The sequence below is a fragment of the Procambarus clarkii genome, chromosome 41, assembly GCF_040958095.1.
Source record: "Procambarus clarkii isolate CNS0578487 chromosome 41, FALCON_Pclarkii_2.0, whole genome shotgun sequence".
NCBI classification, from domain to species: domain Eukaryota; kingdom Metazoa; phylum Arthropoda; class Malacostraca; order Decapoda; family Cambaridae; genus Procambarus; species Procambarus clarkii.
Window position 1 is genome coordinate 14,622,250 of NC_091190.1, and position 57,587 is coordinate 14,679,836.

Consider the following 57,587-nt stretch of genomic DNA (forward strand, 5'->3'; position numbering starts at 1 on the left):
AATATATGTAAAACCTCAATGGACATTCTTGACCTATAATTTTTTTACAAGAAATGTTAAGTGAATCTAAAAAAATTGCACAAGGCTGTTTTACCTAATGCAATAGCAAAGCTTTTAATCTCATTATCTTCCACTTTTATGTTATTCATGTTATAAAAGCTTTAAATAAGGTATACACTATTATCAATATAATATCTAATAATGGGGAAGAACTGTATTCTTTTTTGTTTTTACTTCAGGTGAGTACAGGAGTAAATGACTTCTGACTTAAGTCAAGCATTACCCTACTAACTTTTCCTGGAACACGACCCGCCAATTGATTTACAACCAAGTTTCCAATTACTGGTTGGTGAACAGCCAATGATTGGCACCCACTCAACCCTCCCTGGCTGGGCCTTGACCCCAGACACAACTACTGTATAATATTAAAAGAAGAATATATATCAGGTTGTTCACAAGTTCCTTCAAAACCTGCTGACTTTCCTTACATTTTAAGACCAAAATTTAATATAAAATCTTTTTTTTTACAGGAAATAAAATATATTTGACAATATAGTTTATTTTATTTAACAAATGAGCATGTTTAACACACATTATCCAAAATAGTGTTTAGCAGTTATCGTTTTGAATTATATTGCACAATTATTATTCAACCATCCTAGGACATGCAAATACTGTACTGTAGTGACAAATTATGATTGATCCCATTTCTTTACCAGAAACAAAGGGATTATTTCTTCTTATAATCATTCATTACCTACATCTTAAGAATCTAAATGTGGCTCTACACGTTCACCTCAAAAACTGTAAAATACATGAAAAAAATTGATAAAAAGATTATCATTAATAATAATAAGGTTAATCCAAAGTTGGCTATTTTATTTCCTAAAGAATTATTTTTAGTTAAATATGGGGATACAATACTGATTGGTATCCCCCCTCCCACCTTATCTACATATTTTAATACAGTACTGTACCTATATTTATAACATACTAAATGGGATATCCCAAGGTGCCCAGTATGTATGTGTGTATACCAGTATATATATCTCTGTGATTGTGTATCAGTTTCTATACTAACCATTCAACCCTTCAAGAAGCAAGGTCGTCATTCTATACCGACTGGTAACATTGCAAGAAGCAAGGTTGTCCATTAAAACATTTACTAAATTGGTCTTTATTCCAGTCACCAAAACCCGTTTACAAACTCCTTCCCTTTCTCACCTCCCCCCAACCCCTTCTCTCCTTTCTCCACTCTTCCCCTATCCTCTCCACTTCTCTCTCACCCAACATCTACCCCTCTACTCCTCCTATCTCAACTTCCAACCTCTCCTTTCTATACCCTTCTTTTCTTCTTTCCCTCCCAACATACCACCACTCTCTCTCTCTCTCTATAGAGCGACAAGATTTTAAGGCCTGCTATAGATGACGAGACTTCTTAAAATGTGGTATTGGGGCTGACCCCGAGTGGCCTATGACACTCCTATATCCTTGTGTCATGCTGTAAGCTAGGCGAGGCTAGTCCTAAGCGCCTGACCTCCAACCTCGGACAGGCGAACAATTTTGACAACTGCTCATTATGGATAAAGATAGAATTTTCTGGGATTAATTTTTTTGTATTATGAAAAAAGATAGCATTACTACAGCATTGTCATGCTGTAGTAATAATGATCCTCACTGACTTATCAAATATTAAACATCTAACAGCAAAAAAGTAACACGATGAAATTAATTTGCCTATCAGGTGACCTGCAGCACAGTTGGCTCAACAGATTTCATAGCAAGCCGAGACATTTGGGCACGTTTCCTTACACTTAATGCCTCTGTTCACCTAGTAGTAAATAGGTACAGGTACTTGAAAGTTAAGTGACTGTTGGGAGTTGAATCCTGGAAAAGGTCACTTGTTGGCTTAGGGGGACCTCAATAACCCTACAGGCTTCCTGTCCTCGTGAATGAGAAAATGTATTCAAACACATACAGCTTTTGCAATCTTAAAATAAATGACAATATTTTCACTTATGTATAGCTAAGCCAACTTGCATATATAATCTTTAAATCTTAAGCTGAACTCAACCAAGTGAAAACAATGAAGTGGTTTTGGTTATACAGTACATATTGTATGAAAAATCTTAAACCTTATTTAACATGTAAAGGCAGGATCAAGATGTGACAGAGGTTGAGTACATTTAAAGTGAAAAAATATCTGTCTTCATAAAATTATTTAGATACTATTCTGTACAATACCTCTGTAGATAAAATTAATGCTAATCAACTTCTAAGTAGAACTTGCATGCTCTGCTGGGTAAATTTATCAAGTATCATAGCAGTTTTCAGACACCAAAATTTACGGTTTTACAATACAGAAACCTTATTAAATGTGAACGTCTAAAGTACCGCATATTCAGAATCAAGAGAGACTATTGTAAACTTTAATTTTGTAGTGTCCTGCACACAATTTCAAATTTTATACACTGTATTTTCAGAACCAATGTAAGTTAATTTCACTGCATACATTTTTACCAAAGCACAATCTAAGAATCATTTATCTTCCTTTCACAATATTAAACACAAACTGTAACTTTCATCACAAAGCAGGAAAATTTTCCTATATACTAGAGAGCTATACATATTTAGAAAGTTTATACATTACTGTATTTGAATGTTTCCATTACAGTACAAGAGAACATATACTATTTCTCATATTGTAATTAACAATATTTTTGTATTTAACACAAGCTTGAATGTACACTTGAATGCATGCATACATACACTTACATATGCAAGAATAATCACAAAAAACATGTGATTCGGTTATGTATAAATATCCACATAGGAAAAATTAAGCAAAAATTTTGAACGTTTTCGTATCCTACGTGGACCCTTATGCACACATATGTGTGCATGCAGATATGTATACACAACGCATGTATATATTTTTGGTTCTGTTAAACACTTGCATTACTGTATTTTTAAGGTTTTTTTGACATACAAACTTAGTGAATCAACATAATTTTCTTAATAAACAATTGATATTCTAACAAGATGTAAGGCATCGCTGATATTCTATGAAATAAATTTACATCAAGTAAGGCAGCTATTGCTCATAAAAAGTGATCCAAGATTATATAAGCTTAGAGATTAAAGTTTCTTAGAATAATTAAATTCCTCTTCAGGCTATTAATAAGGTTTCCAAAAGGAACTAGTTCCCTGCGAGGTCACTCTAATTTCATTTAAAATCAAACCTATCATACCATGTGAAAACTTATGAATGTGAAAAGAACAGATTTGGGAAAAATCGTAAACCTTCATTTGACTCATCTCTCACAGCTTTAGCACATTGTTCAGCTTGTAAAAGTCTTTCCCGAGCCAAGAGAAGGGGCATACCACAATCCCTTGCCAAGTCTCCAGCTGATACTCCATCAACCTCATGGCAATTTAAAACCTCAACAGTTGCTTCTATGACCTTTTCTTGATCAAGTCCGGTAATTTGAACTACTTGAACCCCAGACTCAAATGTATGAAGATTAAGCGAGAGGCCCAATTTGTTCATGACATGACATGCTTGCATAACATCATCTGGAGATAACAACTCGAGTCCTCTAGCACGATTAATACGACAATAAACTTCTGACAGAAGCATTACACCACCTGCTTCTTTCACTGGGTTTTCCAAAGCTTGGGCAATTTCCTTGGCAAGATGGTGGTGATACCGTGTTGCTGACCCAAAAGCTTCACGTGTAACTGGGTCATCAATACCAAGACTTAGAAGATAAGATCTAAATTGAGTGGTATCGTCTGCTGATACTTCCCCAGATCGCTCTTTAATTCTATTTGAGATGCTCCTTGAAAGAGACACCATGTCCTTGGCAAGTCCCATTAAATTCTTCAGATCTTCAAAGGCACGACTTATGTTCTGGTTTGTTTCATCTTGTTTTGCTTGGATAGCACGTTCAATACCCAGAATGCCCCTATGGATTGTTTTTCCTACAGGCTGTTTTCCATGGTTAGGTGGAAGAGAAGATGTTTTTTCCCATTCACGATCACCTATATTTTTTTGAAGTGCCTGATGAAAACTGCTACACCCACCTTGTTTAAATGATAATTTTATACAAGAATTTGAACTAGCAGCTACAGGACCTGCTGGTTGAGTATGTGGTGGCTGAGCTAGATGAAGCAGCAACTTTGGACTCGATGTGAAACCACCTGCCTCTTCCTCAACTAATACAACTAGGCTAAGGTTTAGCCCTAAAGAAGAAGATTGATTTTCATGCCGCCAAAGTAACCGGTGATTTGTTAAAGTCAGGCGCCCATCATCATAGCCAGTTTTCTTGTCACCATCGTACAGTCTAATTCCATTTGCTGTTGTGCTAACAACTTCACCTGATGTTAGACTCGAGTTGCACCAATACCATCGATCCATTGTTAAGTCCTACCAAGTTCCCTTCTGCATGTGCTTTAATATCAAATATCACTAATCCCTAATTGTCTTTACCAAAATAATCCAGAAATGACAACCCTTCTGACATATGGTTCTCCTGCCACCTCCTGAAAAAAAGGAAAAAATAAAACAAATCAGAAATTACTACTTATGATTAAAAAATGGGTTCCAGCTTCAGTTGAAGTGGCAGGGAACCAACAGTCCTCCTTGTGAATTGACGAAATTAAACATCCCAAAATAATTATCTGTACACACCAAGTTTCGGAAGCATTCTTTTACACTCATGTAAATTATATACTCTATATGCAATCGATATTATTTATTCAAAGGTACCTCTGTTACTAACCATCAAGAATCCTGAGATCCATTGCTGGGCAGGGCATAAATTTTATTTTACCTGATGCTACTGTTCACCTAGCAGTAAACAGGTACCCAGGAGTTAGGAAACTATTGTGGGTTGAATTGAAGAGAAGGTAAGTAGTTGACCTTGGGAGGACCTTGATACTGTATTTTTAAGTAGAGATTTCCTGGGCCCGACAACAAACTTATTATTAAATTGCTTGTACCATCATTTTTGTACATACTGTACAATGTAAATAATGCAAACACCAAAGCTAAGCATAGGTAGTAACAACAGGAGTTATTGCATTTGAACAATTTAATAATTGAATTTTGGTAAAATTTTGAGACCAAATTCTCAATACACTATAAAACATTTTGGAGTGAAACTGTATATCTATTTTCAAAGTACAGTATGCCAACTATCTCTATATAAAACCCATTTTTATTACATAAATTGACCTTCCACTGTATAGTGAATATTTTCAATGCAAGTCTGTACACTTAAGAGCAGTAATGTAACACAAGCTTTAACTAGAGTGCATAAGTTTTGTTTCCACTGCATAAGTCCTATCTATACTGCACAGGTCATCAGCAATTACAATTTGAATAGAAGAAAAGGAATTATCAAAATATAATTGATTACAAAACCAATTTAAAATGAGAAACATGACAGTCCTTACAACTATAACTAAATGGAGGGATCATCCTAAACCAGTTCCAAGGAGACATCATCCTGAAACAGTTACAAGGAGACATCATCCTTGAACAATTACAAGGAGACATCATCCTCGAACAATTACAAGGAGACATCATCCTCGAACAATTACATGGAGACATCATATTAGTTCTTACCCATATTAGTTCTATACACTAGGTTTATAACACTTTCCAACATGACCACCCTTACGACCACATATCCATGCACATATAATGAATAACGAAGGTGACATTACACAATTCTGATGTACACCTACACATCTGAAACTTTTCACCACACTTAACAGAAGTCAACCAAGTTCATGTGTACTCAACTCTTCAAAATTCTTCTATTAACCTTGTTATATACTGTATCTTTATTACATGTCTTCTCTACAAGCCGTTTTAATACAAAAAAATTAATCCATACATCATCTTCCACGGTGGATCCCAACTTGTTTATCGCATATCAGTTTCTCACTAATTTCCTGTATTCCACTATACATGTATTTAGAAAACTAAGGCCTCTATAATTTTTACTCTCACTATGTTCTCCTATATTATTTTTTGTTTAAAGTGGTACAATTATGAAAGCACTGTCTAATCCATTAGTACTACTCCATACCTTCTGGCAAATTGTCCACACCCACTCCATTCCTTTTCTCCACATTTGATAATTTCTGCATATACTTCCTGAACACCTGCAACTTTCCAAAATTTAAGTTTTTTACCGATGCACTTACCTACTCCACAGACATCCGCCGACATGCAATTTTGCACTCTACTCAGACCATTCAATCTAATTATGTTCACACTAGCAATTCTTTCAATACATCCACCTATTGGATTTATTTAGTTATGGTTGGCATTGTCAAACCTAAATCTATAATGTACAGTGGAACCTGGAGATACAAACGTCCCTCTTTACAAATTTTTCGGGTTACAAATGCAATTTAGATGGAAAATTGGAATTGGGTTACGACCTTTGCCTCGCCTTGTGAATTTGCTGATATACGTGTGGGTCGACCAATCTCATGGTTCCTGATGGCTCGGGCGATGCGCGCCTCAGTTTACCAGTATCTAACTGCAAAGTTTTATGAAAAAACTCGCCCAGATAAAGCTGTAGTAGGCCATTGCATTGACCTTCTTAGGACAAAGTGATGTCTCACTAAAGACATGTGTTACAATGTAGGGAAAAACAAGTGTCATTAGACAGATTCTTAGTAAGACAAGCAAGCAGTGAGCCACAACCAGGTCCTAGTGGTATGCCTGCAAAACGTAGGACCGAGTACCACAGAGAAGTCATCACTGCCTGATGTTATAATGGAAGGGGACTCCCCTTCCAAACACTAACACCTCCTCTTCTCCCCCCCCCCCAAAAAAACCTCCTCACCATCTTCCATACACCAACAAGTCCTCAATAAAGGTAAGATATACATACTGTATTGCAGTACAAAATGAGTGGTATTTGGAATAAAATGTATTTTTAAGCTAATATTTTTTGGCATGTAGAATGGATTAATTCAATTTACAATATTTCTTATGGTAAAATTAAATTTGGTTAAAGATTTTTTGGTGTACGACGCATCTATGGGAACGGATTAGAATTGTAAATGAAGGTACTGTACACTAATTACAATATTTACTACATATTAACTATTATATTAATTCTACCAAGAAACAAATTTGCACATGAGAAACTAATTTCCTCTACACATCAGTTTTATATAAAATTATGGTATTTATATGGCAAAAGAGAAAAAATGAACACAGTATGTAAAGTACAAGATTTACATATACCATTTCCTGTACACCTCAATTCAACGAACTGTATGGGACCAAACCTAATTCATTGCAGCGAGGGATTCGTTGCAACCGGAGATGCCTCCAGAATGTACTGTATTTTCAATGCCCTATGGGCTAATTCCACTTATCATTATAGGTTGAAATGAAAATTTTGCTAACTACCCAAATTAACATGTCTAAAATTATTTAACATCTAGTTCATTTCTCACATTCCCAGCCTCAAAACGCATTTTCAAAGGGTAGCAGGGCCATAACCGAGTGAATGAAAACCTTACCAACTTTAAATGAAAAACCATAAAATTTGATTTTAAATTTTCTCAATAGCTTTCTGAAGGCTTCAATTGTTTCTCATAATGTTGAGTCCATCTACAAATCATCAAAAATGTGTTTGGAGCCATATAAAGAGTTACTATTGTACAAAGAAATCACATTAACATGATTTACCAATGAGAAAATCAGTAGGAGCCATGAGGTAGATTTGAACTTGTGCTCTGGGTACTCCCAAGCAAACAACTTAGACCACTACACCATGACATGGTAAAAGCAATGGCTTCTACTGATTTTTTTCATTGATACATAATGTTAATTTGATTTCTTTGTGGATTTGAAGAGAAGCATTGGAGGTAGAACTCCTAGACTACAACCAGAGTGCATGGGGGCACTGTGTGAAGCCCTGGTTAGGCTTCAGTTGGAAGCCTCAGGACCCTCTAGAGGATTCAGTTGAATCCCAGTTTACTTTGCTTCTATTATGTCATGGTATAGTGGTCTAAGGCATTTGCTTTGGAGTACCCAGAGCATAGGTTCGAATTCTCCTAATGGCTACTACTGATTTTCTCAGTTACCATTCATACCCTGACATTTCCTATGCTCTATAGGCATCCCTGGAGCATATCTAGAGAGAGTTTCAGAAGTTCTTCTACTTCCCGAGCCCGGCCCGAGACTGGGCTGATTTCATTGTGCAAAATTTTAATTCCAACCTGTCATATGAAGGGCAACAACCAAGAGAACCTGTTTATATAGTGATGTAACCACATCTAGCTAATTTTTCACAGCCGAGCCTCGAAAATCTCATTTTCAAAGGAAAAGGAGCTCATTTTTACTGAACAAAAACCCTCTACAACTGGAAATAAGAAAAAAGTCAGAAAAATTCGGTTTTAAATATACTTAGTGACTTTCCCAAGGCCCCAACTATTACTTGTTATGTTTCACCCATCTCTGAACTCTGTCCCAAAATCCTAAACAAATCCACACATCCCCTGCTTCAGCGAAATCTTGTTTGTCAAATCAGGTGAGTAAATCCGGCAAGGAAAGTGTGCTCTCCAACTGGAGATTCACTGAATCGAGGTGGGTTGAATCAAGGAAGTTTCATGGGTATATACCAATCCCGAGTCAAAATACACCTCATTACTATACAATGTACTTTGCCTAAATCAGAGCCATACCTATCTAAATACAGTACAGTACAGTATAGTGCATTGCTGTAGATTAATTATTCTTACCTTAAAATAACAGGTAAAGTCCTTAAATTTTCCGATGAAAAGAACGTTTCAGATCTCTGGATATGGTGAAAGTGTCACACCTAAACCTGAAGAGCAAACAATATGTTTTAGAATAAATATGTCATCACATTTTACATTCAAAACAAATAAAAAATATTGAGAATCAGTTACTGGTTGAAGAGCATAAAGTGCTAATAATATAAACACAAAAGATGAGAGCAGATTTTTATTTTTTTCATAAACAATAGTCATGGGAACAGCATTTATTTGATTTGATAAACCCCTTTAAGGCAAAATAACCGAGTCTAATCACAAAATGGTGTTTATCTACATACAGATCAATTATCAATATTTATTTCTTTATCTAAATATTATTAGTTCTCAATTAGCATTGTTACTGCAATATTAACTATGACAATATGCTCAGCTATATAAATAATTTATTTACAACACTAAATTAGACATTACAACTAGGCTTACTATACCACCACCTGATGGCAGTAGCAGCCAATGCTGAAACCAACAACAAATTCTTTGTTTTTCAGTTTTGTATTCAGTTCAACTGCACAATGTATTGGGTTGGGATAGGCTAAAAATTTTGGGGGTTAAGATAAGAGTTTTAAGTTTGGTTGATAAGGTTAGGCAGTCCTATTCCCACTTATATAAAGAACCATTTATTAATTTATTGATAACAATACTAAAATTATTATTATTATTATTATTTAATACTCAATACAGTACTATTAATAATACTCAAATTATATTACAATGTACCTGTTGATAAACCTCAAATTTTATCAGCTATGAATTCCGGGTGGAACAGAAATGGTTGTGCATATTTCCTTTCACCTAATATATCTCAGTTCATCTAGTAGTAAACATGTACCCAAGAGTTAGACAACTTTGTGTAGGGGTTCAGTCCCTGAGCCCATTATGTGCCACTGTAACCCTTTCCACTACCGCCCACAAGATGGGTATGGGGTGCATAATAAATGAACTAAACTAACTTCATCCTGGGGATGCCAGTAGTTTGACCTTGGCGGATCTCGATGCTAGCTTGAAGTATTTATTTATTTATATACAAGGAGGAACTTTGGGTTTATTAGAGTACAGAGAATTGAAATTTTACATATACAGTACAGTATACTATACATGTGCTATACACAAGCTGCCTTCCACTGACAAAAGAAATTATTACTATTATTATTATGGTAGGCTGGATTAGGTTAGGTGAGGGTACTCCGAGTTAGGTTGGTTTAAAGTTGTTGGGAATAGTTTTAGATACAAAGTGACCTGTATCCTACCAGCAAACTTTGATCAAAGTCAGTGTATATGTAATTTATAAGTAATTTTTTCTAACAGCTCTAAAGCATAGCCAAGGATTCTAGGGAAATACTCTACTATATTCCACAAAGCTGGTGGGACACAAGTACCAAGTTGTACACGTTAATTCATGAAAATCAGTACTGTATAAATGTATAACTGCACTTGCAAGACATTGTTCAATCCAGAAGCGAGCCCACTCCTAACACTTACACCCAAATGCAAATGTTTATTCAGGTAAAGTACATACATACAAGGGGGTGACACAAATATTGATGAATTTATAGATAAGAGCTAGCACACACATTACCTAAAGCCACTATTACGCAAAGCATTTCGGGCAGGAAACCATGACACTGCGACACCTAGCACTAACCCTAACTCATTACCACTTGCTACGGCCGTGGGAACACCACAATAATCCTGTAACACTGTACAAGGCTGGTATTGACGTACTCTGTGGGAGGACGTGTGAGGGACCGAGGCCGTCTCATGTGGGAGCAAACATTCCCTGGCCACAGAAAACGGTCGCCAGCTCCTCCAACCAGAGTTGCCAGGTCCAAATTGCTGAAAGTAGCGAGCTGACGGTCTAAAAGTAGCGAATTTATAATAGGAGTAGCCCAATTTTTTGTTTAGTGACTGATATGGGTTTCAAAGTAATATATTTTGATATATAGAGTACACTCCACGATGTTAATTGTTTTATTAATATTATTTCTGCACACACACACACACACATATACAATATATTTACACAGATATATATATATATATATATATATATATATATATATATATATATATATATATATATATAAATAAATAAATATATACATATACATTATATATATATATATATATATATATATATATATATATATATATATATATATATATATATATATATATATATATTTAACCTAAAAGGGGTACCATCTCTGGTGAAAGTGAAGGGACTAATAGCCTCGGAGAAGAAAATAAAGAGTACCCAGGGAAGACCTTGTGGCTCCTCACTGAACACTGATATTTTTTTCTACCACCCCTATTCTTTTAGTATGTGTGTATATATTTTGTAACCGGAGCCCAACTAGTTGTGTAACCGAAGCTCGACCAGTTGTGTAACCAGACCCTGACCAGTTGTGCAACCGTAAGCCTAGCAAGTATACATCTCATCCAACCCCCACCAAGCTAAACAGTCCCAAAGCACAACAAAACAAAAATCAACTTAGCCTACCTAAAACCCTCCACAAGACACCAATTCTTGAGCCATAGCAAACAATTGAACTATATACAAAAAAAGAAACTCAGATTTCTAGCAAACATATAAACATAGATCGAGCCTTAGCAAACAAACCTGGAGCACAAGTACACAAACAACCGCTGAAGCACAACCATGTACGGACCGAAGCCTGACCATGCACAACCCACAGCCCAAGTGACACCCCCGGAGCCCGACCAGTTATTTAACCGGAGCCCGACCAGTTATTTAACCGGAGCCCGACCAGTTATTTAACCGGAGCCCGACCAGTTGTGTAACCGAAGCCTGACCAGTTGTGTAACCAGACCCTGACCAGTTGTGCAACTGTAAGCCTAGCAAGTATACATATCATCCAACCCCCAGCAAGCTAAACAGTCCCAAAGCACAACCAAACTCCATTCCTAGGTCGACCAAACAAAAATTTTCTTAGTGCTACCTAAAACCCTCCACTTGCCCTAGAAACCAACTATGGAGTCATATCAAACAATTGAACTATATAAAAAAAACTAATTTCTAGCAAACATATAAGCAGAGCCCTTGCAAACAAACCTCGAGTACTAGTAAACAAACAACCACTGGAGCACAACCATATACGAACCGGAGCACAACCATGTACGAACCGGAGCACAACCATGCACAACCCAAAGCCCAACAAGTCACACCCCTGGTGTTGTGTAATCGGAACCCGACAAGTTGTGAAATCGAAGCCCAACCAGTTTTCTAACTGCAAGCCTAGCAAGAACGAACCAAACAAACAACCTCTGGATCACAACCTTGCACGAACGGAAGCCCGACCATGCACAACCCATAGCCGAAGTGACACCCCCGGAGCCCGACCAGTTGTGTAACCGGAGCCCGACCAGTTATTTAACCGGAGCCCGACCAGTTATGTAACCGGAGCCCGACCAGTTGTGTAACCGAAGCTCGACCAGTTGTGTAACCGGACCCCGTCCAGTTGTGTAACCGTAAGCCTAGCAAGTATACATCTCATCCAACCCCCACAAAGCTAAACAGTCCCAGAGCACAACCAAACACCATTAGTAGCTCGACCAAACAAAAATCAACTTAGCCTACCTAAAACCCTCAACAAGACACCAACTCTTGAGCCATAGCAAACAATTGAACTATATACAAAAAAAGAAACTCAGATTTCTAGCAAACATATAAACATAGATCGAGCCTTAGCAAACAAACCTGGAGCACTAGTACACAAACAACCGCTGAAGCACAACCATGTACGGACCGAAGCCTGACCATGCACAACCCACAGCCCAAGTGACACCCCCGGAGCCCGACCAGTTATTTAACCGGAGCCCGACCAGTTATTTAATTAACCGGAGCCCGACCAGTTATTTAACCGGAGCCCGACCAGTTATTTAACCGGAGCCCGACCAGTTATTTAACCGGAGCCCGACCAGTTGTGTAACCGAAGCCTGACCAGTTGTGTAACCAGACCCCGACCAGTTGTGCAACTGTAAGACTAGCAAGTATACATCTCATCCAACCCCCACCAAGCTAAACAGTCCCAAAACACAACCAAACTCCATTCCTAGGTCGACCAAACAAAAATTTCTTAGTGCTACCTAAAACCCTCCACTTGCCCTAGAAACCAACTATGGAGCCATATCAAACAATCGAACTATACACACAAAAAAGAAACCTGAATTTCTAGCAAACATATAAATATAGAGCCTTAGCAAACAAACCTGGTGCACTATAGTACACAAACAACCGCTGAAGCACAACCATGCACGAACCGAAGCCTGACCATGCAGAACCCAAAGCCCAATTAAGTGACACCCCCGGAGCCCGACCAGTTATTTAACCGGAGCCCGACCAGTTGTGTAACCAGAGCCCCACCAGTTATGTAACCGGACTCCGACCAGTTGTGTAACCGCACGCCTAGGTCTTCTTAGACTGTAGCTGGTGCGCCCCCACATGAATTATTGCATCCAGGCATGGAGACCTTATCTTCAGAAAGACATAGCTACTCTGGAGCCATGTCTTACCAGAGCTATGGAGCTATGTCTTACGACAAAAATCATACCAGAGCTAAGTCATCTGTTGTATCAGGAACGGATGAGGGCCACAGGGCTAACACCACAAACCAGGCATGACAGGGCGGACTTCATAGAAACCTTTAAAATACTAAACAATTTGGAGAAAGTTGATCAGGACAATGTCTTCAAAAGGTCAGATGTTACACGAACAAAGAGCAACGGGTTCACACTCATCAAGCCAGAATGCTTTTTCACCCGCAGGGTTGAAAAAGTTCCACTGGCGGTTCCACCAGTGGAACCGCCTACCCGCCGAAGCAGTAAACGCCAAACCTCTGCTGGGCTTTAAAATACAGCTGGAAAAGATCAGGACAAATAGGGGGACCTTTGACAAGCCGCCGGCTTACTGCCCTCATCGAGGCCACTAGTGTGAACTGTATCAAGATTGTAACTTGCTTAGCTAAATGAGATCGTATTCCAGGGACCTGCCCGAAACGCTACGCGGACTAGTGGCTGTACAAGAATGTAACAACTCTTGTATATATCCCCCCCCCAAAAAAAAAAGAAAAAAAATTGTGGGGCTCAGTCAATGAGCCCATTATGTGCCTCTGTAACCCTTTCCACTACCACCCACAAGAAGGGTATGGGGTGCATAATAAATGAACTAAACTAAACTATTGCAGTATTTGTATATTGGACTGTCGCTTGTCACTAAACTTAGTTGTTAACTATTAACTTGATGAAATAATATTACCTTATACGCGATAATAATTCTGAATACACAGCGATAAAGTTAAGGAATGCTGCTGTGGGTCGGGCGGCGGCGTAGGCGAGCCTGGCCTGAGGACAGGGAACTGTAAATGCTTCACACTCCACATACAAGTGAAAATAATTGCCAACAGAACCTAAATACCGAACCTACTATACGCCTACTTAATTATAGAATATAAAATTAATTTATATTAATTTATACATCAGTACATGAAAGTCGATAATAAATGCGTCATGGGATGTGGGGGAGACGACCGCCGCGTTAACGAGCCTATAGCCTGACGACGGGGTAGTTTAACAATGGGGAAGTGTATTCTACATAATATATCCTACCCATATAATGTTGGCAAATCATGATCCTCAAAATCTTCCACAATATTCGAGAGAGGACAGACTATTTAGCATTAGTGGATTACAAACATTTGAATACTACAGAACCCGGATGAAAACAAAATACGGAAACAATGTTTCTTGTGTGTGTGCCTTGTTCCTTTGGTTACACGGCGTCTTGGCTATTGTTTAATATAAATAAAAATATAATTAAGTGGCTGATGTACCTGATGTCAATAAGGTGTACCAATATATATTGTAAACAATATATATTATATGTAAACATTGCCAGACTATGTATTGCTTTCAGTTGCCAAAGTAATTAAAATATTGTATTTTATTTAGTTAAAGGTGTAAATGCATTGCAAAATGAAATGAAACAACATATATATTTTTTAAATTACGAAAGCAACTGTTAACAGTTCGTTTGACTTGAGAGGGCAGCGGCAGTGCTGCCAGATTGGCCTACAAATAGCGAATTGGGCTACTTTTGAGAGCCTCGCGCTCCCAATTTTTTTTATTTCGCTAACACTCGTAGGCTACTTTTTGGGCTAATTTAAAAGCAAGACGAGCTAATTTGGGCTATTAATGTTAAGAATGTACGATTGCGAGCTACATGAACGTAACTAAGCTATAAATAATTGTAATTAATAATAATTGTAAATATTAATTAATACTAAATAATATTATTTAATAAATTAGTCCCAATTCAATGCAGAGTTTTCTTCCAAGCACAGAAACTTGTAAATATAAATACAAGATAATAGATAGATCGATAAATAAATAGACAACTTTCAAATATTGCACCAATTAATGGCGAGAGGAAAAAAACTAGACAGTATACATTACATTTATTTATTTATTTTTTTTTTTGAGATATATACAAGAGTTGTTACATTCTTGTACAGCCACTAGTACGCGTAGCGTTTCGGGCAAGTCCTTAATCCTATGGTCCCTGGAATACGATCCCCTGCCGCGAAGAATCGTTTTTTCATCCAAGTACACATTTTACTGTTGCGTTAAACAGAGGCTACAGTTAAGGAATTGCGCCCAGTAAATCCTCCCCGGCCAGGATACGAACCCATGACATAGCGCTCGCGGAACGCCAGGCGAGTGTCTTACCACTACACCACGGAGACTGCATAATTTAAAATTAATAATGGATGAATGGTAATAAATTGGTGTATGTTTGTATGTATACCAGACAAAGTCCATTTAATGGCAGAATTTAGTCATTTTGTGTAAAAACTTTTATATCTCAATATTATTAATTATAACAGTAATCGAAAAAAGTTAGTTTGTATATACAAGAGATGAAACAGAGAGCCATGAGCTAGAGCGATGTGCTGAGTCCATAAGGAGGCCGAGCTTCCAGAAATACCTTCCTGTGATTGGCTGTTGCGGGGAATACCAACACCCTTTTATGAATAACATTTTAACTAAGAAATAGGTCCTTGTGCACAACAACAAGGTTATTGTGAAAAAGAACAACAATTTCTGTTTTGCACCTGACAGAAATCTCCATCTAACTGAATAATTTACTCGAATAAGAGGGCAGAGCCGTGTATCATTATTTGTGTCAAGGCAACCCCCAATAATAACGTCCCAAGTTAGGTAGCCAGCCCATGTTTCTGTAACACCCGTTACATCCTGTAGTATTTAATTATCACTATATTAATATTTTTGAATACTTAACATTTCACTTTTTAGGTAGATTAAAGTTGAAGCAGAATGTCTTAAGCAAGGATGGTGTGCTGAATAAATATGATTTATTAAGTGGATGGAGCCTTTAGCTGATCCCTTCCTGTAATTGGCTGTTGCTGGGAATGCCAACACTCTTTCTATAAATTAAATGCAAACTAAGAAATACGTCTTTTTGCACAATAATATCTTTATTTCAAACACAACCTCTTCGTTTTGTACCTGGTAGAAATTTCCATCTAACTGAATAATCGAGTCCAATAAGATAACGGAGCATTGTATCATCGATATTATTTGCGTGAGGCAACTCCCACTGATGACGTCACAAGTTAGGTAGCCAGCCCATGTTTCTGTAACACTCGTTACGTATTACAGTATTTAATTATCACTTTATTAATGCTTTTAAATACTTAACCCTTCACTTTTTAGGCAGATTAAAGTTGAAGCAGAATGTCATAAGCAAGGATGGTGTGCTGAATAAAGATGATTTATTAAGTGGATGTAGCCTTTAGCTGATCCCTTCCTGTGATTGGCTGTTGTGTGAATGTCAACAAAGAATGTCTACCAATGAAATGCCATATATTATGCACCCCCATACCACTTGTGGGCGGAGCTTGGAACCTCCTACCCGAGCACAACAACCTGCCTTATGGGTTGCTGTTTGGCTATTTATAGTGCGTTGGAAAAAAAAGAGATGGCGCTAGTTGTATTTTGTGGGGTAATTTGTTATAAGTGTAATTTGATGTCAACAGATGGCGTAAGCTGTATCTTATGGCCACTATTGACCAGCCAGTTGATAGTGTTCTCTTGTGCCGACAGATGGCATCAGCTGTATCATTATTACTTCCGAATTCCCTTTAAACACTGATCTACAAATCCCTTGGCTTATGATAAGGTTTTATACTATTTATGATAAGTAGTAGATAACTGGAGTTCTGCAATTACTTTTATTTATCAACTGTTCAGGATATCATCATATAACGTCTGGTTAGGACGTACTGCTCTCGATTGATGATGATTAAGCCACCCAAGAGGTGGCACGGGCATGAATAGGCTGTAAATACTGCTCTCGTATTATTATTCAGGGGGGTGGGGGAACTATCAAGTGAAAGCGCCAAGTCATTACGACTATATAGCACTCGGAAGGGGTCAGGATACGGATTTGGGATGGGACGGGGGAAACGAATGATGCCCAACCTCTTGGGCGGTCGAGGATTGAACGCGGACCTGTAGGAAACGAGACCGTTGCTCTACCGTCCAGCCCAAGTGGTTAAGCGTAATATTATTAAAACAACAACTTATGCATATAATAACAGCATTTCACACTAAAAATACTTGGATATATTGAAATTTGGTAGTGAATTCCAATCTAGGAATCTCCTATTACTAAACTGTACTTTTTAATCATTTTTATGTATTTACTACTTATTATTAAATTATTAAGTACTTACTATAATAATTAAATGAATTATTTTATTTAATATTTAAATTAAATGATAAAATAATAGGTAATAATAAATCATTGTGTAGGGGGACAGGCAGCCAGTGTATATATACATGTTAGGCTTTTAGCGAGTAGATTATCCCAATAATATACTCGCTCCAAATATAGTGTTAATATTCCTGTCAACCTTTGGAGATGAATGAGGTGAGGCGTTGCCCGGGCAGCACGGTGAGGTGTTGCCCGAGCAATATAAGCAGCGGTGTAGCGAACATTGGCTAGTCTACTTTCAAGTGTGGTCTAGAGCAGACACCTGCGAGATACTGTACCGACGCTCAGTGCGCTCAACTCACACCAAAGTATCACCGGTGTACTTCTGTATATTCGACCAAATATATATATAGTATCTTATATATATATATATATATATATATATATATATATATATATATATATATATATATATATATATATATATATATATATATATATAGTATCTTATATTACTCTGCCGACTCAAGCACTTTGCGCAGTACAGGACTTACAGCTTGCGTTTCCGACTCTTCGTCGCCTCCAGGACAATTCAGCTCTAGCAGTGATTACCTCGTTGTCCTAACTACGTGCCTACATTACCTCCTAATGTCCTGGTGCCCGAGCCCATCCGCCCCGGATCTAAATGCTCCACCAGCGACCCAAGGACACAACAATTATGCACATTCTTCTCTCCTGCTACACCGAGCTTGTCCACACACTGCCTACATCTTTTGGTACCAGACTACAATTTCCACAGTAAACAATGTAGTACTCGGCGTGTACAGTCCTAATCAACCCAAAACGTTACAGCTTCGACACAGAGCAGACAGCAGACTACGACCGCATCGAGCCGCCACGCTCTCGCTCCCCGAGTTTAGACACTCACAAATCTCAATCGAGCCGCCACGCTCTCCCACATAGAGCTCCACGACTCCGGCCTCACTCAGCTCTCTGCTCTGCTCCAGGCTTCGTCTCAACGTCTGCGACACTGCTAAATCCAGAGACACATCCGCCGACTACGCAGTTCACTTTTCGACCCCAGTTACCAGCCGCACCACAACCTGATCCTACGACGACGGACGATCCTGTGCGACCTCCCACCCTACGACCCCAGTTAGATGACATCAGCGAAGAGGAGGAAGTTAACTTTGATGGTTATGTAACGCGAGCAGGGCGTACAATTCACCGACCAGCTAAGTTCCTTGATCAAGTATTTTTCCTTTCATCCCCTGGGAGGGGGAGTTCTGTAGCGAGTAGATTATCCCAATAATATACTCGCTCCAAATATAGTGTTAATATTCCTGTCAACCTTTGGAGATGAATGAGGTGAGGCGTTGCCCGGGCAGCACGGTGAGGTGTTGCCCGAGCAATATAAGCAGCGGTGTAGCGAACATTGGCTAGTCTACTTTCAAGTGTGGTCTAGAGCAGACACTTGCGAGATACTGTACCGACGCTCAGTGCGCTCAACTCACACCAAAGTATCACCGGTGTACTTCTGTATATTCGACCAAATATATATATAGTATCTTATGCGAACAAGCCTGAATGGTCCCCAGGACAATATGCAACTGAAAACTCACACCCCAGAAGTGACTCGAACCCATACTCCCAGGAGCCACGCAACTGGTATGTACAAGACGCCTTAATCCACTTGACCATCACGACCGGACATAATGAGGTGATAGCCGAGGCTATTTGAACCACCCCACCGCCGGCACTCGGATAGTAATCTTGGGCATAGCATTTTACCAAATCACCTCATTCTTTGGGGCACACGTGAGGAACACAAATGCGAACAAGCCTGAATGGTCCCCAGGACAATATGCAACTGAAAACTCACACCCCAGAAGTGACTCGAACCCATACTCCCAGGAGCCACGCAACTGGTATGTACAAGACGCCTTAATCCACTTGACCATCACGACCGGACATAATGAGGTGATAGCCGAGGCTATTTGAACCACCCCACCGCCGGCACTCGGATAGTAATCTTGGGCATTATGTAGAATCTTATGTAGAAATAGTTATATAGTATCTTAGTGTCTGTGTCATTATGTAGAATCTTATGTAGAAATAGTTATATAGTATCTTAGTGTCTGTGTTTATTTGTCACCATACTTTACGTAACAATAGAACCATTACAGGCTTATACCAAGGTGCCACAAAGGTGCCAAATTAAAGACTGGGAGCTGCCGGGGCGGGCCCAAGGGCTGCTGGCGGCCCTGGCCAGGCTGAACTTCCGCGCCCTTATAATCACAATTGTTTAATAATCTTCACAGGGAGAAACAACTGTAAATAAAGGAATAGTTTATTACAACATACACGGTAAAGAAAACAGCTCGGAAACTAAGGAAATAAAGCTGCCGAAAAAACATTAAAGTCCACTTCAAGTTCAAGTATGTTTATTGAAACAATAAAAAAATACATCTCAAAGGGATAGAATAGCTTAGGCTATTTCTACCCCCCCCCCTCTACTTCAGGTCCCTCAAGGGGCGCACAAATTCAGTGAGTACAAATACACAAATCACAGCACAAGAATCCCATTTAACATAGCAGGTTAAAATAGGAAGCACAGCATATAAGTGTTACAAGTGAGTTACAAGTTACAAGGGAACACGTGAGAAGGCGGTGGAGGCCAAAACCGGAATTGCACACTGATTTTAATGCAGATATGTCGTGATTATCATAATATAAAGATGTTAAGGCACGAAGACCTTTTTATTCGTTAAATTTTATAAGGCAATTAAAAGATCCTAACTCACAGCCCCTCTGTTCAAGTCCCAAATTTTCAAAATTTGAAATTTTTCAGATTTTTCAAGTTCAATTTAAAAAAAAAAAAATTGGGCTACTCTTATTACAAATTCGCTAGTTTTAGACCGTCAGCTCGCTACCTTCAGCAATTTAGCTCTGGCATCCCTGGGCAGCGGTGCGCGGGCCCAGAGCTTCAGGCAGCTGCACCACCACGTTGTCTCCGCAGAAATTTCCATGATTTGTGATTTCTATCGGTACGTTCCATGCTTTATTTAAATGTATTTGGTGTGTATATTGCCTCATTAACACAGAGTAGTAGAATTCATGTATAGGCACGTATACTACGGAGTAAATGGACACTTGAAGAAGTAATTGTCAAAAAGAAGGCACCGAAAAATGGACACTTGAATGTATTGGCTTTAAAAAGGCTTAGTAATATATCTTGTAATCATTAATTGTTTCAGTTGCCTTTGCAGTATTCGTTTTACATATATTTTACGGCTTATCGATTATGTGCAGTTAATTGGAAAGTTTAGCAGTTCCCGTGGCGTAAGTGGTAAGACACCTTTACCCGTGTTACAGCCTGGCGCTTTGGCCTGGGTTCGTATCCTGGGCGCCAATCTTTAACTGTAGCCTCTGTTCACCCAGCAGTTTATGGGAACCTGCTTGTTAAGCGATTTGGCGGGTCGTATTCCGGGAAAAATTAGGATTAAGGACCTGCCCGAAACGCTATACTGTACAACAACGTAAGAACGCTTGTATATATAAATAAATCAAATACAAATCTCGTGCTAGGCTCAGTTAATGGAACATTCCTAAGAATTCAATGTAAACAAGCCTGTCAACATTGAAATTTGGTTTATTAGAACGTTTTTGCAATGAACTTGTTAATACAGGGAAGTTGGGGAATATTATGAATATGAATACTGTAGTGTTTATTGCATTGTGAGGACAGTTCAGTCTCGGGTGCCAACCTGGCTGGCTCTAACTCTGTTTGGGCACTAGGTCAAAACAGCTAATTATGCCATTCAAAGCGTGAGCTAAATGTGGCCATTTAAAGTCTAAACACACATGTAGACAACTGTGGGCCCCCCTGGTGCTGGTGGACCCTAGGTAATAGCCTATTCGGCCTACTGGGTAAGACTTTCTTGGTGCCAACGAATTGTTTATGTAGGATAAATGTACTGAAATGCGATATTTTTAGCTTTGCTGGAATAGTAGTGAATGCCTTTTGTTATGCATATAGTTTATCATTTCTTTAAGTGGTTTCCTTTATCTACTGGAAGAAAAAATGTGAATACTGTATATGTAATGTAATAATTGTATGTAGTTTTTAGGTTACAAGTTAACTTGCGCAATTTCATTCAACATACAGGCTTAGCGAGTTCTCATAATAAGTTGCGCCATTTCATATAAAGTTAGTTAAGATCTATTTCTAAATAGATAAATTTTCACCTGCTTTTAATCTAGTTCCCCATACGGTAAAAGCTGAACTGCCAGAAATACTTAAAGCCTAGTATTTTTTTCAGCTTTGACACAACCTACCCGTCCTGTGGACGGTAGTGAAAGGTTACAGAGACATAATAGGGCTCAGGAACTGAAAATTTACTAGTCAACTGGTTTTGTTACTTGCTGCATACATACATCTTATTCAAACTGACACATGAAACATTGTACTAATCTTGTTGCTTGCCCGATAAATGTGTTTCATTTGACACATTTCATTTTGATAGACAATGGATAAACAATATACATGTAATTCATGTTTGAACTCCGACCTACTCTGTTTAAATTCATCTGAGTTTTCTTTCGATGACACATTTTAGGTTTTGGTTTGATAGTCCAATATTTTATTCTACATTTTTATTTACTGCAAGCCTGGCAAAAAATATTACCTTTTATCATGGTCCTGAAGGCCTCCTGAAGGTCACCTGATACCTATGTTTCTTTAGCAGTTAATAGGCCCCAAGGCGTTAGGCTACTGTTGAGTGTTTCATCCTGGGGTAGGTTATCAATAGTGCCTAGGAGGACCTAGGCAACTGCTGTCGGGTTGTATCCCGGGGAGAGCCAATAGGTCAACTATATATATATCCTAGTGTAGTTATATGTAATGTTAACATGATGATGGATTGTGATCTCTTATTAAATCACTGCCATATTTTTCCACAGCGACAATGGAGAACAGAAACTGCGGAGAACACGACTCGAGCAATAATCCTCCCGTCGTTATGGATAAGAATGCCCAGGGTTGCGGAGATAGGAACTTACAGAGCGGAGACATAGATAATACATATGTAATACTCTCTTCCTCTGAAATGACGGAGAAAGAATTAAGAGAGGATTCTAAAGAACAGGGCGTGCAGAGTGAAGCCACCGGCGTGTTGGAGGAAGAATTAAGAGAGGATTTCAGGGAACAGAAGGGTGAAGCCACCCAAGTTCTAGATAAAGAATTAACAGAGGTTTCCAGGGAACAGAACGTGGATAGTGAAACCATTCATGCACTAGATGAAAAAATAAAAAATGATTGCCAGGTTCAAAACTTAACATGTAAACTCGACCATATGATGAATAAGGGAGATATGGAGTGCAGCAAGCAAAGTGGAAGTAGAATAACTAAAATGTTGGGTGAGAGACAACAGGAGCTCGGTGAACAGAGTGAAATTACCATGTTGGATAAAAGACAAAAAGAGTGCGGGAAGGAAATTGGATTTGGTCATCTATTGAATTATAAACATGAGTCTAGCGATCAGAGTGGAATGATTCAAATGTTAGATATGAAACAACAGGAGGGCAGCAATGAAATTGGATTTTCCCCTGTGTTAACTGAAAGACAACAAGAGAACAACGATCAAAGCTTCCACAGTAGACTTACTCAGATGTTGGATGATATAAATCAGGAATATAGTGAGTTAAACTTTCAGAGTAGAATTACTCGGCTAGTGAACGAAGGAAAACAGGAGTATAACGAACAGAACTTGCAGAGTAAACTGAATCAAATGTTACAAGATAAAAGACAGGAATGTAATGAACAGAAGTGGCAGAGTGGTTTGCACTATGAGAGACAGGAGTATAAGGAAGAGAACTGGCACAGTAGACTCAATCAGACATTGCGAGATAAAAGAGAGGAGTGTAGTGAACAGAACTGGCAGGGTAAAGTTAATCAGATGTTGTATGATATTAGACAGGAATGTAACGAACAGACATCGCAGAGTAATCTTACTCAGACGTACGTTAATAAACAGGAGAGAAGCATGCAGAGTGGATTTACTCGCTTGTTCGATAAAATAAACATTGAGAGCAGTAAGCAGAATGACAATACAAGAGATGGGAGCAACGCGCAGAACTTGCTGGGTGGATTTACTGATATGTTGAATGAGCTCAGACAGGAGTTTTGCTATAAGAACCGGCAAAATATACCCACTCGTGTGATGAATGAGAAAAGGCAAAGTGGCAGAGAGCAGAACTGGCAGAAAGGGCTCGACACTCCTAATGAGCGACTCGGTTGTCTGTTAATGTCTTCACGACATAGTGATCTCAAACTTAACTTCCGAGACAAAAATGCTTTCTTCAAGGTAAGATTAATTCTTACATTTGCTGACGTAAGTCTCCTATTATACCTTAAGTTTTTTAAACCATTAAGGCTCTGATAATTCTAAAAAAATATAAAAAAAACACGGAGAAAAGCATATTTTACGTATGCAGATTAGGTTGTTCTAGTACAGAAAAATGCAGTCTCTTTAATCAGTATAATTTCTTAATTGCAGATGTTCATGGTAGCCTTTACTTGTGTCGGGTTGCTAAGATGTAGTTTGCGAGCAATTATGAACGGGAGAATTCATGAAGTGTATTTCGTTTTTATTAATGTTTGTATGGATTTTTTATAGTCGTTTAAGTATGACATTTGTATGATTGGAAATGTGTGTCAGGATTTGGATATTTTATAATTTGTTTTTAGTGTTTAGTTGTCTCATGTATATTGTGAGAAAACGTTTGCGTTTGAGGTAGACTACTACGTGAATTTTTTTTTTGTATTTTGCGATATCTTGCATGGGTGTATTACCCATGCATATTTATAAGCATTGAAAATTGAACTTGAGTGATGTAGATAATACTTTGTATGAAATTCACGTATATGATATTACCTGAATTCGAATCCTGGCAGAGTGTAATGAGACCTATAAAATATTTAAAATGATTTTTCTCTGACCGCACAGTTTAGACTGTATACAAGTACAGTATAGGTCTAGACTGTATGGTTTTCTATTTGTGAATAGATTATATTTCTTATCTTTTATGATTTTCACCAGGTTCATAAATTAGTTTTGGCCATGACGTCACCGGTGTTTGAGGCCAAACTCTTCTCATCTGATGTGATCATTCAAGAGCTTACTCTTACGGATAACCCGGATGACAGCTTCCGCTGGTTATTACAGTACATGTACACTGGCTGCACCAAGTTGCCCTCTGCAAACATTTGTCTCCAGGTCACCCATCTGGCTGTCAAATACCAAATAGATGCCCTCTTCACTGTTTGTGCCCGTGTAAGTATACTATGCATGTACAGAAAAATATTAGTTCGTCTGCTGTTGGATATAGAGCTTTTAAATAGTGTTTCCCCAGCGTTACGTTGAACATTTCCGTTACATTCGGTATCCGAAAATTTATTTCATCTATTGATCTGGTAGTTCTTCCCTATTTAAAGAGGTAATTTATGTGACACCCCCACATCCATTGCAAGGGACGCATAAAAACTGTTATAAATGCCTAAAATGGAGGCAAGAATCCCCGAGCCTTCCTGTGGCGTTATATAGTGTCATACACAGGTGGAAAATGTTACATGAGGGGTCACTAGCATGGTTATATTTTACAGGTATGGGTAATGCCTGAAGAACTTTGTGGTTGTAAAGTGATGAGTGACATAGATAATTTTCAGTAACATAGAAAATTATTATACATTGTTACAACGTTATCTGTTTAAGGCTACATGGATAGGATAAGTTATATTCACAGCCTCTTTATTAGTTGCGTGTTTGAGTAGTTTGCCTACAGTGTAACAGTTTAATGTCTATGGTTAGGTGTGATTTACCATTCTTGGGTAAAGGAAACTTGCTACATTTATCGAGGTCCCGCTACGCCAACAACTGACCTTCCCAAGAATGCAACCCACAATAGTTCTCTAGCTCCAAGGGCTCCTGTGTACTGATAGGTGAACAGAAGCATCAGGTGTAAGGAACCGTGCCAAACGACCCAGTCCTTCCGCGGGGTCGAATTCAGGACCGTTCGGTTGTGAACTGACTTCGCTGATCAGCTGACCCCATCAGCACCCCGATGGCTTGATAATTAACATGCACCAACTCAGTCCAGAGCCTTTGGGGTCTATCACTATATATTTTGCTGATCTTCCACATACAAGAAGCTAACTTTTGTGGCCCCCCTCTTCTCCGCTCAGTGGCAAGATTTCTCTCTCTTCGGATCTACTCCAAGGTTCTCCTTCTTTTGACTCAAATCTAAAAATGTAAACTTCTTTTGACTCAAATCTAAAAATGTAAACAACTGCTTCCACCAGACCGCCTATGACATCAACTATAACTTGGGGGTACTGCTCTCGCATTTTGACTGGATTTTGGCCACACTTCGCCCCTAAATCACATCGACGATAGCAGCAGCTATTTTACAGATATAGATATATATACAAGTATACACTATTTTTTGTATATATTTACGAGGCATTACTAGTACTGTATACCAAAGTGAAAATAACGTCGTTTCCCTTCCCTGGCAGTACCTGGACAAGGTCCTGTGCAAGGATAACCTACTGGATATCTACAACGCCGCCGTCGCCATAGACAACAAACGCCTTCTTCATGCGTGCAGGATGGTAACTATCTCTTCATGTTATAAATTATAAATAAATGTTCATTCAGGTAAAGTACATACATACAAGAGGTTTTACAAAAATTGATAGATTTATAGATAGAGCTAGTACATACAAAGCCTAAAGCCACTATTACGCAAAGCGTTTCGGGCAGAGAAATGCTAGCATGCTAGTCTCCGTAACCAGCACCTCGGTTGGTTTACTCAGAGTTTGCTCGTCTTGAATGTTATAGCATCGTATGGTGTCATTTGTAAACTACATTTTGAAAGTTATCAAATAACCTCTGGGATGAGTTCAAATGTGTTTACATATATGTAAGACTTTAAGTATAACATGAATAGTTATTAGATAAAAAAATCTAGTTTCAACAAATGAGAAATAATATACACATTGCTTTTGTTGATGATTACAAGTTAGAACACACACACACACACACACATATATATATATATATATATATATATATATATATATATATATATATATATATATATGCGAACAAGCCTGAATGGTCCCCAGGACTATATGCGAATGAAAACTCACATGGTCAAGCGGATTAAGGCGCCCTGTAGTTACCAGTTGCGTTGCTTCTGGGAGTATGGGTTCGAGTCACTTCTGGGGTGTGAGTTTTCATTCATATATATATATATATATATATATATATATATATATATATATATATATATATATATATATATATATATATATATATATATATACTGGTTTGTTATTGATGTTTTTTGAGTGATAAGTCGAGGTTACAGAGATTGGTGACGTATAGCAGGGAGGTGTTGTCGTCCCAGAAGCTTGGTGACCTTAGTCGTGACGCACTCAAACATATGTTGAAGGAAGGAATTATTTCATCCGGCACTGCCATCTTTAGAATTATCCTAAGCTGGTAAGCTACACCCTACTCCTTATGTACTATACAATTGGTGTCAATATATATTTGCTTACTTATTAATATATAGAAACCTTTGCTTTTATTGGATAATGTTCAGTTAGTCTGCTAGGCTGCTATCCACTTTTTTTTTATTTTTCCCATTGTGCACCCCATACCCTTGCATGTAGGCAGTAGTGGAAAAGGTTACAGACGCACATATTGGGCTCAAGAACAACTACAAAATTAATTTATCTTAACAAGTAATTGTCTTGATAAGCTAGATACACAGTTTAATGTACCGTATTTATTATTATATTAACAATAGGCTAGCGAACGACCACAAGTACAATCTCTAAGATAAGCAATTTACATTGGCGATGAGCTAGTTTCAGAATTTGATTTGCTTATCATGAGTGGTAGGTTATTGTGAACCCCATACATACCACGTCCGTGGTAGTTTGTTGTGCATCCCATAGTTATCATATACGCCAATCAAATTAATCTAAGAATTAGCAATACCCAAATTAGGGACAGAGTAGATGGGAAATTCCTTGGTATATACACTGATAACAAGCTGAATTTCCATTGCCATATACTAAATATAAAAAAAATTCTAAAACAGTAGGCATTCTCTCTAGTCAGCTATTATGTACCTCGGCTTGCCTTGGTAACACTATTATTCCAGCCCATCCTCCTGTTATAGTAGTACTTATAGTACAATGAGGACCATAGTATATATATATATATATATATATATATATATATATATATATATATATATATATATATATATATATATATATATATATATTACAACGAAATTAGGAAGTAGAAATCTGAACTATTTAGTTGGACAAACTGGAAAACTATTTTTTACTTGTTTCTTTGACAAACTAAACTAACCTAACTTCCCTAGGCCTAATACACGATATCTGAGGCCTAATATAGTACATATGTGTGATATACTGGGCCTAGGAATATATTTAAGTTTGTGTTTCAGCTCCATTTATTTTAAAAGAATTCCTTACTAGTCAGTAAGGAATTTCTAACAGCTAAGTACGTATCAATTCCTGACTATTGACGATCGTCACAATAGGTACTATCTAAACAGGAGGAAGGGATGAGTAACTCATTATCTATATCTAACCTACGGTATTGCCTGGGGACTTTAAACCCCAAAATTACCTTCGACCCCAAATTACTCAATATAAATCAGCAATTTGAACAATAACAAACTTCAGTCCCAGACAGCACTCTGCTCCCTTACTGAAATCTTTGAATATAATTCAATAATAATAATAATTAAAAAAGTTAAATATATTAAGACACTGCACATCCTCTTAAGTGTACTCTGAACTGCAGTGTTAATCCTGACCTAAAGCACTTCCTAGAGGGCTGTAATAGAACCCACGAGCACAATGCCGAAAACAAATATATTTTGTTATATTCCAAGAGTGCGACATGATCAGAGATTAAAGACTGTATTCCTCCAACTAGTTCAGGTCGTGCTAAACAGGAATGAATCTGACTGGAGAAATGTGGTGAGAGGGGTAACACAAGGGTCCATTTTTGGGGCCAATACTTTTTGTAATATTCATTAATGACATAGATGAGAATATTACAAATTACATCATCAAATTCGCAGATAACACCAAGATTTGTGGTAATGTGGGAAGTGAAAATGATATTGTGACCTTACAGAGATCTACATGAACTCCAGAAATGGTCAGAAGAACGGCAAATGCTTTTTAATGTCGAAAAATGCAAGACCTTGCTTGTGGGGCATAACAACCCACAACACAATTTCCAAATTAACAACATTACCTTGCACCAAATTGATGAAGAAAATGATCTTAGAATCAAAAACCATAATTCAGTGAAAGATGCACAAATGGAACCTACAGTAAATAATGCTAATCAAACCCTAGGAATAATCAAACATACCTTTGACTTTAATGAAAAGAAGGTAGTTATTTAGTTATCATCTGTATAACTCTGGTGCACCTCCCACTTGTAATATTGTATCCAAGCATGGAGACATCATCTTCAAAAATATATAGCTGCATTGGAGAACGTTCAACACCTAGCAACAAAAATAATTCTAGAACTAAGTCAACTCTCATACTAGGAACAGTTGAGGGCCACAGGGCTAGCAACACTGCAAACCAGACATGAAAGGGCGGATATCATCGAAACTTTAAAATACAGTAATGAACAATTTGGAGGATGTTGATCCAGACCACTTCTTCAAAAGGTAAGAGGTAACGTAAACAAAGAGCAACAGTTCCAAGCTCAACAAGTTACAATGCAGGACGGAAAACAGGAGATGTTTTTTTCACCCACAGGGTTATAATCCTTTGGAACCGCTTACCAGCATAAGCCATAAATGTCAAAACTGTTGAATTTTGAAATCCAGCAAGAAAATATCATCAGGACAAATGGGAGGACCTTTGACAAGCCGCCGGCTTCTTGTCCTCGCCGAGGCCACTAGATTGTTAGTGGCCCTTGGGTAAAAGAGAAACTACGAACTACTTAATTAACTCTGTAACCAACTATTTTCGCCTCTGTTCATCCTACATGTTCAACATGTGTTTGCTGTTATTGTGAACATTAATTAGTAAATTTGCACTGTTACTAAAATCTGCCATGTCTAAATATAAAAACTGATATACCATCTGTTAAATCTTTTCTACAGTTATAGAGTTACTTACTATGCTTATACAAATGCATAAACTGCAGTCTCCAAATTTCACGTAAACAAATTTCAACATTTTCTAAATCTCTTCAACAGTTCAAAAAGTTATCTTATCTCATTTAGTTTTTAAGTATTACCCCTATTTAGCTTATATATTATTCTCCATTTTTTTACTTTGTGTCCGAAATTCCTGTGAGCGGTAGCACAAAAGGATTGCAGAGGGCACAAAATGTCTTAATTAGACCCTTGTCTAATTAAGACAATTAATTAGAACCTTCACGAAATGTGTGCAAGTTACGTACAAAATAATTCCCATGAATCAATGTTAAAGTTTATACATTAAACCGATTATCAACGCATTGTTTTCCTTTCCTTCGATATTATTTATTGCTAACTAAAATTGCCTTAACTAATTCTATAACATGTGCTCATTTCACACTTCTATGACTAACTTGTGCCATTTCGACAGGGGTAAAGCTCAACTATTGAAACAGAAACGGGAACCAACCAAGGTGGCTCTTCGACAAGAGATAAATGATTTCCTTCCTCTAGTGAACTTGTCGACCATGTCTGTCGAAGATATTGCCAATCATATTATTCCCTCTGCAATCTTCACCTCAGAAGAAGCTACAACCTTTCTCATGAGCGTTAAGAAGAGCAAGGCGGTGCAACCTTTCATGGAATGGTGTCGCGAGATATAACTTCAGTATTTCAAGTTATGAGATCAAAGTTCTGAAAAAATAGTTTTAAAGGAGTTGTCCTTGATAACAAAGACTGAGATCAGCTTTAAAATTCAGTCAAAACAGTTTATTAAGATGGTAGTTAAAGTTGAAGCTGAAGGTAGTGGATGCATAGGAGGTATTTCAAGCTAGAGAAAATATCTATTAAAGGCTTTAAGAAGCGTTTATTATTGGAATCCCAGAAGGAACTGCTACATAACCGTCAGAGACATTTGATTTGAATAAACGGATGAAAAAAGTCACAAAATGTTATTTTTATGTGTTGATTAATAACTGTTGCATTTATTTTCGCTCCAGTTAAGATTTGCAAAACAAAAGAAAAACTGTACTAATAGTTGATTAAAACACTAGTAACCTGAATTACTTTCGTTATTCAGCTATAAAGGAATATCATTGTTATCTGTAAGTGTTTTTGTGACAAATTCATATTTATTTGACATAATATATTTACATTATTCTGTATGAGGCTATGAACACTTAATGTGCGAACTATTCAAATATCAAGTTCTATGATGTAAGTGTTAGATTATATTCTTTGTTACTGATAACACACATCAAGTTTGCGTGTTAAGTGTTTGACTTGTGTTGATGAAAAACACATTATCTAATTCTTCTTGTATTAATTTTAGTTGTTTTGTATACTTTTATGAAAATTGTGTATTTTCATAAGAACATGCGAATAAAGGAAACTGCAAAAGGAATATACGAAGCTGATCGTATTTATATCCATCGAAATTCATTCACATACATATATACAGTATATATATAATTATATTTTGGTAGCAGTCTTTTAAACATATTTCGTTAAAAACGACAGAAAGTTTTAGATTTATGATTCTGGCACGAATCTTCTAGATATTCCTTATGTTTTTCTTCACTGAAGCAGGAAGATTAAAAATTAACACTCCAAAGTTGATTTTTACGTATTGTTTAGGTTTGACGCCTAGTGATGCGTTTCGTAAGGTCTCATCTCACATTCCCAAGGACAAATTCTTCTATTGTTGTTGTTATAGATTCAGCTACTCTGAGCAAGTTCCAAGTAGCACGGGCTATGGTGAGCCCGTAACTTACCTAGCACAGGAGCGGGGCAAATAGCATGGGCTATAGTGAGCCCGTATTGGACTTACCTGGCACAGGAGCGGTGCCGAAAATTCTTCTATGTAGCACCTGATTATGTGCTTTAATGGTGAGGTGGTAGGTGACATGGATGAATGATATCCATGGGGTAATAAATTAAGAGTGCTGACATGTTCTTCTGGTTGCTTCCGTTCTTGTTGCAGTGTCATGGTCTTGAAGTGGGTTGAGTGTAACGTGTGTATTAAAATGGTTATTGATTGCTGGTCTAGATTTCTTGATATGCAGTGCTTCACTTCTATTGTCATTGTATTTATCAATTATTTCAGTGTTGCTCGTCAAAATATCCCTGGTGAACGTCTTGTTGTGTGTGGCGATTATATCTTCCTTGATAGAGCCCTGTTTGTGCATTGTTAATCGCCTAGAGCGGGACGTTGTTGTCTTGGCTATATACTGAGTTCGTTATGGTAACCAATTCTGTTTGAAGAGTGGAGGCCCAGTTACTTAGACGCGTCCACACTCATGGGAGAAGGAACTATCTCTCCCTGTCACAACAAATGCACTTCCAGCTGCACCATAGGACTGATGCAAGGATCCATCAGTGTAAATAATCTGGTAAAGGGAGCGCTCTCTAACTAAAGTATCAGTTTGGCTTAAAGCATTGTACTTTGCTTCTTGTCGAAGCAAGGCTTGTTCTTTAATCAGCTTCTTGGGTGGAAAAGGTGGGACAATAATTTGGAAAAGAGTGATCTCCCATGAGGCAGGAAAGTGTTGTTGTTGTCTCTCTAGGTAGGGGTGATGAAAGTTATATATTCTGAGCACATTGGCAGTTATGGCAAACCATTTGGAGGATTCCACCTTATTCATTGTTCTGACTGGTATAAAATCTACAAGGAACTGGAGAGAAGCCTTCAAGTATTAGATACACAAATTGAGAAGTAAACACCCATATCAGAAGATATTTAGAAAAATTGTATAACACGCTTTCCATAAAACTCTATTACAATATGATCTCTTTTTAACGGCAAAATTTAGCCATTTTGTGTAACAACTGCTATGTCTCATACTTTTAATAATCATAGTAAACGAAATATTCATATTTTTTATATACAAGATATGAAACAGCAAGCCATAAGCTAGATCTGTGTGTCGCTCCTGGAGACGTCAGTAAGGAGACGGACTTTTAGCAAATATCTTCCTGTGATTGGCTGTTGCTGGGAATGCCAACACTATTTCTATAAATTAAATGCAAACTAAGAAATACGTCTTTTTGCACAACAATATCTTTATTTCAAACACAACCTCTTCGTTTTGTACCTGGCAGAAATTTACATCTAACTGAATAATCGAGTCCAATAAGAGAAGGGAGCTTTGTATCATCGATATTATTTGCGTGAGGCAACTCCCACTGATGACGTCACAAGTTAGGTAGCCAGCCCATGTTTCTGTAACACTCGTTACGTATTGCAGTATTTAATTATCACTTTATTAATGCTTTTAAATACTTAAACCCTTCACTTTTTAGGTAGATTAAAGTTGAAGCAGAATATCATAAGCAAGGATGGTGTGCTGAATAAAGATGATTTATTAAGTGGATGGAGCCTTTAGCTGATCCCTTCCTGTGATTGGCTGTTGTGTGAATGTCAACAAAGAATATCTACCAATGAAATGCCATTTATTATGCACCCCATACCACTTGTGGGCGGAGCTTGGAACCTCCTACCCGAGCACAACAACCCGCCTTATGGGTTGCTGTTTGGCTATTTATAGTGCGTTGGAAAAAAAAGAGATGGCGCTAGTTGTATTTTGTGGGGTAATTTGTTATAAGTGTAATTTGATGTCAACAGATGGCGTAAGCTGTATCTTATGGCCACTATTGACCAGCCAGTTGATAGTCTTCTCTTGTGCCGACAGATGGCATCAGCTGTATCATTATTACTTCCGAATTCCCTGTAAACACTGACCGACAAATCCCGTAGCTTATGATAGTCTTTTATACTATTCTGGTATTAGGTAACAATTAATTTTCTTTTATCTACTGTTGAGAATATCATTATATAACGTCTGGTTAGGATGTACTATTCTTTGTTGAGATGGCCGTAATATTATTAAAACAGCAAATGAAGCATAAAATAACAGCATTTCACACTAAAAATACTTGGATATATTGAAATTTGGTAGGGAATTCCAATCTAGGAATCTCCTATGACGAAACTGTACTGTGTTCGCTTTAGCCGGGTATACTGTATATAATAGTTAATAATAAATCATTGTGTAGGGGGACAGGCAGCCAGTGTATATATACATGTTAGGCTTATACTGGTCCCACAAAGGTAGAACTATGGAGTAAGACTGGGTGCTGCCGGGGCTGAAACTTTATCACCCTTACAAGCACAATTTTTTGTTAAATCTTCACAAGGAAGAACAACTGTAAATATTGGAATAGTTTTGTAACGTACGATTATGTTACGTTGTTGGGTTGATTAGATACACAGTACTTAGTGAGTTTCATATTTATTTAGTAGTCCTGGATACAGCAATGTCGTAGACGTTGAGACGAAGCCTGGAGCAGAGCTGAGCTGAGTGAGGCCGGAGTCGTGGAGCTCTATGTGGGAGAGCGTTGTCGCTGGATGAGGTCGTAGTCTGTTTCCTGCTCTGTGTCAAGGTAGGTAACCTCAAGGTAAGGTAGGTGTCGAAGCTGTAGCGTCTTGGGTCGATTAGAACTGTCTACACCGAGTACTACATTCTTGACTGGAGATTGTACTGGTTTGCTATTCTCAAATCGCTTGCTTAAATACGGTGACTACACCTCACAGTAAGATATGAGGGTGGAAAAACCGTTACTTGTAAATAGGGATAGGATTATAGCTTGTGTAATTAGTTATGCCTTTAAGATGATGAGATAATGGAGCGTGTATAGGTTTACTCGCTACAGGACTCCCCTGCCAGGGAATGAATGAAAAGCAATACAACACAAAATACGAGGCTACTGTTCCCTGGGTCGCTGTGGAACATGTAGTCTGGTACCAAAAGATGCAGGCAGTGTGTGGACAAGCTCGATGTAGCAGGAGAGAAGAATGCGCATGATTGTTGCGTCCTTGGGTCGCTGGTGGAGCATTTAGATCCGGGGCGGATGGGCTTGGGCACCAGGACAATATAGGAGGTAATGTAGGCACGTAGTTAGGACCACGAGGGAATCACTGCAAGAGCTAAATTGTCTTGGAGGCGATGAAGAGTCGGCACCGCAAGCTGTAAGTCCTGTACTGCGCAAGGTGCTTGAGTCGGCAGAGTATCAGAATGTAGTGAACGTGTAGATGAATCTGACGAAAGAGCAGCTGTCGTGGGAGTCCCTGTAGAACAAGCAGTGCCCTGGCAGCGACGGAGAGTCGGCAGGACAGGCTGTAGATCCCATATGATGTAGTTGCTGATGAAACTGTCAGATGAGTAAGTAACCCTCGCTGTGCAGGAAGCTGTAGTTGATGAAAAGGCAGAGACGATCGCGATGAAAATCATAGCTGTGGCGAGGGTGTTGACAGCGTTCCGTGACAGGTGGTAGCGGTCCACAGCAAGCAACAGCAGGGGTAAAGGCACTGAGAATCCATGTTGTAGTCCATCGTGGCTGGGTATCGACGAAACTCTCTGGAGTCACCAATGTAACGTACGTTTATGTTACGTTGTTGGGTTGATTAGATACACAGTGTTTAGTGAGTTTCATATTTATTTAGTAGTCCTGGATACAGCAGTGTCGTAGACGTTGAGACGAAGCTTGGAGCAGAGCAGAGAGCTGAGTGAGGCCGGAGTCGTGGAGCTCTATGTGGGAGAGCGTTGTAGCTGGATGAGGTCGTAGTCTGCTGTCTGCTCTATGTCGAAGCTGTAGCGTCTTGGGTCGATTAGAACTGCCTACACCGAGTACTACATTCTTGACTGGAGATTGTACTGGTTTGCTATTCGATTGATTGATTGAAGAAGATTAAGCCACCCAAGAGGTGGCACGGGCATGAATAGCCCGTAAGTGGTGGCCCTTTCGAGCCATTACCAGTATCAAAAGATGATACTGGAGATCTGTGGATATGAGGGTGGAAAAACCTTTATAAGATATGAGGGTGGAAAAACCGTTACTTGTAAATAGGGATAGGATTATAGCTTAGTTATGCCATTAAGATAATGAGATAATGTAGCGAGTATAAGGATTACTCGCTACAACACCATCAATAGTGTCCAAGAAATGTGTAAGTACTTCATTCATAATGACGTGCTGCCTGAAATCTTAGCGAAGTATCCAAAATTTGTTTACTGTAAGTAATGCATGCACATGACTGTGAACTTCAACAAGATCTTGTAGATCTGAGGCAAAGTCAAATTGACACCAGTAATTCCATTTATCATCGTACTATCATGCAAGAGGAGCCACACATCTATGGATCATCCAATAAAATCAGCAGACTTCTAGATGTTACTACTGCTCGGCGTAGACTCCATTACAAGTATCTCTGGGAATTCTCATTATCTGCTGATGTAGACCTGACCAAATGTAAACTGTGTCAACAAAATTATTCGCACACCCTCCGTCACTATGTGATGGAGTGCGAAAAGATACGTGAATTTAGAGACAATGCTATAACCAATGTTCCAGCGATGTGTAAATATTTCATTCAAAATGATCTGCTACCAGAAATTTTAGCCAAATATCCCCAGTTTGCTAACTGTAGGTAGTAACTGAGTAATTGTAACCTATCCACCGCTGCCCACTGGATGGGGGGCGGTGTGCAGGACAAACATAAATTGTGACACTAGCTCTCCACATATGGCAGTTGCTTAATTTAGAACCTGTACTTGAGGTCAATCTCGAACCTATTGTTGATGTGACGACTTATATTGAATTTTGTAACTAGCTCATCAAGATTGTAACTTGCTTAGCTAAATGAATTGTGGGGTTCAGTCCCTGAGCCCATTTTGCGCCTCTGTAACCCTTTCCACTACCGCCCACGGGATGGGTATGGGGTGCATAATAAATGAACTAAACTAACATGACTGTTAAGCTGCCGCCCAGTTGGGTGGGTGTGCAGCAAGACTAGTAACTGTGTGACGCACTATAGATGTAAAGTGCCTTGTATTGTGACTGTTGTGAGCCTCTTGTTGATCACTTGTGACACAAAGATTATTGATGTGTGTATTTGTGTGGGTGATTAGATATATATGTGTATGTATATGTGTATACGTATACAGTATATATATGTACATGTATGTATGAGTGTGTACATGTGTATACAACATTAATAATTTTGTAACTATACAAAATTGTTAATTGCCTAGCTAAACGAACTAGATGGTTCAGTTCCTGAACCGATTATGTGCCTCTGTAATCCTTTACATCACCGCCCACGGGATGGGTATGGGGTGCATAATAAAGAAAGAAATTGAATACCGCCCACAAGATGGGTATGGGGTGCATAATAAATGAACTAAAAAAAAACTGTGAAAGATTACGGGCATAAATCATATCTTCATCTATTTTATTGGATATAAGATATAAGATAATTCGTATCAGCAATTCATTAAACATGAAAAACGGCTAAATTATGACATGCATTTTATAATGAATTGTTTTAGATTAATATACATTTTGCAAGTGTTATAAAGCTTGCGTGATGAGTAATGGAGCAGACAATGTTTACATCATGTGAGGGAGGCCAGATGGCAGCCGGGCCACGCTTCTAGTGCATATATCTTCACTCTCTCCATCATCCAGTGTGGACTCTCTGAACTATGTGTGCGAGGAACATTGAGCACCAGGTAAAGTATCACCTTAAGGCTGTACAAAGAAAATATTGTGGAATAGGGGTTAAGTGAAGTTTGGTTGGCACATTTGGGCGGAAGCAGGACTTTAAGATAATGCTGGAAATGAACTCAATTAATACGCGTAGCTAGTTTAACTGAGCTCTTATGCCTCCTGTGACCGGCTGGTCAGTGATGGGAATGGTTACATAAGCACGTGATTGGCTTATGAACTGAATTCAAATATTCTTTTAGCTAAAAGCAACTTATATCATTGATAATCTAGTTAAGAGTTTAAAAAAACATTATCAGTCTATTTAGTTTTATTAAGACATAGTTAAATTACTTTAATAAAGCCCATATCCATTATTCAAGAACCAGTAGTGTCCAGGAAGGTTTGGATGCAACCAAAGATCATTAGAAATATCACAAACCTCACACAGATTATACAGGTAATAACCTCATTAACCAGGGGACTAGTGTATGACGGTACTCACACTTTTAAGGTTAATATTGTGTCCTTGGGGTTGGCAAATTTCTTATACCTTGATATCTATTCATGAGTAGTTTGATATAGCATGGGAAGCAACTGCACAACATTCAGTGCCTATACAGATTACTGTGATAGTGTAAGAGTTTGCTAATCCAGACCTTTGGGTAATCGAGACAAAATCGAATCAGAGTTTTGTCTGCCAACTTTTGCCAAGCTCAGACAAAAATCCGGATTAAGGAGAGTTTTGGCCACATTACTGAATGACATTGGGAGCTCTGCTTGATGATGCTCACCAGAACCCTTAGTAGCTGGCAGTCAAAACTGGCCTTATCAATCTACTCAAACTATGTGAATTTATTTTTATTGTGTGTGAAAATATGAATTATGTTTGTGGTACAAAAAATTTATGTTCATTGTTTAACCTCCCAGCAAAAATTCCTGCTAATCCAGATGTCCGGCTAACTAAGAAAGGGATGGGCCTCGTGTGATCTGGATTAGCAAGCGTTATCAACATTTCTGTGTTGCAATCTGAACAAAAAAAGTACAGTATAGTACAGTATATTCAAATACAGGTATTCTTATTGGTTGTAATGGTATTTTATAATTATATTCTGTCTGGAACACTTATGGCCTGGTACTGAGCTACTTGGACCTTGTGTATTGCTATAAATAACAATAATTTAAAATAATTTTTTTAGCCTTGCATTGTATATACCCAAGAAAAGAATGGGATGGAAACAAAAGTGCTTCAGCAAAATATGTAAAAGGAGGTAATATAACACCCTAGTATCAAGTCTGATTTCTTGTATTGAATTGGATTGATTGTAACTTTAGCTATTGACATTTTTTATTAATAGCTATAGATATAGTATATCAAGACTTAAGAGTGGTGTCATTTTAAAGATAAATTTATCTTAATTTTTACTATAGGTTTCACAAGTTACTCAATGGCGAGTCGTCGCCGAGCGAAAGTGTTAACCTATTTTCTATTCCATTTTTTTTAGGCTTAGTTGCCGAAGATTGGTGACACTACATGAACTCACTTTGTTGTCATAACTGATATCACATCATTATTGTCATTATTGTAGTTCTGTATTTTTTGTTTTTTAAACTTTCCACAATTTTGTTGAATGCATTATATGGAATCATTTTACATTTATTACAGTGAAAATAAATAAAAAGCTTTAAATTAGCTTATCTATCTTTTTTAATGTAACAAATCAGACAGTTTCAGACTAATCACAGAAATAGGGTCATGATGGTATGTGATAGTACTAAACTGGGTTGTAGGAAAAATGTTTGAAGAACTCTGATGCATCTTAAATCTTTCCAGATGTAACTGAGAATGCTGTACTTTTGCCCCACTTGTGCAAATCTGTTGATTGTGGAGGAGGGGTCACTGGTAAGATACATAACATTTAATAGGTTTTTTTTTATGTTCATTATTTCCTTATTAAGTTTAACCACACTCTCTGGTCAGAGCAGCGTAGGCTTCACTTCCTGCAGGTTGGCATTCAATTCCTAAAGTCCCATGTACAGTAGTTGGATACCATTTCTTCCGTCTGTCTTATCCCAGTTCTTATATCCCTTCCTAGTGCTATACTATCGTACTGGCTTAGCACTTTTTCCCCATAATTACTGTACCTTGCCAGGATGGATCTGTTTGCACCATTTATATTTTTGTTTAGTGCATTTAGGAACTAGGTAATTGTACTGTACTTAAACATTTAGATTTATTTGCAAAAAATATAATGATGAAAATACAGTACAGAACTGTACAGTACTAATGGAAATAATTTTTTCCATATCAAGCTTTTATTACCAGCTTCAAAATAAATAATAATAATTATTATTATTTTTTTTTTTTTGCAGGGTATGCGTTTTTCTTGCGTGACCTGTCCATATGTTTTTCCAATAAAGAGATGCGTGTCATACAAGATTTACCCCAAACTGAAGGCACTTGATGATGTTCTAGGAGGATCAGCTGCTTGGAAGAATGTTGACTCTACAGATGAACCATGTCCTAAGTGTTCTCACCCTAGAGCCTACTTTATGCAAGTGCAGACTAGGTCAGCTGATGAACCTATGACTCTGTTCTACAAGTGCTGTTCACCAACTTGTGGTCATCGCTGGAAGGAATAATATAAAACATTGGAATTTTTTGATTGGGCTTTTTTTTTTTTTAATTTCATCGGCAAGAAACATTGGATTATTAATTTTGAGTATCAGCTGACTTATGTGTTGTGCCTCATTTCTTAACGTGGCAAAACTAATGAGCACTCGAGCAGCAGAGGCTGCAACCAATGGTTTTCCAATGAGCAATGTAATTCGTTTATGTGAAGGACCTGCCTTAACCTCTCAGGCTGAGAAAGCTTCAGCTGCATTGCTCTCTGGCCATGTAATTTCAGTGCCAACTGATACACTTTATGGAATTGCTGCATTAGCTCAAAACAATACAGCTGTTGAAAGAATTTATGAAATTAAAAGGCGCAGTTCAACCAAACCATTAGCAATTTGCGTATCAGAAGTGAAAGATGTTTATTTATGGGGTAAAGTAACTGTACCACATTCATTACTTACTTCTTTACTGCCAGGTCCTGTTACACTGATATTTCAGCGCACACAGCAGCTTAATCTGGCATTAAATCCTGGCACTGATTTAGTTGGAATTCGCATTCCAGATGAGGAATTTATAAGAGCTGTAGTCAGATGCTGTAGTTCTCCATTAGCTTTAACGAGTGCAAACATCAGTTCGAAAGTAAGCCCCTTGTGTGTTGAAGAATTCCGTGAACTTTGGAGTAAGCTTCATACTGTTTTTGATGGTGGTCATCTTGGGGAGCACTTGGAGAGTAGGGAAGGATCGACAATCATTGATCTGTCACAACCAGGGTCATATAGACTTATCCGAAGAGGAATAGCTTATGAACAAACAACTGAGATTCTCCAGCGTTATGACCTTACTTTAATTGATTAAAATTTGCAAGAAGATATTGAAGCATTCACTCAATTAAGACATTGTGACATACTGTATATATGAAGGTGTAATTGAAAATTTCTGTCAATCTACTAAAAGAAAATTAAATAGCAAAATGTTCAACCAGCATTTTAAACGTGAACGAAGGGAAGCAGCCATCAGCACTTCCCTGGTTACTAAACTGAAGGAGGCAGTGCAAAGTGTCTTACAGCCTGGGGGTAGTTATGGTGTGCAAAATTATAGTACTGGATCTCTTGGACCAATTATTGGTCATTCAGACAATACAAATGCCCTATGCAATGTGTTGGAAGCAATACTTATTCATGGATTGCGTGATTCCCTGGGTGAACGAATGTCTACATTTCTGGGATCTGATCCGGACCGGATGCCTGTTCCAAATTTTTGGCCCATTATACTGATCATTAGCCATAGAGACTTAATTGAGCAGGTGAGTACTTGCAGACCATATATGTTTATATTGTATGTTAAAAATGCATTGCATTCTTTTAATTTTTTTAGGATAAAGCAGTGAATAAATGTAAAGTAAATATATCTCTACTGAATTTTTGCTCGTTCTGTACTTTTATTTTTCATTTGGTTCTTGGTACCAATAATAAAAACTTTTAAATGTAAAGTTTTCAAAAGTTCTAGGAGCTTTTTGTGTTTTTTGCACGTAGCCAGTTGAAGGGGGGGGGGGGATTGTTTGGTACGTGGACTTAGACTTAATGTTGCTGACACACTTAAGTAAAGGAGAGAGCTATGAGAATATTGTTAAAGGATTTGTGTGTGCTGTTTCATTTGCTCACACAGTGTGTATGGAATAAGTTGATTTATTTTCACATAATTGATGAAAACTGACCGAGAACTGTATGCAGTCCTACCATGTAATATTTACAGCTATTGCATATAAATCTGTTCCTGGTACAGCTCAAAGGAAGTATCTTGCAATGTCATCTAGAAATAGATTTAAACACCAGCAGGAAATATCAAATTGTAATTTAACAATAACCGCAAGCCACTGGTACTCTACGCGATAACCTCATTGCATTGTAATCAAATTAAAAACAATAGCATATTTTTTTCAATGGACAAGGGTTAAGTTGACGAAACCACACACTAGAAAGTAAAGGGACGACGACCTTTCGGTCCGTCCTGGACCATTCTCAAGTTGATTGTGATCAACTTGAGAATGGTCTGGGATGGACCGAAATGTCGTCATCCCTTCACTTTCTAGTGTGTGGTTTGGTCAACATATTTCAGCCACGTTATTGTAACTCCTCATCGACAAGGGTTAACTTCATTGCATCCATATAGATGTACTTTAACCATATTTACATCATTTATATAAAAATTAGGAGATGATGATAAAATCAGAGAATGATGCAGTACCCTGGGTATCAACATATGATAATTGCATTTTGAAGGTTTAAGATTAACCATATAGAGATCCACTGCTCATCATTTTCTAAAATATAAATAAACACCCTAATTAACTAGTTGGTAATTATCACTTGGTTTCCATATCACACCCAGATTCAGTTTGGCTTAAAACACAAGCTCCAATTCTGAGGGATGTAACCCAATGCATAAAAACTGTAAAGTTGTTGATAAACCTTGTCCCATAAGATCCTTAACTAAATACTACACTGGTGTGACAAGATGCCTTATGCCCCTACGTAAAATTTGGAATCTACTGTATTTATACGAGCAACATTGTCACTAGGTGGCCGAGCAACATTGTCACTAGGTGGCCTGCCTATATTCAACATTTCCAGAGTACACATTCACTAAATAATGATTTAATATTCTTTGTATTCTAGATTTCCTAATTTGTTATTTTTTTGTTCATACGTTTTTGTTTTTCAACAAATGATTTCAGTGCAGCTTCAAGTATTTTAACATTTTCAGTACCTGAAATATTTGAAGAGTCTTTCCCCTAATGGATGGGACATCCCCAGATGGAATAAATCATCAAAGGTACAAGACATATGATTAGAGTACTGTAATTGGGTCTTCACAATCCTGTAAGGGATATCTCCTGTCCATCTGTCTTTGCAACCTTGTTTCGTCTAGGAGTTCCCCATTCATTTAAAAAAAAAATAATATATGAAAATCTCTGTAAAAGTACAGTACAGGCAAAACACAATAGAGATATTCCAAGAAGTGTAGATACCAGTATAGTAGATGACTTTTCTTAACATTGCCAATCAAATATTTACTCATGTGTAATAGATCAAATTCTGTAGATTCATAGATATACATATAGGTTATTTAATGCTACATGTAATTATTGTTCTATGGCTTGTATTTCTGGATGTACCTCTGGTAAAAAGGTGAGCGGGCTATCGTTCATCAGTAGTGAAGTGGGAAGAAGTCGAGCATGGGTACGTCTGGCTATAAATCAAGGTCAAATCTGTAGCTACATCAGCGTGCTTCTTCATGATGCTCATACTCTCAAGGACTATTACAGGTGAGGTAGAGGCAGGACACAAGTGGATGCACTGCACTTTTAAAATCAGTGTTCACTTTCATTTTTTAAAAGAACAGTGTGCATATAGTTTTGTTGTAATTATTTTGTATCATATTTTCACTGAATTTCATATGTGTGATGAAATGGATTGGTTTACTCTGAGCTATTTTGCATCTTTTGTCAAGTGTTTAGTTTAGTCAGTAATAGGGGCCTGACAGCTGAGTGGACATCGCTCAGGATTCGTACTCCTGAGGTTCCGGGTTCGATTCCCGGTGGAGGGCAGAAATAATTGGGCAGAGTTTCTTTCACTCTGATGCACCTGTTCACCTAGCAGTAAATAGGTACTTAGGAGTTAGACAGCTGTTACAGGCTGCTTCCTCGGGGATGTGTAACAAAAAGGAGGCCTGGTCGAGGACCGGGCCTCGGGGACGCTAAGCCCCGAAAATCATTTCAAGATAGAGAAAGTGCATCTAATATATTTTCAGTGTAAAATAGTGTATTTTTAAATTATTATTTAATCAGGCCAACAATTAAATATCCTGTATGTTGTGTGTTTTATAAACTTAATAAAATTACTAGATAAAGCTTCATTAGTACAAATATATTTTAGTAAGGCAAAATTAATTCACTATCCACTGTTCAAGGTTTGTCCACCATGGATTGGGCTTCTTTGATTTGCAGTGGTGTTAATGGCGAGTGATTCTTGGTTGGTGATGGGCATTGCAATCTTCAGGGGGTGAAGGTGTAGGAAATTTTGGCTGGTGAAAGGCTGCACAGCCTTGTAGTAGGAAGCTTACTTCAATTCCATTGCTGGTGTTTTGTCTCTTGTTGGATCTTCTCTGGCTGCTTCTGAGTCTTCTACCATTCCTTCCCTGCATCCCATCCCAAATCCTTATCCCTTCCAAGTGCTATATAGTCATAATGGCTTGACACTTTCTCCTAATAGTTCCCTTCCTCTTTTGTGTCTTCTTCTGGGCTTTGCATCTCCATGTTCCTTGTGTCATTGCTTGGATGCTTCTCACAGTAATTGGGGTCAATGATGTTCGGATGAACCATGTTGATGTTGCCACAGTGAGACAGTGTCACTTAATATGGTTCCAATCATATTTTTGATGATTTTTGTAGATGGACTTATATTACAAGAAACAGTTGCAGCCTTGGGACAGCTATTGGGAATATTTAAAACCAAATTCTATAGTTTGTTTTCATTTTAAGTTGGCAAGGCTTTTGTTCACTCGGTTGGCCCTGCTGCCTTTTGAAAATGCCTTTTAAAAAAATATTGAGAATATTTAAAACCAAATTCTATAGTTTTTCATTTTGAGTAGGCAAGGTTTTTGTTCACAGCATGTTGGCTTTGCTGTCCTCAGCCTCAAATGAGTTTTGAGGCTGAGGACATGAGATATGAACTAGATGTAGTTAATTATTTTTGCAGACGTGTTCATTTGGTGGTTGTCTATTATAGGTTGAAATTAGAATTTTGCTAAGTGAAGTTAGGCCATAGGGCATTGGAAATGTATCCTGGAGGCAACTCCGTTTGCAATTAATCCGTCACTGCAGTGAAGTGAATTTGGTACCATACAGTTCAATAAATCGATGTTGTACTGTACAGTGCTTCAAAATCTTGTGCACTTGAATAGAATTCTGTGCCTGTTTAGAGACAGGGTTGTTTCACATCATTCAGGCTGATATCACACTAACATCATGCATTTGTATAAAGCTGATACACAGTAATTACATTATTACTACTACTTATACATAATATATTGTAGTAATATGGCTATACTCATCTTGGCATTTAGGGAGTTATTATTACCAAGAGTAATAAATCATCTGTGGCTGTGCATAATCTTTCTCGCCTCAAAATGTGAATTGCTCAGAAATATTACTTTGAATCGCCATGAAAAGCACCTTTGAGTACAAGCCGTTCAGTGGGCCACAGTTCCCTACCTCCTTTTATCTTATAGTCAGAAAGCATGTAAGCTTTGTGGGGTTTAGGGACCATGTACTTGGGGAAACACTGCAATTTAAAAAAAATTCTTGAATATCTGAAATAGCTTGCACATATTCGGAGCAAGCAAATATTGCCTTCAATTAATCTCTATTTATGGATAATAAGTTTACTGGATAACCCAGTTTTGTGTTACTGAGACTGCACTGTGTTTCCAATTCTGCCATCACCCATCAGTGCAACTTGTGCTATATATTGCAGAACAACAGCCTTTTTGCGTGATCAAGAACGCTCAGACATCATGTTGAGAGTTCTTCAGCCTGTATCTTCATTGACTTTCAATTTGGCAACCAATGCTGCTGTGCTCAACACTTGGACACAGACACCGTTGGTACTAGCTGGACTCTGGGCACCAAGCGTGCAGGTGAGCAGTGGCCACTAAGTCCATCCCTTTCCTCATTAATTATTTTACTATTTATATATATATATTAGCTCATTTCTCGTGTGATATTTTTTCCCTCAAAATGTGAACATAATTCATTCATTATCTTAAGTTATGCCTGAAATGCTGCATGTAATTAGTTGCTTTATAAAATATACCAATACTGCACCTAGTTTAGTTACATAATTCGGTTATAATTTTACTCTAATTTAAATTGTACTGTACCCTTAAATGACAGTTGAGAGTTTAGATTACTGCTGAAAAGGCTTATAAACCTTCTTTGCTGATTTCAGCATATGTGAATCATAGTTTCAGTATGATAAATTCTGTATTTGTATCATTTTTCTTTTCTAGGCTGTAGTGTCAGACCCTGTTTTGGCAGCAACAGACGTAGCCAGCACAGTTTATGATGAACAGTCTGCACATGTGAATACTAACATTATTGGAACGCCAATAAGTGATCAGATGTTTGATATGATCATTGGAGGAACACCAGAAACAAGTTTTATAAATGATTATATGGAAAATCACAAAACAATGGGATTGGAAGAACCTGAAGATGTTCCCACTCCCTGTGAAATTAATTCTAATAATATAGAGGTGTTCGAAACAAATGATAAGGCTAAGTTAATGGCACCAAGTGAAGACGAATCTAAATTAAATGATCATAGAAATTCAGAAAGCATCTTGAGTGTTGAAAGTTTAATAGATCAGAAAAATCAATTTGAAAATTCTGTTTCTAGTACATTAAGTAACAGAATATATATGAGAGAATGGAGTGATGATTCCTTCTCTCACAGTATAAATGAAGGAGCACCGGAGTATGATAGACTTTTTTCAGACTTTGGTTCAGTTACCCCATTTGCTCTGGTGCCAGAATTACCAAGACCTGTAGTAGATCCTTTGTCACCATCTACTTCAACTCCAAGTGTTGAAATATCGAATGAGGTAAGTCTCATTTTAAGTGAGATTAATAATGAGTGAATGTTAATTTTAGTATTACGAGAAAACATATAGTACTGTACATTAAAATTTGGTAGCATTCACAAGCCTAGAGTACACTGTATTTGTCTGCTTAAAGTTTAATCAGATTTGACTACTATAGTTGATTCTGAGAGAACATGAAGAAAATACTTTAACTGAAGTAGTGTGTTAATTGTATATTGCATATTAATAGTGATAACCTATGCTGTATTTTAATAAGGTAATGTGATACAAGATGATTTTGGATTTGTATGCCAAGTGTAGTGATGGAGAAGATAGGGTAAAGAAAATTTTTGGAAAATTAGTTTTTTAGTGGATGTTTTGGCCATTAATAAGTGTCTCACTGACGAGACTGTCACCAGATAATGAAAAAAAAATGCATAGGTAGAAAACTCAAAACTGGCCATAGGTACACAAGTAAACCAAAAGAGAGCATATTATGAAACCTAACTAATAGAAGACATGGCAAACCCATCAGGAGTTCCAGGAGAGAACATTTTTGGCAATAAAATAACAATATTGAGCTTAACATATTCCAGCTTGTAACATGGGAACAGCCTTATGTACACACTAGTACTTACCTACTAGGTGATTACATTAGTTAGACATAGTGAAACTGTGGTATAGAACTTGAGATATGGGTGAGAGAGAGGGAGGGAACAGTGCTCTTGTAAGAATAATGAGGTAAAAGAGCTGGTTGAGGAGAAAAAATGATCAGGAAGGAATTGTTGAATGAATAGTGAAGAATGTGCAGCTTTGATTTAAAATAAGTGATCAAAGCTGTGGATGGAATTGCCTTCCACAACCTATCTAATCTTCCTTTGTGTGTTGGGCTTGGTGGTACCAGAGTTAAACTTGTGAAGATGCTGGTAGCTAACCAGAAAAAGGCATTTCTATAGTTACACTGGACTGCACTGGGCTATTCTTAATTGCCTTCCTACCACCAGTATGACCTCCATTGGGATGCTTGAAAAGGTTCCTGCTGCACCCATGCAGAGTATCAACTGATATTCTGTCATGACTATCATGATTTTGTCCAATGTGATCTTGCCTTGGAAAGCATCCGAGTGGAATAGCTCAGAATATAGTGTTCTCAGTTAGGGAACAGATCTGAGTTACATACTGTATTTTACCATTTTCCATATATCAAATCCAAAGAGTGCATATCACATTATCAATTTTTTTTCCAGTCATCACTCTCTGATATTGCTGAAAAGCTGAACTATGAAATTCTGCCACAACAGCTACCCAGTCAAAAGGTATGGATTTAAGTTTTAGAAATATAATTTGTATATGATTAAGAATTATATGTATATTTTAATATACATTAACTCTTTTTAAGTTCTTATTTTACTTAAATGCAGAATTTACTGTTATTGGAAACTATTGGGAGAAAAGGATTATCTTAGTCTCCTTTTTTACTATTGTATGGTACTAGTACTGTATATAACAACATAAGAATAAAGAAAATTGCAAAATGTCTATTGGCCCATATGAGGCAGCTCCTATTTCTGTCATCCCAACTTTGGTCATCATAAGCTTTGTGAGACCAAAGTTGGAATATGCAGTGGTTGTTTGGCACCCATATCTCAAAAAGCACGTCACTAAACTAGAAAAGGAGCAAAACATGCAACTAAATGGCTTTCAGAACTGAACAAAAAAGTGCTATAAGGAGAGGGTTAGAGGTGTTAAATTTACCAAAGCAGAAAATAAAGAGGTGATATGATCACTTATGTACAAAATAGTAACAGGAATTGACAAAATTGACTTAAGAATAGTTTTGAAAAGAATTTAAACTTTAATTTCTGCAACTAAGTGAATTTAATAACTGCAACAAGAGGACATAGATTCAAACTAAGGAAATAAGTCTGCCAAAAAAACATTAGAAAGTTCACTTTTGCAAATAGTGGTAGACGATTATGCCAAATTATGTGAGACGGTAGTGGAGGTCAAAACCGTCATCATTATACGACGAAGAGTGCTGGGAAGATGGGACACTACTAGTGACACCCACCCATTGGTGCGTGTCAATTTGAATCTTTTACTTATTTTTCTTATTGTTTATGTTTTTAATAATGACTGTGTAGCTCTCATCTTGTAACTACACTTAGGAAATTAAACGCACCCACTCACATGTAATCTATCTTAACTGTAAAATCTGAATTTCAGGAAACCATTCGCCTCTTACCTCTACTGACACGTCTGACGAGTGAGGAAGGTCTGGACTCCCAGCAGTACCAGTGCCACAAGTGTAAATCATATATTGGAATGATTTATGGTAAACCGAGGTATTATTCATAGAACATATTCCTTTTCTGTATTGCAATTTGTATTTTTCTTGTATAGGTGCTCTGTTTAAATTGGGACCATCAGCTACTGAACTGTCTTAAGAGAATTTAATACATTTCCTGACAGGGGGGGGGCCCCCCCTCACAAGCTCCCCAGAGCTTCTTACACACTGGTATAGCCAAGTCTTGGAATTGCACCAGGCCTTTGAGATCCACTTTGACCTACAGGAGCCAGGACTGAAATTGGGCTCTCTTTATAAGGTAAAGGGAGCTTGGATGGAAGAGATCTAACCAAAACTAAATAAAAAACCCACCAGATTGGTTAGGGAAACAAAACAAGCAACTGCTTAAAAGTGAACCCCTGAAGCAAACAAGGTAAATGATGGGGGACTGTGTGAACTTTGTAGCTTATATGTGGCTGGGTCAACCTGGTTCTCAGTCTTGCCTTTCTCACCCAGTTGATCTAGGGCAGTACAGTATTATAACAACTTGCCCAAGGTCTCTACCAGTCTTTGTGTATAGATTTTCAAGAGTGGATCTCTTGAAGTGCCATATATGTGGGGTTCAGATAGTATTGATCATTATCCAACATCCTCGCTGACAGCGTAAGATAGCCTAGTGGGTATTTCAGGTATTTTTGGCCTTTTGCCAACCTTTGTCTTGATCTCCACCATTCTTTACGAGACATTCCAAGCCAAGTAATCACTAAAAAAGTGGACTTTTCAACTCGACCACCTCAGATTTGTGTGAAATTTGGTAAGATGGTAGAGGACGTGAAGTAATTAATTTAATTCATTGTGTCTGGAGATAGGCAGCCAGAGTGTATTTATACATATTGGGCCTATATCAATTTCCCCCCCCCCCCCCCCCTTCCCCAAGGTTGAATTACAGATTCCCCCCCTCCAGGATTGCATTCGTAAAATTCTCAGACACGATTTGAGTAAACAAGTGAGGTAGCTACAATACCTATTCAACCAACCAAGGTTTCTGTTTGCAGGATATCATAGTTTAAAATTTCAACAATAAGCAATAGGAGAACATAAAACAATGAATGATTAAAAGAAACAATGAGTTAGAGGCAGAGTAACCTAAGAAGAAAATAAGAGATAAAATATGATGGATAAACAGGAGACAGGAGATAATTATAGGAAGTAAAGAAGGAATGGAATGTGGTGAAGAGTTAGCGAGAACAAAGGAAGTTAACCAGGCAACATGGGACCTTATATTGCAAATTGAGATCGGGATGAGAGGTGAGGAAAGCAAATGAAAGCACTGTGTAGGAAATAAACACGTGACAAAAGTAAAAAAAAGAGACAAATAAAGAGGTAGAGAGATAGTTGAACCAAATGCAGAAGAGGAGGTGAGGAGGAGGACGTAGGTGGAGGTAGAAAAACTTAATTTCTAACTACAGTACTACTGTAGATGGCTTGATGGTGTGAGTTTGTGCTGGTTGTCTGTAATGTTTTGTGTGGAAAGTAAACAGATGGGTGTCAGTTTGATTCTTTACTTACTTTTCATATATTGCTTACGTTTTTTAATAAGTTTTTATTGTATTGCAGAGTGTGCAATTATGACTCAAGATATTACTGCTATGAGTGCCATGAGGATGAGGCTGCTCTGATCCCTGCTCGCATTGTGCATAATTGGGATTTTAGTGTACATCCCGTGTGCACTGCCAATGCCCACTGGTTATCTGCCATTCACCATCAACCACTTATTGACCTTCGGACAGTCAACCCTAAGCTCTATTGCCATGTGGATGATTTAGCTGAAATGCAGGTGTGATAACTTTTAAACTTGTCATGTCAATATTCATACTATATTGAATTTTAACTCATAAAGTGTGTTTATTATTATATGCTAATCCTTAAGTTAATCCAGTTATCCTATGTTAATCCTTGGGTTAATGCAGTTATCATGGGGGTGTCCACTCAGCCCTGACAGCTGAGTGGACAGCGCTCGGGATTCGTAGTTCTGAGGTTCCGGATTTGATCCCCAGTGAAGACGGAGACAAATGGGCAGAGTTTCTTTCACGCTGATGCACCTGTTCACCTAGCAGTAAATAGGTACCTGGGAGCTAGACAGTTGCTACAGGCTGCTTCGTGGGGGGGGGGGGGGTGTAACAAAAAGGAGGCCTGGTCGAGGACCGGGCTGTGCGGACGCTAAGCCCTGAAATCATCTCGAGATAACCTCAAGATAGGAATCATTTGTTAATCCTTGGATTAATGAATTTATCATATGTTGATTTCAGCTATTATCATCAGGTTTTTATACAAACAATGTAAATATGGTTCTAATACATCCATGTGGACAAAATGGAGTTAAATAACTACATAATAGTTTACACTTGTGTGTTGCTAACACAGCTTTATTCCAACACCCAGCCTTGGCAGCAGTTTAGGCAAACAGTTCTACCTAATTGAACATTTGTACGTTTCACTGAACAATTTGCACTGGACTTGGTATATTAAAGCTTTGGGCACATGGCTTCCGGAGGCTGTACTTTACTACTATTGTACTGTACTGTACAATTATAATATTTCTGAAAGAAGGGAGAGAGGGGGAAGGGTGAGAGTAGGTCAAAGGGAGCAACGAAGCTGGGGATGAGGGTGATCAAAGGGGAGATGGGCTGAAGAGTGGGGAAAGGGTAGTAAAAGACCCAGGTGCAGCTGGGTACCTATTGCTATTGTCACATTTTCATTTTAATGCAGAAGTATCATGGATTTTTATCAAGTAACTTATGTAGTATTGTATATTTGTTGGAGTAACCACAAATATAATTATGAATTGTTTGGCATTTCATACATAGTAATTTACTCTTTTTACATGTTTTATTCACCATTCACAGATGCTGCGAACTCAGTTATTGTATGTCCGGGCATATTTGTTCACTTGTAGATCAGATGTTGGGGAACAATTGCGGAAGATGCTGTGGCCAAGGGAGCATATGTATGAACATGTTCACCTATACTCAGTTGCTGTAAGTATTAATAAATATCAGCTGCTAAATGTGTGAAATAGAATAAAAACAAAGCATCATTAACACACATTACCAAATAAATAACATAACCTATGTTATGTTATTTATTTGGTAATGTGTTTTAATCCTTTTTCTAGAAACTAAAAGTACAGTAAAATCAACTCTGTTTGATTTTTGTTAGAGAGCCAGCTTTTAAAGCATGTTTATGATATAAAATATTCTTGGCTGTATTTTTGGAGAAGTTTGACTAAATTTATGGTATATGGGGTCATCCATATTCAGCTACCATTTTGCCTTTGTAATTACATAGCAAGCAAATAATTTGTATATTATATATTGTATAAGCTCTGCTTGTGCCTTTATATATGACTGCTTGAGGGCTTTACTATCATGGTCCCCATTTCAGTGTGCAGTGCTTGGCAGGAAAAAGGCATCACAAGTTGAAAGAGCCAATTTTGAAATAATTGCGTGACTCTATTTTTCAGGATTTACAACTGGTGGCAACGGGTCAGCTCATGCCCAGAGTAAGACAAGCTGTCACTTTTGGTCGTGATCATATAGGTCAGTGTGAGGTGTGCTCTCCTCGTGGCTTTATCTGCGAACTTTGCACAGATAATGAAATCATCTATCCATTCCAGCTTGGTAATACTTACACAGTAAGTATTTACATGTATGGGTTTTCCAATCACTGAGTTGTGTATAACTTTAGATTTATAAGTCATTATTTGGCCTTCTTATCATAAAATTGACATCTTTGTAGTAAATCATTTATTAGGTATTCCTGTAGGAGTTGTCTAATGGTTTTTGCCATAAGACAAAAACCCTTTTTGTCTTAACTACACTTTTTGTTTATTTGGTGGGGCCAAAACAGTATTATATTTTCAATAAAGGCTGCCCAAATTATTAATTGCAGCAATTAAATACAAATTAATGATGTGTACTTTGAATATTTCTAAGTAAAGGAATAAATATATCAGCGAATTAGCTAATTTTGAAGGTACGAGTGTATTGCCTGGAATATCATATGTAAACATGGCAAAAGGTTTATTTATTATGTTTAAATTTCGTACAAGAAAACCTGTTTAATTTCAGTGTGGTGCTTGCTATGGGGTGTATCATGCCATCTGTGCTGGCAGACAGAGGGAGTGTCCTCGGTGTGTCAGGCGAGCGGCGAGAAGACAGAGAAGTCAAAGCTAACCTAATGAGTACAGTATATGAAAGAAAGTGAATATTTTAGTTGGTATTTGGGTTGAAACTTGCTTCAACAGTGTGTGTTGCTGTGTATAAGGTGCCCCTAAAAGGAATAAATTTCATTCCTGGTAACTATAGATTTTGAAATGTAATTGCACGTGGTAAGCTCTGAATATATATTGGGAAAATCAACGTAATTATCTTTCAACTAGAAATTGAGAAAGGATTTTTAAACAATTATATTCAAACAAATACTAGTGATTTTGTGATTAATAACTTGTGAGGATTGTGCCTTCTACCCTTAGATGTAAATGTGAATTTTCATTATATTTTAAACATGTGTATAAGTACTGTACTAATTTTTTATTTCCCCCTACTGTACACATCATTATGCTGTGAATTTTTTAATTCACTGCATAATGGTTTTTTTAATTTTTACGTTGTATCAATTTTATATACATTTGCTTAAATTTAATCATATTACTCTCAAAATAATAATTGAAATTTTCAGTAGAATATATAGGGAATATAAGGGCTTGTAATTAATTATGCATATAAGAAAATGATCACCAGCATCTCCTTGTATATTTGTTACTGTGTATGTGATTAATACAATAAATGTAGATTATGATACATCAAACTATATTGCTTTTATGTCCAAGTGTCAAGATATATCAGTAGTTTATAACAGTTGTAATGTGCAGTTTCAGAGGCCAAGAGGGTTTCAAGCTAACTTGACATATTGCATATTAGAAGAAAGGCCAAGTAGGTAAGTAATGAAACGAAAGTGTTAAGAAAATGAATTTTTTTTATGGAACTCGCAACTAAGTCGGACCCTTATTGGCATTTACGAAAGTACAGTACAGTACTGTACCTCTGGTGAGATTATAAAGAAATAATTTTGTTATGTTTTTATGATAATGTAAACTATTGCAGCACCCATCACAAAATTACTGAGGCACCAAACACAAAACTACTAGGACTCCCTTAACTACTGCACTGCACACCTGGTTTCGGCAAAAAGTTTTTAGTGGAAGTGTTAAGGACATATTTTCGTTATTTTTATAAATGTTCAGGTAAAGTTAATGTCAAAATGTTTCCAAACTCAACCATTTCCATTTCAAAACATAAAGAGTAATGAAAACATTAAAAAAATTAAAATGTAGCTTAATTAAAAAAAATAGCAGAACACTCGGAGCGCCTAAAGGCACTTTGTGTAATACAGTGGATGAGATCTATTGGTATATGCTTACTGATAAAGACTGTTTTAGATATCGGTGAATCGAATACTGTTACATCCCCAGCGCACAGCTGTGGTTTGATGCATCTAGTCGTCATGACATGGGGATTGCATGTTCCTTTAGAAAATGAGCTTGCAGAAAATTATTTATATTCAGGGTTTAGTGACCAGAATTCTGATAATAGTGTTGTGGCTAGAGTTAGTGATGTGCTTAGTATATCAGGAGGCACTTTCCTTTGTCAGGTTCTTGAATTATGAAATGACTACACCCAAAAGAATTTGCTTAGGGTTGTGGACAGGTGGGAATTACTATTTCCAGACTAGGATTTCCCTATACCCCTCCTAAATCAAAATTTCTTTTGCACGTTGAACGTGCAACCCATTGTTGCATGTTCTGACCTGCTTGAACAGTTTCAGAACAAGTGAGGGCAGACTCAGACATTTCAGTTAGTCTATTAGAGTGGTCTCTAATACCAGGTATCATTGCCCTTGTCGCCCATCTCTATTTTTTCTCTAAAGTATTGTATATCGATTTTGTATGTTATGGAATCCAGAACTGCACAGCATAGTCAAAGCGGAGCCTTACTAGTGCTAGATATAGCTAAAAGATGTACATTTGTGCTTCTGTTTCTGATGTTTCATATTATAAATACATTCCAGCACCCTATATGGGCTAGCTGTATTGTTCTCAAATTGTTAAGTTAACTCTTAAGTGTCATCAGAAGAGAGCTTATTTGAATTTGAAGAGCGCAGAAACATCCAAACAGGAACCTTCAGATCCATTGTGTATCATTATCGAATGCATGGGAATGTGTGAAACATTGTTTATATTAGGTAAATAAACTCGGCAGACTGGTAGATGTGGTCAGTTCTAATACAACTAGCTACAAATATCTCTTGACTTCAGTCTGGTGACACAGTGGTAGCACACTCGCCCAGCTCCTTGTGAGCGATTCTGTCTGGTTTCAAGCCCTGGCCAGGGAGGATTGACTATGCCAGTCCTTAATTGTTTGCTCGGAAATAATTGGAAACTTGGTTATTAACAGATTGGTGGGTCATGTTTCAGGGAAAACTAGTAAAGGGGAAATGAAAGGTCTATGGATGCTAACAAGAGTATGCTAAGAACACAAAACATGTGTTGACAAATTTGACCATTTAACAAGATTTAAACCAATGTTGCATAAAATAGCACATAACTATTTTTATTTACAGTGGTACTCTGCTTACTAATGCCCTTCTTCACGAACTCTTCAGGTTAGAAGCCCAATTTCTTAAGGAAAATTTGAATCGGGTTACAAACTTTACCTCTGGATACGAGTTTGTTGTACCCCGAGTTTGTTGTTTGTTGTATTGCACTGGGTCGGTGTATAGCCGACTCAGTGCGTGGTGACATGGCGATCGCGCCTCAGTTTATCAGTGCCTCCCGCCTAGTGACAATCATGCCTGAATTCTTTGTAAAGAATTACAGCTTTTTTTTTGGATTTTTGGCTATTTGAACATAAAATTTGTTATATATCTTGCCATAGGTCCCAATTAAGTCAGTGGTAAGGATCAGGCCAAGAAAACACATGTGAGAATGACCATAGAGGAAAACCATGAGGGTCGAGTTGGTGGAGGAACACAGCGTAGAACTGACCACCGAAGAACTGCTAGCTCTTCAAAAGGAGCAGCAACAAGAGCCAGCTGAGGAAATGGGGCGAGTACACTTGGGAACTTTTAAAGTGCAACCAAACATGCTTTAGGCTCTCACAACAAGAGGTGAGTGGTGGTGGCTCAGGTGCTCAGCCAATCAGAGCACCTAAGGAGGGAGGGCAGGAGTGAGAGGGGGTGTTATGTGGAAGTTTGGTGACAGTTGTGTGTAGTTTGTTCATCTTCATTGTAAGTTTCATGGCTTGGTGTGCATTTCCCTAGTAAATTTAAATAGGGAAAAATTCAGGTGTTTGATTTTTAAATCGACTTTTTAAATGTTGAGTTGTTAAAGCCTCAAAGTGCATGGAGTTGGTTTCGGAGTATGGCATCCCCATGCTGTTGGCTACCTCGCGTGAGGTAGCAAAGGTGATGTAAAGTTGTGGGGTGTACATGCTTGGGACGTCCTCTCTCGGGATGGCTGGTGTTAGACCTGTGTGTTTGTCGGTTGTTGAAAAGCCGTCGTCCTTTGCTGTTGTGGTATTGATTTTACATTGTTCATGTTGTAATTAATACTGTAGTGCGATATCTAGGGCTACCATTTGTAGGTTTAAAATGTCTAATACAAACAGTTGTCCAATGAGTTTTAATAGGAAATATCATCCACCAAGCACCATTGTACAATTATATTAATTGATAGTATATGGATTGTGCAGAACTGCTTAGAATGATCTTGAACACTTGGGTATATTGGTCATGTCAAATACCTGCACGGTGAATGCTCAAAGACCCTTTCTTTATTCAGTGTTGTCACATACCTCACGGGGGTATGGATAGGCAAACACTCATTCGGTTAAACTTGCCTTGTAGTACTTTCAGAGCTCATTAATTTGGAATCTAGTTAGCACTTTCCAAATAAATTGACCTTTAAAGTGAATTCCTATTTAGGTTTAAAACATTATACCGAATGAGAAACTCGGATTATATAGCCGAACACCAGAAATGTTGTTATTCAATTTGGTTGCCTAAAGCACATTCAAGGACTACACATTACATGGCATTCCAGGATTCCTCTATACCTTGCCTTATGCTGTAAACATTGCCACTACCCTGTGTTTTATTGATTTAAATGGCCACAGGGAGGCATACAACACTGCAGATTATGATGTCATTAGTTATCCACTGTGCTGACAAGTGGGCTGACTGATGTTCGTTGACACCTGTATCGTGCTTCAATTTAATCGCCAGGAGATCACCCTCTCACTAGAGTCGTCTGTAGGAAGTACAGTATAGTATCTCAAATTACCTTGGATCATAAATAGCATAAGACTTGGGGGTAGGAGAGGGTTGCAGTGTTTGTCATGGCTCTCAGTTGTTCCTGGTATTAGGCAATTTAGTTCTGGAATCATTTTTGTTGGCCAATGTTAAACTTTTTCGAAAGTAGATGTTTTTCTGAAAAGGAAGGGGGGGGGGAACCTCTATGCTTGGATACAGTTATCTTAAGTGAATACTTAGATTTATAC

The 57,587-nt window shown here is 37.8% G+C and overlaps 5 protein-coding genes across 19 annotated transcripts in view; 4 read left to right on the plus strand and 1 right to left on the minus strand.

Moving 5' to 3' along the window:
- LOC123761029 (vacuolar protein-sorting-associated protein 36) overlaps positions 1-10,693 on the minus strand; it is a 19,228-nt gene extending 8,535 nt beyond the window's left edge. For 4 of the 14 annotated variants that reach the window (XR_006773200.2, XR_006773199.2, XM_069339375.1 and 1 more), the window contains exons 1-2: positions 10,561-10,693; positions 8,782-8,867 (exon numbers count right to left, since the gene is read on the minus strand). Coding sequence is in view for 4 of the 14 variants with exons in the window: in XM_045746850.2 (XP_045602806.1) it covers positions 3,263-4,420 (1,158 nt within the window). In the remaining 10 variants the exon portion in view is untranslated. Of the gene's footprint in view, positions 1-543; positions 4,546-8,781; positions 8,868-10,414 lie in introns of those variants that run through there. The other 10 variants (XR_006773201.2, XM_045746855.2, XR_006773202.2 and 7 more) reach the window with 8 other exon arrangements.
- Positions 10,694-20,479: 9,786 nt separating this feature from the next.
- Positions 20,480-31,284, plus strand: LOC123761027 (interaptin). Of its 2 annotated transcripts, none has more exons than XR_006773198.2 (6): positions 20,480-20,640; positions 22,556-23,958; positions 24,694-24,927; positions 26,169-26,264; positions 27,043-27,159; positions 30,309-30,448. XR_006773198.2 is itself a non-coding variant. In XM_045746845.2 (6 exons), the coding sequence occupies exons 2-6, from the start codon at positions 22,561-22,563 to the stop codon at positions 30,538-30,540; spliced, it is 2,094 nt and encodes a 697-aa protein (XP_045602801.2). In that variant the 5' UTR covers positions 20,480-20,640; positions 22,556-22,560; the 3' UTR covers positions 30,541-31,284. The 2 variants fall into 2 exon arrangements, 1 of the variants encoding a protein (XP_045602801.2); XM_045746845.2 differs by having other exon boundaries at positions 27,026-27,159; positions 30,309-31,284.
- A 6,004-nt stretch (positions 31,285-37,288) lies between these two features.
- Polr3K (RNA polymerase III subunit K) lies at positions 37,289-40,086 on the plus strand. The gene is made up of 3 exons (XM_045746842.2): positions 37,289-37,446; positions 39,255-39,323; positions 39,794-40,086. The coding sequence occupies exons 2-3, from the start codon at positions 39,267-39,269 to the stop codon at positions 40,061-40,063; spliced, it is 327 nt and encodes a 108-aa protein (XP_045602798.1). The 5' UTR covers positions 37,289-37,446; positions 39,255-39,266; the 3' UTR covers positions 40,064-40,086.
- A 71-nt stretch (positions 40,087-40,157) lies between these two features.
- Tcs1 (Threonyl-carbamoyl synthesis 1) lies at positions 40,158-40,895 on the plus strand. Its single transcript, XM_045746841.1, has one exon. It carries the CDS (start codon positions 40,158-40,160, stop codon positions 40,893-40,895), a length of 738 nt encoding a protein of 245 aa, XP_045602797.1.
- A 115-nt stretch (positions 40,896-41,010) lies between these two features.
- On the plus strand, positions 41,011-53,838 carry Plekhm1 (Pleckstrin homology and RUN domain containing M1). The gene is made up of 10 exons (XM_045746840.2): positions 41,011-41,343; positions 43,229-43,365; positions 45,575-45,737; positions 46,110-46,703; positions 47,930-47,998; positions 48,909-49,027; positions 50,587-50,806; positions 51,876-52,007; positions 52,493-52,663; positions 53,100-53,838. The coding sequence occupies exons 1-10, from the start codon at positions 41,011-41,013 to the stop codon at positions 53,202-53,204; spliced, it is 2,043 nt and encodes a 680-aa protein (XP_045602796.1). The 3' UTR covers positions 53,205-53,838.
- The last annotated feature ends 3,749 nt before the right edge of the window (positions 53,839-57,587 follow it).

Coding starts and splice junctions, on each gene's coding strand:
- Polr3K (XM_045746842.2), top strand. CDS start 39,267: ATGCTGTACTTTTGCCCCACTTGTGCAAATCTGTTGATTGTGGAGGAG. Junction 39,324..39,793: donor TTGTGGAGGAGGGGTCACTG/GTAAGATACATA, acceptor TTTTTTTTGCAG/GGTATGCGTTTTTCTTGCGT.
- LOC123761027 (XM_045746845.2), top strand. CDS start 22,561: ATGGAGAACAGAAACTGCGGAGAACACGACTCGAGCAATAATCCTCCC. Junction 23,959..24,693: donor ACAAAAATGCTTTCTTCAAG/GTAAGATTAATT, acceptor GATTTTCACCAG/GTTCATAAATTAGTTTTGGC. Junction 27,160..30,308: donor TTTAGAATTATCCTAAGCTG/GTAAGCTACACC, acceptor CCATTTCGACAG/GGGTAAAGCTCAACTATTGA.
- Plekhm1 (XM_045746840.2), top strand. CDS start 41,011: ATGTTCAACCAGCATTTTAAACGTGAACGAAGGGAAGCAGCCATCAGC. Junction 46,704..47,929: donor GTGTTGAAATATCGAATGAG/GTAAGTCTCATT, acceptor TTTTTTTTCCAG/TCATCACTCTCTGATATTGC. Junction 47,999..48,908: donor AACAGCTACCCAGTCAAAAG/GTATGGATTTAA, acceptor TCTGAATTTCAG/GAAACCATTCGCCTCTTACC.
- Tcs1 (XM_045746841.1), top strand. CDS start 40,158: ATGTGTTGTGCCTCATTTCTTAACGTGGCAAAACTAATGAGCACTCGA.